At 40.9% G+C, this 60,948-nt stretch overlaps 2 protein-coding genes across 2 annotated transcripts; both read left to right on the forward strand.

Annotated features, from left to right (window-relative positions):
* The first annotated feature begins 5,015 nt into the window (after nt 1-5,015).
* LOC129111097 (uncharacterized) lies at nt 5,016-34,075 on the forward strand. The gene is made up of 8 exons (XM_054623393.1): nt 5,016-5,127; nt 17,565-17,618; nt 21,371-21,419; nt 24,699-24,776; nt 24,865-25,067; nt 30,654-31,163; nt 32,072-32,184; nt 32,354-34,075. The coding sequence occupies exons 1-8, from the start codon at nt 5,016-5,018 to the stop codon at nt 34,073-34,075; spliced, it is 2,841 nt and encodes a 946-aa protein (XP_054479368.1).
* LOC129110555 (uncharacterized) lies at nt 34,029-60,682 on the forward strand. Its single transcript, XM_054622652.1, has 5 exons — nt 34,029-34,785; nt 48,762-48,889; nt 56,103-56,399; nt 57,117-57,166; nt 60,323-60,682. Exons 1-3 carry the CDS (start codon nt 34,102-34,104, stop codon nt 56,209-56,211), a joined length of 921 nt encoding a protein of 306 aa, XP_054478627.1. The 5' UTR covers nt 34,029-34,101; the 3' UTR covers nt 56,212-56,399; nt 57,117-57,166; nt 60,323-60,682.
* Nucleotides 60,683-60,948: the final 266 nt, after the last annotated feature.

The raw sequence follows: 60,948 nt of genomic DNA on the forward strand, positions 1-60,948 counted from the left end.
CACCCCATGAAGGACACTCTGGCAGTGACCAGCTGCTTCACCCACGTTGTGTCTGCATAGATCACGACACCATTGTTGTTGGCAGATATATTTATTTGCTTTGCATGTTAACCTGGGAATATTTTCATGTAGGACAGGAAGTACGTCACTTCACTTTGTCTTCCTCGTCTCCGCTCTTTTACATACCAGTCAATACGTGGCTCAATGAACCTGACAGAACAGGGACCTACATTGTGTCTACATTGCAACGACATCTTCATTCTTGAAAACAGTTTGCAAAGTTCAACATGCATCAGGTTTGTTCTGAAATATTTTAAATTCACCAGTATTTAATTTCAACAATGTTAGAACAGCTTGTTAAATAGTTTGAAGTTGAGGTTTTCTGAATGGTTGAAAGATTAATATGACGCACATATATATATTATTTTAATTTTTTTTACTTTCAAATTTTCATCTCTATCATTTCACATAGCTCACATACACCTATACGGGCACGGGTGTTCAGTCAGGACTTTTTCCCCTGTACAATGGGAACCCACCTTTCCCTTTGTCGGAGAGACAGATAAGAACTATAAAAATGGTCCCTATGATATAGGGAACAAATCTCACTGTCACCAGAATTAAATTCTGGTGAAAGAGTCTGGAGATTTGAAGACCTGACATTATAAAGGACTGTGGGAACAGGGCGGATCCTAACATGATGATGACTTATGAGGACCCCCTGGTATACCAGGACATTACCAATACACATACACAAACATGACAAGACCCTTGGTTATGAGTGCCATCCTGGTTAAACTGGACATTACCAATACACCACACAGAATTCCTGTAAATAAGGCACACTTTCAGAAAATATAAAAACCGTAATGATTCCTTTTCATTCCGCAATCAATGTTCTTCAACACCGGCCATTTGTCTGGCAGAAATTCCTCCTACTAGCCAGCAAGAAAGGATGGAAGATAAATTATTACTGATGCATCCTATACACCAGGGGTTCTTAACCTTTTTGACCTTGGGGCCCAACTTTTCAAGTACAAAGTGGCCCATTCAAATATTAACACTGTATTGGTTTAACTAATTGATCTCACTCTTGGTTTGATTTGTATTCAATAACTAAATCAAATCCACTTACAGTTTAACAAGCAAAAACCCTGTCAAATAAATGACATGATACAATGTGATCATTACAAAGACATTTATTTATATATAATGAACAATAACAACAGTTACAACTACCTTTTTATGTTCACCTCTTAATGAGACACTTGGGCCTGCCTCTCAGACACGATCAGATCCAGTCTGGGTGGAATGGGGGAAAGGCTCACTCTCAGAGTAGCCTCCAGTGTTGCTCTGAGTCTGTTTCGGGCTTTGGTCTTAGTTGTGGCCACAGTGGAGAATCCTGATTCACACAGGTATGTAGTTGTGAATGGGAGAAGGAGTTTCACAGCCCTCAGTGCTAGACATGGGTACTCCTTTGAGACAGCAATCCAGAAGGAGCCCAGTTCCAGTTCGCCCCACTGCAACTTTAAAGTGCTGTCGGTGGAAACTTCCAGAAGCTGGGATTCCAGATGTGAGGGCAAAGCAACATCATTTTCAGTGGGATCCACAGAAAATGGGTCCAAAATCCACGTGTCCGTCTCTGGGATCCTCAGGAAAGTATTCATCAAATTTCTCTGCCAGTTGTGAGAGGTGCTGAGAGACTGAGTCCCTGATCTTCACCTGAGGAGAGTTTTCCAAAATGTCAGACAAAAGTGGAAACATGTCCATCCTCTTTTCCTGGGCCCTCTTAGTCCACAAAGCAAGTTTTCTCCTGAAAGCTTGAACTTTGTCTGTAACAACAAATATGTTGCTATTTCTTCCTTGCAGTGAGATGTTCAGCTGGTTCAGCAGTGAAAAAATGTCACAGAGGTAGGCAAGTTTAGCTGTGAATTCTGTGTTGGCATAGTAATGTGCCAGAGGAGATTTTTTCTCAGTGAGAAAAGAGGAGACCTCATTCCTCAGTTCAAACAAACGCTTGAGGACCAATCCTCTTGAGACCCATCTCACCTCACTGTGATAGAGCAGCTGGACATGATCTGCTTCTATGTCCTCACAAAGCTTGGCAAAACATCTGGAGTTCACAGCTCTACTTTTAATGAAGTTGATGGTTTTCACACTTACATCCATCACCCTCATGCAACTCTGGTGACATATTTTTTGCTGCAAGGCTTTCACGGTGGAGAAAACAGTGGGTCCATTTAGCTTCTGGTGCACGATCAAGTATCTGCTTGACGACGCCGTTATGCCTGCCAGTCATTGACGCTGCACCATCACTGCACACCCCAACACGGTTTTGCCAGTCCAGGCCGTTCTCAGTGAAGTAGTCATCCATGCAGCGGAAACATTCCTGAGCCGTAGCTCGTGTTGGTAGCTCTCCACAAAACAGTATGTCTTCGTGCAAACTACTGTCCCAGCGATAGCGAACAAAAACCAGCAGCAGTGCAGCATTCGTGACATCAGTGGACTCGTCTAGTTGCAAAGAGAAAAATGGGCTACTTTTGATTCTTTCCAGAAGCTGATGCTGTATGTCTGAGGCCATGTCCCAGGTCAGTGCTGTGCCAATCCCCAGACACACAAGTGACGCTAGTTAATGAACGTGATGTTATGCACTATTTTTCTGCACTATTATTATTTACACTGATGTTTTATACTGTAGTTCATAAGTTTACACGTTTATTATATCTATGTTTACACATGTGTTGTTATTTATTGTTGTTATATACTTTACATACTTAGTCCTTACTTCTAATCTCTTATAATTTTTCTGTTTGTATAAATTTCTATTCTTAAATAGGTGAAACTTTATTGACGAAACCCAAATTCTCCCCAGGAATCATTTTAGTTAAATTATTCTGAATATTGAGTGCCACTATCACTGTTAGCATGTTGTGTGCACTGCAGGCATGAAATACATCACATGCAGGATGTAGACTGATTTGTCATGTAGGTTTTTTCCCCATAGCCAAAAAACATGTGACTGCGATATTACAAAGAGAAACTTACCATTTATTTTTAAACTATATGATATGAAAAAGTGTAATAATATTTAGCGTCTTCCTGTGAAAAACAAATTATGCTCACCAAAGGCAAATTCTCCTCCCAGTCCTCTTAACTGTAAATGTGTTCTGGCTTCATTTAAAAATGGAATATATTTGTCTAAGTTGTTCATACTTAACTTACACATTTTTTGCTGTTTTAACAGTTTAAATTTCGCCCGGTTTTCCTCCCACATGATGAAATTTCAAAATCCATCATCTATATTCATTAGAAATAACAAAGAGTCACTGCTGTTTGTGAATGTGTTTTTATATTATATACTTATTCAACATATTTATCAGTTGGGTCTAAGCAGAAAGCAAGCCTGACAAGCAGACCCACACACACCCAAGAAGACAGACAGACAGGCAGAGAGACAGACATACCGATATGCAAAGAACCAGGAAGCCAGAGAGAGAGACAGACAGACAGGTAAACAGACATAGAGAGAGAGAGACAGACAGACAGGTAAACAGACATAGAGAGAGAGACAGACAGAGAGGGAGAGACAGGCAGACAGAGAGAGAGAGACAGGCAGACAGAGAGACAGCTTTAGAAAGAGCAGAGGAGCCAGTGCAGAGGACTGAGCTTGTGGAGTGAACAGCCAGGTGACTGCTCCCCTCCAGTGGGAACCAGCTGAGACTGGAAATCAGGCAGATCAGGATTTCTCTTTCACTACATATAGTTATCAAGCTATTATGGTTCATGGGGTTTTGTACCTTTGAGGTTGGGAGTCACCAGTGAGAGTCAGATTGTCACTCCTAGCAGCACCGCCCCCACACTAACACACCCAGCCCCGGGTCCTCCTTTTTGCCTATACAATGAAAAATAAAAATCCGCTGAAAAGCTACAGCCATGTTCAAGCTGCATTCTAACTTAATGTTAACAATCAATGAATGTACTGTTCACATGAAATCTTTAAAGGTACAACTCCAGTGAAATGCAATCCCATCAACTCTCCCTGTGCGTTAGAGATGTACAGATGGCAGTTATATTGCGAGTCAGGTCATAAAAATGGACATTCTGGTTAATAGCAGCTGCTGAAAGAATCTGCGCATTTACACACAAGGACAGGAGAGTAACTTTTTTCATGTAGTTTCTTATGATCTTCTTAAATCTTTTATAGCATGCTGCCTAAGGTCCACAGTATTTCTGATGAGTACAGCGGCGTTCATCCGAGGATCTGTTCACCTGGTTGGTCTGCAGCTCACCTCTGTATTATTATTAGATGTATTACTTGAAGTGTTTTGTCCCCTCCTAGTGTAATACACACACACACACACACACACACACACACACTGGCTATGTTCTCTATTTCTACTTACTTATTTCTTGTTACATTATTATAATCAAATATGACTGTTTATTTACTCCTTCCTCTTGTTAAGACACACATAACTGTCTTTTGAAACTTTTGAAAGGACACTGATACAGTGTTGCTGAAGGCACACTCACTCTGCAGACATAACCTAATACTCATCTGCTCCAAAGTTAAAAATTTGACCAAAAATGTATTTCAAATCAATTGAGTTGTTTTTATCAGACATGTCAGAAATACCAGTGACAATAAGATGTATGTTTGTGACTCAGTTAAACATTATACAATTTGCATGGTGATATAAATATATCGTGGACGTATCCACGAGTCGAACTCATATTTCCTGGTAGGGCTGAGGAGTCTGACCAAGTAATTTGCATGTCCCTGCTTTGCTCCGGCATGTTAACAGGAGCTGAAAGAGAACTGCTGTCTGCTACACAGGCTCTTCCCTGCTGATCAGCTCATCTGCTGCTGTCAATGTAGAACCAGGAATTATCCAGATCCAGTCCAGTTACACAGGTAAGTGCTCTGTGCATTGGTTACTATGCTTTTCTGTTGTTTGTAGTGCATTTGTTGCTCATCATATGAGCTGTGGTTACCGTCACTCCAGTTTCCCTCCATGGCGTCTGAAGGAGCTTGGGCCAAGAGGACAAATCTGGTCCCATTCAGGGTCCACTGGAGCCACATGGACTCTGCTGAGTTCATCACAGCTCATGACCAGGAGGCTCACGGTAGGTAAGCTATGGAAATGTTCTTGTCAGCCCACAATACATACTGATAGCAAATCCTATTTACTATGAATCACTTAGTACTAATGTTAGTTTAGCTGAAACAGGATCTCATTGCAATCATTTAAAAAAAAAGTGGGCTTCTGTGTCTTTGAAGATCTTTTAGAGACTTTGAACTTTCTTGAGTCCACATCAGTGAGCATCAGGTCGGCTGTTATTGTTGCACAGTGATGCAGTTTAAAATACACACGTACACAGTGTGGTTAAAACTGTGCTCGATCAAGTTTTTGCTGTTAGGTATTTGTATTTTAGTGAAGGTACGCTTCAGAAAATGTCATGTGCTTTGAAAAAAATGTGCTTCAGAAAAACAGGTGACTTTGAGACAGTGGAGTAAAACATCATTGCTGTTTCTAAAAAATAGTCTTTTAAAAATCAAGCATCAAATCAGGATCATGACGAGGGAGAGTTAAGACCTGTCCTGCTTCACAAGTTGAGTTCTTAACAATGACAACAAAGGACATAGCATGATGTTATTCCAGAGTAACATGATTTTTTTTTTTTTTTTACAGTCATCATGAGAGAGTTCTGATTTATTACAACTGGGTTCTTACTTTCGGTTCTTCTCGTCTGTCCGTCATGGTGAATTGGACTCAACAAAGTCATAGATCTGGGGACACAGTGAGATCACTTCATGTTCATATAGAGCTTTCTACTCAATTCACAGACAACTTCATTAGTAGAGTTTACATCAGCATATATCTTTGATTGACCATTTACGTTATTCTTTTAATATCCTCATTGTTAATGTAGACAAAGTTTTGTCTCATATATTTGAACAAAATGATCCAGATCATTTTAATTTGAGGCACCAATATGAGAAATCTGTCATTGACATGTCACATGCAAGTAATGCACCAAGACACTATTAAAGGATTTTTTCTTCCTTTGTAAATTCAGTAGAGGACCCTGACTGAGCAGCTCAGAGGAGATGATGTTGCTGTTCAGTGGTCAGCTCTTAGTTGAGGCTTCCCACTGATGTCACTTTATGTGTTTGCTATCAGAGCTTATTGTCAACCGCCCTATTATAATTTGTTGCATCATGTCAGCCACAGGAAGTTGGAGCCGGGACAGTGTCAGGAAATGGCTCACCACCACTGTCACTCAGTGAGTATCAGTAAGATGATGGCTCCCATTTCCTCTGTTGAATGTTCACTATGATCTACAGAACTCCTCGGGACACAGCTGGTGTCTGAGGCCTCAACGACAGGCATCTTGTCGCCCTTAGTAACACTTTAAAAAAAAAAATGTTATCCTTTAATTTAAGGATTATCCTCACAAATAATCCTTAAATTATTTGTGATTTAATAATTCATTACTTACTTGGCCTTATTGTCATTATTAATTTATAGTCAATAATGTCCATTTTCAAAAAGGCTCCTCCTAACTTAAGATCAGTTTAATCAAACATAGATGAGTTTTCTTCAGCATCATGTGGATAGCGGCTGTACATACTGGTACAGGTTTTGACCCAAACTAATGGACTGACTCCATGTCAGCACACTTCATTTATGGTAATGACTAGATGTGGCACTTATGAACTGTTTTAGTTTGTCAAATATTGACTAAATGGATGAATGTTTAAGGCGTTTCAGTTGTAGTTTGTCTTCCTAGTCGTCTTACAATGAACTGATCGCTTGCACTTGCTGTTATGTGCTATATTTGAAAGATATCATATAAATATTTGGGTGGAACACTCCAGTCATCACACCATATGTTTAAATTGCACAGCATTATTACTATCACAATATATTGCCCACATTACGTGTGCGTGTCTGTGTGTGTGTGTGTGTGTGTGTCTGTCCGACCTTCTAATAAAATGTGACCTGTGTTTGCAGAGAGGATGCAAAGCGTGAGCCTCCATGTAAAGCTACAGGTACGTCCAATGAAACTCCCTCTCTCTCTGCGTCACTGTAGAGAGGTGTCCGTCTTTACTCTGTCAGCTTCATACTGTGGGATTCAGTGGTACAGGATGGTGAGTACAGCGCTTGTTTGGTTAATTTCTGCAGTAGTCTGGTGATCTCTAACGTGAGAGGAGTAAATAGTTCTAGTTCATTTGAGAGAGTGAATGTTGAGGCTGCATGTATTATGTCACAGAAGTCATTAGAGAGTCAGAGAAAGAGCAGGCGAACAGTAGCTGCTGTGATGTGAAATACCCCGATGCATGATAGGCTGGCTCATAGAATATCTCCCTGCTGCTTTAGTGTAAGAAATTAATTGATTGTGTTATGAAATCCAAAGTAAATTGTGTAATGTCTACAGATCAGTTGATACAGTTCATCATTATTGGTTGAATAGTTGCTTACACTTTCACATTTCATTTTTATTATGCTGAATTTAAAATGTTCTTTCGGAATGAAACCAAAGGCCGCACTGTGATGAATTCAAAGGTAATTGTGAGCAGTGTGTATTATCTAACCTACACCCCCCACCCCCACCCCGCCCTGAGGCCAGTCCATTCAAACAGCATGCAAATGGTGGTTGAGAAAACCATGGGAACGGCAAATTGCTCCTCATGTCTCTGCCTGCTCCTCCCCCTCAAGTAAAGAAGGCCTTCTGCCTCATTTATACTTGAGAGAACCACCAGAAAAATGTGACAATGCACCGACAGTCCTGACCTCACTGTCAATGGAAAGGTTGCTATGCTACATTGTCAAAAGATTGCTGTGGATTTTATAGTTAGTTACTGGCAGCTGGATGCCAGGAAGTATTTTTAGTTACAGTATCGTTACTTTATTGCCAGTTACAGTATTGTAACTGTGTACTAAAATTACAATTCTTCTTAGGGGAACATGAACGTTTGAACCACATTTCATCACAATATATCCAATAGTTGTTGAGATACTTCGGTCTAAACCAAAGTGGTGTAGCAACAGGCATTACAAAACTAAATTATAATAAATAAAAAACAGTATGTGCTATTGTTGTGTTGCATGTCAGTAATTTTGCCAGTGAAAGTCCACAAGCTCTCTGATGAGGGATTCAGGCAGTTGCTTTTACTTACCATCTTGAAAAACTTTCGGCTGACCCGTGAATTTGATTGAAATTTGGAGCCGTCAGGGTCGATTCTCAGAATGAATCTGCAAGCACAAGTGAAAATATATGTATGAAACCAATGTTTCCCCAACTGTCAGTCACAGGTTGTCATCACTTAGTGTGCCGAACTCAAACTGGATACTATACCGAGTTTACCTGTAATAAAATGTGCTTCATAAATGATGCTGATAAAATGCTTATGCCTTAAAGAACAGCTTCATATACTTTACATACACAGCTGAATGCTCCTACAGCAAAGGCACATGCTTAGTTGTCAATCAATTATATTCAAATTATTGAAGCTTCATCCATTGCAGCAAATTTTATTTTAGATAACCTGTTGCTGCAGGAATTTACATCTTTCATTAGATGGTGCCATGTAGCTTAACCCATCACCAATCCATCGTACAAGTACGAGGTTAACCATATTTGGTCATTTGTTTATCCATTATATAGGTGTTAATAAAAAAGGGGGGAAAAGACAAATGGCCTCTTTTAGCATACCTTAAAGTAACAACTAGTACAAGCATACTTTGATGTCAAAATGCATACCTGCTACGCAAAATGTCTATTTCACATGGAAGGCTGAGGATGGGCTTTTGATGCTGGAGGAAGGCAGAGTGCATATGCTCCTAATGCCATGCAAATGAGTATAAATTGCTGGAAATGACTCAAAAATGTTCATGAGACATTGGGTTAGCCAAAAGCAGCCTTGATTTGCCCTCGTACACAACATTTGATCACAAAACAGAAAAGGTAGATCATCATTTATGGTTATATTTTTTCTTTAGCTGCTAGTTCAGTGGGTTTTCGTTGTAGAGTAATCAGATTTATACTGCTTGATCTGTGGAGTCTCAGTTTTAAAGATGACAAATCACTCGTGCAGTAGCAATAGTTTTTGCTGTGTGCTCATTTAGTTGCTTGGTGTTGGCATTGTGTATCGTTAAGGTAAAAATATTTATAATGAGCTTTTAGCTCAGTTTCTTCCCGTTATGAAGGTATGCAGGATGAATATGTTGCAACATGATTAACTTGTCCTTATCTCGGGTTTGTTGCGATGTACGCAACAAGAAAGTGCTTTTAGACTTAATAACAAGAAAGTTAGTTAAGGTGAAAAAAATTATCTGATCATGTTATTCACATTAAAAAATCAAGATGTGTTTCAGTTACGACTTTTTCTAACTGTTGCCGCTTTTGGCTATATGAATAGTTTTGTATCTAAAAAATATACTCTATAATATACTCTATAAGTATTTAAGCACTCACTGTGGAGGAATATGTACCTCTTATAAGTTTGAAGTCTCTGAATTGATTTTCAGAGCATACTGAAGCAAACTGAAATCGATCGGAAAATGTCAGCCGAACTATAAATAAAAAAAAAGAAATAAACTTAAAAAACACCAATACAGTCATTTAACTATTATTTTGACAAGATAAAAGTTACACTGTAATATGACGATCAGAGTTTTCTTCCTTTAAATTCATTTTTGATACAAACCTCTGAATGAGCTCTAGCGTAGTGGCCAATAGTGGCTTCCTTGTACTGAACATTATTCACATAGTAGCAGCAAAACAGGGCAGCTAATGCTTAAGAAACATCTGACAGCTCTTGCGGCTGGATGATGACCCTTCCATCCATAGTCAGTATCCATGTTTTTGTGCGGAGAACAGAATCACCTCTAACAGACACAACATCAACCATCACAGCAGCTTGTTAGTTTGATCACTGTCTTTGGGTCAAAATTGCCAATCCATAACAAGACTTATGACTAACAACAATAGGACACAAAGAGAGAGCGGTTCAAGGAGGTGTTGTACTAACTACATTGTAATAAGACGTGTTTCCTAATTTTCAATTAATTAAACATTGATTATATAAGTAAGCAAAACTTGTTATAGTAATCGAGTCACATTGCTAATCCTTTCCTGTAATTTAAGCTTCAACCCTATCGGTTTAGCTGATTTGTCCAAAATCGCCTTAACTCTAAAAAGCTATGTAGGTATTAAGTGTGACAAACGTGTTTGGTGAGTTTTATTTGGTTTTGGTCCAGTTTGAAAGAAGGGTGTTTTTTACGATGAGTTAACAGGACAGTTAAGCCCATCTTAGTCCAGTGTAAGAGAGAAACTTGAATTCAGAAGGTGTACGGTTGTTTTTTTTTTTCGGTCTAGGTGTAAGAAAATTTCCTTTATTGATGTTTTGTGAGTTATCAGCTTTCTTGGTCATAAAGCACACACTTTGAAATGTATTTCTTCATTGGACTACATTGCACTGATTGTACATCCACATAAAAGGTGGCACATGTTCCCTTTACCTCCACTGAGTATAAGCCTATTGAACCTCTCTTCTCTCTGTTCCTGTCTCTGTGATCACCTAACAGATGTTTTATTTGGTCTCTACTTTCATTAAGGTTGTATAGCTGATGAACTACAGGTAAGGAATAAGATTGTCAGCCTTCATGTTGTGATTAAGTTTTTGAAAGCCACCAGGCCAGAGTGAAAAATCTCACAACATAGACATACTTAAATGTGTATTTTGGGGCAATATGCTCTCTCTGAAACATTGTGTACTGCTAAAGTTTATTTCAACTTGTCGGACAAAATAAATGAATGAATGAAGACTTCAGAAGACATATGACATTAAAGCAAACCCTCCAGCTGATAATTAACTCAGCCATAGTATCAATAAACAGTTCTCTCTACACAACCATAAGGCTGTAACGTAGTCCATCTTTATATACAGTCCATGGTAAAAAGGGAAAAAATAATAAACTAGCTGTGTCCCAGGGTGTATTTGTAGACCGATTGCGTCACAGCGGCCGCGAAGAGGCTGTCCCATTTCAAAGACTCCTTCTAATGCGGCCGACAAATGCAGCCTACTTTTCCCAGATTCGGAGGACACAACTGATGGATCCTTCACCGCCCAACGTATCCCAAGATTCATTGCGTGCCAGTGAAGTTGATTTTTTTTTTCGACATGGCGACTAATGGACCAGCAACGGCAGATTTCACATTTAAATGTAATTATTGGGTTTTAACTCACGTGAATATCAACAGATATAAGTGTTAAAACTAAAAACAAGGGACCTGATCAGATCACACTTATGTTAAAATGATCGGTTAACTTACGTGACGCTATTAACTAACCAGCTAACGCTACCGTGAACCGCTGCGCTATTTATAGCAGCTTGTCCATTTTAATCTTTAAACTTAGCTTTACCTCTTTTATGACAACCGCAGCTGGTTGCTAGGATACGGGAGCGGCAAAAGGGTGGGGGCGCGAAAAGCTGGTGACGCAAACAGGAAATCCTTTGTCGACCATATCGTCTCATTTCGAGGACCGCTTGGTCGGGCCTTCGCAGTATTCAAAGGACCCGGCCGACGTAGACCGGGAAGGCTGGGTCCTCCGAAGACTATAGCTGCTGGATTGGGACACAGCCACTGTTGCATTTTAGTTCTGGTCTGGTTACTCCTAGATAGGACGGTTTATACAGATCAACTTTAAGATTACTTCCTGAGCAGCTTGCACGTCTTGAAGTTAATGTTTTTGGTAACCTGTCTGAAATAAGGTCTGTGTTTAACCCTAGAACACTAAATAACAGTAACAGCATCACTAACGTCGGTTATATTTTACCCGATATACCTGATTAAAAATACTTCTCATCAAAATATATTAAAGTACAACAATACATGGCAAATTGAAGTACTCTTCTTTTATTTTCCCCTATACAACGTCTCATAAAATGGAAAAAGGTATCATGGGGGGACCCTATAAAAAGGCTCTAAAATTAGTGAAAAATTAGGGAATCGTTAACGAAACATTCCTAAAAAATAAGATAATGGAGCTGGGAACTTGTTCTTCGGTCCACCCGTTCCTGGGACATGTGAGCCTTGTCCGGTGAAGGCACAGTCTCCCTGCATCACTGACAACTTTTACAAATATTTTACTCTCAATCACTAACGTCGGGTGAAAATCACCCGAACACGTGCCTGTTGAAAAAAACAGGGATGAGGGCAGGGAAACACGCCTACCTTCGATGACGTCAGTGAGCAGACTGAAGCTACCCAAAGACCCACACAACTCAGACAGCAGCAACACAATGAAAATCACGTGACCACAATCGCGTGGGTGAAAATCACCCGACGTTAGTGTTCTAGGGTTAACACAAGCTGAATAGATTTTATCGTTTTGTTCTTTGATATAAAATAGGTCAGTAAATACCCCTGTGGTGAATTTAGAAGCTTTTACGTGTCTTAAGAAACTGTTTAAATTAAACGACTAACCGTCACTAAATGAGATGACTAAATGTCATCACTAGTCCTCATTTAGCTTAGTGGTGGTGAAGGGGAGTGAATGTGTCCTTGGTGTAGGTCTTTATAGTCTACCATAGCTATTTACTTTGCACTTTAAAAATAATAAAAGTGGTTATCTTGCTGAACAAAATTTATCATGAACTTTTTTTCGTCAGAGATTAATTTCTGAAATAATCCAAAAGCCAATGGAAAAATCCCATTGATGCTGATCTTCAGGACAACCCGCTCTACCTCCTGAGCCACAACCACCCCAACTCGGTTCCTCATCAATGTACACTCAATACCCCATAATGACTAATTAATTGAATGAAAACTGAATTTCAGCAAATTTTAACAAAAAATGACTTAAATATCAATTTGACAGAAGTATTCAGACTTCTGCTGTTACACAAATTTTGCTCAGGTGCCTCCTGTTTGTCGGGATCATTTTTAACATGTTTCTATACCTTGATTGGAGTCCACATGTGGTAAAGTCACACTCCTGTAACCGAGTAACAGTCAACCCCTGCAGCGAAGTGCAATTTTCGGAGAACCTATGCCTGCGTCCTTTCGGTGCCCATGTTAACCTATTGGGATCCCACACTTTTGACTCCCCTCCCTCCCTGCTGTACTACCACAGTTTAAATTTCCCCCGATTTCCCTCCAACATGATCAAATTTCTTAACCAATCAACTATGTTAATGTAAAATAGTATAGAGTCACTAGTTTGTGAATGTGTTTTTTATATTATATACTTATTCAACATTTTTGTTAGTTGGGTCTAAACAGAGAGCCATTGCTACAAGCAGACACACACACACACAGACAGACAAATACAAGCAGACAGACAGACAAAGATCAGTTCTGTAGAAAACAGCAGAAGAGCAGAATTGCTTGTTCACCTGTGCGGAAAATTGTGCTTCTGGTGTGAACAGTCTGTCTCATGACATCGCAACGACAGAACGCAGCGCTTCCCAGTACGGTGTGAACCTGACAATGCACATCAGAGCAAACACCAAGCCAAGAACTTCCTGCAGAGATCAGAGACAGGATTGTGTCAAGGCACTGATCTGGGGTATGCCACAAACACATTTCTGTTGCATCGAAGGTTCCAAATTGCACATCGGCCTCTAAAATTCTTGAATGTAAGAGGTTTGGAACCACTAAGACTCTTCCTAGAGCTGGCAAGGGCCAGATGGTACCTCTAGCTGAGCTCCTGACAATCTTTTGTGGAGATGGTGAGACTTCCAGACAGACAACCATCACTGCAACCGTGAAAGCCAGCTTGGAGTTAGCAACAAACACCTCAAGGACTCTCAGAGTGTGAGAAACAGGATTCAATTATCCAATGAAACACAGGCCCCGTTCATCAGCATAATATTTGGAGCTCTGCAGCATCATCAACCTGAGCCTGAGACTGGAAAATGTCCCCACGCCATGGAAGATGTCATGCTGTTCCTGATAAGTTATTTTAGATAAACAGTGTGTAATAATAAGAAAAAATATATAACAGGAGTGCTATCATTTAATTGAGTGGTGACGTAAACTTTGCTGGGTCAATTAGAGAGTTTCATCAACACTGCACAAACTGCGTGCATCCATGTCTCATGCATCCTCCACAGCAAGTCGGACAAAATTACTAACCATCATGCAATGCAGTCAGTAAGACAGCAATCAAAATTGTGATGGTCTGTGTTGGCTCGTCAAAAACAGGTCTAGAACTTTTAACAACAACCTGCATTACAACAGGTGATGGGTGCACACAAAAAGAGGAAGACAAGCTAAGAATAAAAAATAAAGAAATAAAAACACCTTTCTCCTTCTTGCAAACATGAACACCAGCCTGGTCACCACGGAGCAAACATTCACCAGGAAAAGCACACTGCTAATAGCTCATTAGCTGCTGAGCTGCTGTGTAATCAAGCAAAAGGCTGTGGCCACAAACTAATATCAACAACGACACTCCCTTTTGGGTAAAGCGGGAGACACTTTATAATATTAAATATAATTTCAGGTCTTGCAGTGAGGTAGCATGAATGTTCCCCAACATCAAACACAACAATATGAATTTAAAAGCAAGATCATTTATTTACATTCCGGATCACCAACATATGGTTTAAAACAGTCAACATCAATATAAAACACTGTTTAAAATGACTGAAATGAAAGTGATCACAGATATCTCGCGTTACATGCAGCAGCAAACCCAATAAAAGAGATGCACCTCTATTTAAAAACAGAAAAAGGCAAAGGGGACACCAATTTGGGACAGCACGGGCAAGAGGTAAAATCGATTTAAAAGCCAATCAATAAAATCGCCACTCGCGCCGTGCAAACTAGCGTCACGGAAGCAACGTAACGCTTGCGTCAGTTAACCAAAGCAGCTTGCAGTGTGCAGTCAGCGCTGAAGTGAATGTGTTTCTGTACTTTCAGTAAAGATATTATTTTAAAACTTGTGCACGCCTGGAAGTTTTGTCCGAGTGTGCAACACTTGAAAACAAAAAGGGACGAATAAATGTAATTTTAGTTTGACCAAAACTTTTCATGGCAATCCATCAAAAAGTAAGTGTTGGGTCAGCTGACATTGCTATCCGTCGAGCCACAGTCTGAGCATGGCTAAAATTGTAATAACATACCCATTGGTGTTTTTAGGTGCAAATAATTGTTTGGGCAACAAATACTTGGCTCAGAGGTAGAGCATTCCTTTTTTCATCTGGATGGGATGATCTGGCGGCTAAATGAATAAGGCTTATTGGGGACTTCATAAAACTGTGGGGGTTCAGGTTTTTGTGGATCAACGCCTTTGTTACACAGGGTGCAGATTTATTTTTTTACGAGGTTTCTACAGTAAATTCAGCTGAACTGAAAACCAGGAGTGTTCATCTCACAGCCAAGGTTATAGAAGATGACTGATTGTATGTGCTATCCTAGAGTAAATGTCATGAACTGTAAAGGTCGCCAACGTTGGTCAACTTCAAACATTTCAACTTACATCCAAGCCCCATTAGAACATCACTATATTGTCCCTCAACAGCAGCTCCATGGAAAGCTGCAGAGCATGGACACTTCAGTTCAAAAGTTTTGTATTTATTTTTAATTGGAATGAGAGATGAACATTTGTTTATCATTGGAGTATATATTATTTATAATTCATGCAGTTCAATTTGAAAACTGACTTTTAATATTGGTAAAATATTAGATATTAGACAGATTTTCTTTATTTGATTTGACAGTTGTTGTTGTTGTTGTTGTACATATAGACGTTAATACAGCTACTGCTTCAATATATGTTGCACTAAATCATAGCTTAAACATAATTGTGATGTTCCAGACCTTTTCATGAGGAAATTTCTCTAACTGGACCTCACTGAATTTTTGTTAAATACCTGGTCTATCGAGTACCACCACACTAAAGCTTTGCATCTCTAACCTAATCCTACCCATTTTACTTTTTTAGCTTGTTCTGAGGAAGCATTTCACCCTTCCAAAACAGAATGGTAAAAACCATAATAGCTAGAACATTTATTCAGTTTGCAGCTGAAAGCTAATGGTTCTGTCTTTAGCGTCATTACGTTATGTGAAGTGCAAAAAGTGGTGACAACACCCTGTGGCACCATAATCCATAGTAATGCTCTGTAATGGATGTGTGATATTGTTATTTGTCCTTATATATTGTTACATATAAACATTATAGTAAGAGCATATAGGCAACTGTGGCTCAGTGGTATAGCGGGTCGTCCTTCAATCAGAGGATTGGTGGTTCGATCCAAGGCTCCATGTGATGTGTCTGAATGGGTATGAATGATTATTGAGGGTGGCACTTGCGTGGAACTCTTTACGATTAGTGGGTGTGGGCCGATCACCAGCACTGACCTTTGTTGAGTCGATTTTAATCTGATCTGGGGTAAAAATGAACCCCAGGAGGGTCATGTGAAAGTCACACTTATCATCCTTGACAAAAGATTGGAACTACAACAGTCTCAAGAGAACTTGGCTGAAATGTTTGACATGAGATGATTTGTCAGGGGAAAAGATGAGGATGTCATGTAGGTAAAGGAAGACAAAGTGGTGGGGACCATCCTGAGACCATCAGAACACATTCCACAGCCATGGCTGTGCACAGAGGAATGACAGTGACAGGCATATACAGTGCAGCATCCTGGTCTCCTCCCTGCTCCTTCGCTGTTTCTATCTGCGAGATGTCTCACTCTACAATGAGAGTTTGTCAGGATGAATGATGGTGAGGGGTTTGATTGTGCGCACACTTCTGCCAGTCAACGTCTAGTGCACTGCCTTTATTTCTTTACTATGTCTGCACTGTCATGGAACACGTGGTGCACCATTATGTACGACTTGGCAGGGCTTGTAACATCTTTTTGGTTATTTTGGAGTGGGAATGTTTTTGTGCTTTTGGTACCAGACAGACCCAGGGAGGCATGGACTGGATCCTGCTCCACTCTTATAGAGATAGCTCTTCCAGGGCGGAGCCCATACAAAATAGAACCTTGATTAAATACTGTAAGTATTAGTGAAGCCCTCAACGTTTTAGACCACACTGGTTCTTTAAATGCCCCAGGAGAATCAGTTTGTTTTGAGAGTCCGAGGTGAGGCCAACAGCAAAATCTCTTGGCGGGCTGCGCCTATACTCATAGAATCTAGAGTTATGATATTTAACTATCGTTATAGCCCTATCTCACGCTCTCTCTCTCTCTGTGTTTCTGTCTCTCCCACCTTACCTTTGATGTTAAAATATACACGACTTTATCTATAATGAAAGTTGAACTGTTACCATGTTGTGAGGTATATAAGCCAATATAATGATAAAAGTGTACTCCTCAATATGAAGTTTTATATTTCCTTTGTGTTTGTTGTTATGTTTGCTATATTCATATGTCAATATATGTAGCAAAAGAAGTATCCAGTACTGAGGAAAGGTACTATTCTCCTCATCTCTCGTGACTCTAATTCTAATATGCTAATAACACAAGAAAAGTAGTGTTGCTGTCACTAATACTATTGTCTGGTTCTTATGTTGCTGTATCCTGTGTTCCCTACAGAGCCTCTGAGGAGGAACACCAGCAGTGATGATGACTTGGCCCTGGGTGTAGAAGGTAAACAGCCTCCTATTCTGGACTTTTAAGGTGCCATCCGTAGCAGGGAGCCTTTACAGGCACACTCTGCAGTTTAGGAAAGCAAGCCAATGATTTAACGATCAGTGTGTATCATACACTAGAGAAGTTGCCAGAGTCTCTAGTGTAGGCTATTTATTTTGAGGGGGGGTGCAGATTGGTGTTGGAAAAATTAAATATGTTGTTGCCCTGGTACACCAGGGTCCAGACCTCTAAATGTATCTATGTTTAACAGTATTATATCAAGTATATTATGAAATTTGCTAGCTTGAAAGTACTTCAAAGTACTTTATGAGCTAAAGTTGCAATACACCTACAACTTAAGGCAGATTCATGCAGTGAAGCTAAGTTCAACTAGGACTAGAGGGTATCTCGGTAGAGGGATATGGCTAGAGCGAATATGGTTGGAGTGAGATTTTTGGCCGGGAATGAACAGGATGACTGAGCTGCATTACAAAAAGCACAAACACAGCACTGATGGACAACGATGACAACCAGCAATGGTGCTGCTTCAATGACATGAGTCTGTGCTGCCTACATCTAACTGTGAGGTCAAGCACTCCTCCAGTCACGGCAGCCAGTGACTGCACTGAGAGCTGCAGGTTGATCAAATGTTTGTGAATTTACCTGGATATGAAGCTTCCGTTGTGCAACATAATATATCTTTATTTTTTTATTTTATTTATTTATTACTTTATTATTTAAGCTAAAAAAGTCAGCTAGCTGTCACTTTGCTCAGTGCATGGATGCACAATTGGTTGCTTTATGACGTCAGCTAGTAATTAGCAAATGGCAAGTTAGCCAATTTACCAGCCGTGGGAGTTTGGATGATTAGCAAATTCACAAAATTCGTAGGCTGTCTAGTAATACTAGAATTGCAGTGTAATTCTAGTATTACACAGCGGCTGTGGCTCAGTGGAGAGCAGGGTCGTCCTCCAATCAGAGGATCGGCGGTTCGATCCCTGGCTCCGGCAGTCCATGTCGATGTGTCCTTGGGCAAGACACTTAACCCTGAGTTGCTCCCGAAGGCTGTGCCATCGGTGTATGAATGGGTGTGAATGATTAGAGAGACCCTGATGGGCAGGTGGCACCTTGCATGGTAGCTCCTGTCATCAGTGTATGAATGGGTGTGAATGGGTGAATGATTAGTAATGTAAAAGCGCTTTGAGTGGTCGGAAGACTAGAAAAGCGCTATACAAGTACAGTCCATTTACCATTTACCATAATACCTCAGCATTAGCAAACAAGCTGAATTAAGCTAACATTAGCCAGCTAAAACCTAAATATCTAAGTGACTTTGATGAATTAACTTTTTATCAGTACTCAAATGAGACAAGACGTAGTTAGCTAGCACGCACCACGGTAACTTTATTTGCTGTGTGGGATGGAGGCCCAGCTCAGAGACAGACCTCCACTTAGCCCTTGCGGAAACTCAAATTCAGCCAATGCAAACCAAAGTAGCAGGGATCACATTCTAACCTTTGCAGCGGCAGCAACAGAAAGTTTCGGGCGTCAGATCAGATCCCTTTATTCCGCTGATAAATTTGAGTTGCTACTGCAGTAATATATTAATTTAAAATACAGGTCATAAGCATCATTGTTTTCTGGTATAATAGCTGAGGTCTTGAGTTGTGGGTTGGAGAGGATAAGCGGCGGTTTCTATCCGTGTAGTTTAAATGTATGTTATGTCATTTTGTATGTACGTGTTTGTATTTGAGTCTATAGGACACTTTTGAAAATGAGATGCTACATTTCAAGGGACTATTCAACAATAAATTAAAATGCCAAAGGCAATTATATCTTGAAACAATAGCAGGATCACAAACCAAATTGTTTTTCCCAATGTTCAGGCATCCATTTGTCACACCAACGCCTAATTTAACCATACTAAATGGATTTGCTTCCCGGATCAGCCCCCATTTGTCACAAACTGGCTCAGGAAATGTGACATGGAGGGAGTCCACGCAAGGGATCACCTTAAAACAAACAATTTATTAATCCCAAGAACAAAATGAATATGCAACAAAATGAAGTGATCTTTTGTCTTATTTTTTCTTTCGTCTTATTTCATTAAGTACAAGTGTGTCCAGATGAATAATACACGTTAGCCTAAGAAATTAATTCTTCACAAATTAAAACCTCAAAATTGACATGTAGATTTTCCACAAGAAGTACATAAAATAGTTAACATCTTAAACTTGGAGGAACTTTTTTCTTCCCATATACCAGATAGATGTTGAGTAAGAATTTTTTTATTGGAAAACTCCAACTAGGACATACCTTTCACAATTCAATTTGATTTTGATTCTTGAAGTCACCATTTAATTCACAATCGATTCTCGATGCAAAATGATTGCCAATGCATAATTGTTTCTCGATGCATTACATAAAGGCACTGGCAGAGTACATTTAAAGTTAAATCAACAGATTGCATTAAACACAACAGGAATATGTATTTATTCATGTTTCACTTGCACAAATAAACACTTTTTACTAAAAAGATTTTAGTATTTCTCAATTCTCAGTCACTTCAAAAACAATGAGTTTAAGTTTTACAAAAAAGTAAAATAATGCTGCCTGTTACATAAATAAAATTGGTGGGCTTTTTTCTCAGTAAATTACCAGTTACAAAAAAAAAAAAAAAAAAAAAAAGACATTATTTTCACTCAAACATTTTAACCCAAACACGATCTTTCCTAAGAAGGTTGGCACTTCAGGGGCCTGCACAGGCACACTGGTCGCTAGACATTTTGTAGGAGGGCTCACAAAAATTAACAAAAACGTTTTGTAAGATATACCAACCGTTGCATGAGGATGCGTTGACTAGGCAAATTAACAATAAATCTGAGCTTGTTACATCATTCAAATGTTTGATCTTCTCTGTACAGAATGACGTCTGTGCAGAGGCGGTTTCCTCTGCCTTCACTTCAAATCTCAGTCTAAGGTGTGAGACAAGCATAAGATGTGACATCACAACAGGTTTGGAGAGTAGAAGAAGTAGAAACCTCCACTGAAACTGCAAAGAGATTGAAAAGTTCCCAATTTCAACAAAGGTATTTGCACTGCCAGCTTTCCCTCTGTACATTTAAAAATCCAAATCAACCATTTGACATAAATGCTTGCATTATCGTCAAAGTTTGTCAAGAGCCTTGCCCCTTGTGTACTCCAGTGTCACCTGGTGTTTGTAAAAGCAAAATGACATGGCACTTTAAAAGATAAGAGCATTGTGGACCAGAACACCACTGTCACCACCCTAACTATTTTTTTTATTTTTTTTACCTTTAAGGTAACAGATAAATCACAGAAATGACTGCAGGTTAACTGGATGTTGGCTTAGTTTTTTTTTTTTTTTTTTTTAATTATCTGTGCATGTGAGAAAAAACGGTGTATGGCACTGAGGGAGACTACTTTGTTCTTGACAACATGCCAGTGTCAAATGGAGTCCTGGTCTGGGAGGGGTAGGCAGAGGCGACTGCCAAAACCCAAACACCCACTGGAGGAAAAGGAAGAGTGGGGGGGAGAGTGAGAGACACTTTCCTAATATAGCTCAAGGAGCCTTGACACCGGACCTGCACAGGATTTACCGACTTTCAACCAGCAGAAAATTAAGGAGACGTTTCCCTCTGTTCTGTCTTCCTCCTTTCCTAATGTTTCTCTCTCTGCTTGTTTCATGTATGGCCCTGCATGCCCTGTTTGCTTCCTCGTCCAGATAACATGACTTCTCTCTCCTGCAGCGTCTTTATATGGTAGCCAGAGAGTGAGGACGGTCCAGGAGTTTCTGCGGTAAGGACGCTCTTCTTCTTCTTCTTCTTCTTCTTGTTCTCATCTCCTGTCAGATGTACAGAGCCTTCAGCCAGCACTGTAGAGTGAAGCACAGTGCTAACGCTAACTGTTAGATATTCATTGTTTGAGATGCAATTATATGTGGATATTTTGATAATGGTGTTTGAAGGTAAAAATGAGCCAACTTTAGTTGTCTAAAGATTCTTTCAGTTTATATCAAGGTGAAACTGTTTATAATCTTGAATCAAATTTGAAGACATTTCATTCTAAGGTCAGAATTAATCAAGGTTTGTGTAGCAGTTTGCAGCACAAACCTTGTTGCATTTAAAGCGTATTCAGTAAATGGTTAATGGACTGTACTTTTATAGCACTTTTCTAGTCCTACGACCACTCAATGGGCTTTTACATGTCTACATGTCATCATTCACCCATTCACTCCCATTCATACACTGGGGCGACCATGCAAGGTGCAACCTGCCCATCAGGACTCTAACTACACCAAATTTTCATACAACCAAATACTGCTAATAATGCTACCAACAGCCTTCGGGAGCAATTTGAGGTAAAGTGTCTTGCCCAAGGACAAATCAACATGGACTAGAGGAGGACTTGGACTTGGAGGACGGCCGTCTTTACCACTGAGCCACAGTCATGTTACAATGCCCTTGGAACAGGTCAAATTTGAAAAGACGACAGAGGGCTGTAAAACTTGTGACATCTCCTCGATCCAAACTACTGTAAAACCTGTGTGAAAATTGTAAGCATATAAATTAAATATTGGATCAACAAATCTGCAGTATCCCTAATCTCAGTTTGACTTAGTTTAAGTCAAGTTAACCTCCCAACACATATAAGATTGCAAATAGGTATGCCCCTTGAAACTCGATGCTAAACAGGAATTGGTTCACAATTAGTAAAAACCCACAGTACTGATAAGGTCTGGAGTTCGGCTAATGATACTCTAGAAATTCCAGAGTGAGATGTCCTCGTCTCAAATCTCCTCTCTCTTTCTCTTTGTCTTCGTGCTTAACTCTGACACACACACACCGACACCGTGAGATACACATCATGGCAGAGAGAACATAAAGATCCAAAGTGAGGCTACATTTAACTCCAGTAGATGCTGAGAACTCGCATTGTCTCAATGCATAGAAAAAAAACCTTACAAGTAAGGGAGGTTATACTAGTAATTCATTTTTTTAAAACACTTGTCCAACAAGCAGAGCAGCAACCTTCAGAAATGCTCAGTTTTCTACTGTTTTTCTACAGCTGTCCACCCTCGTCCACTGCAGGTAATGTTAGCGATGCTAGTGTTTGATCATAAGAACAGACTAATCAATGAAAGCTATTCGCTCAGCTATTGTTTAGCTTTTTGTATTGCTGCTTAAGGAAGTCAAGGAAGACATGGCAGTGTTCTGGCTAACCACAGTGGAAAGCAAATGTTGGTGTATAGTTGAGTCTGACCAGCATGTTCAGAAGGCTCTCTGTCTGCTCACTGTCTGTCATGTGTTTATAGGCAGGTTGATGGTGCACTGAAGAGACTTCTGTTCATTATGAGCAGAGTGAGCTGGGCTTGGCTGGCTGGGATCCTTAAATGATCATGGTGATCCAAGAAAATTGTGCATCAAGTTTGGTTGCATGTAACCTCCGTCCAGTCCCTGCTAAGAGTTTACTTTTGTAAAGTTATAAAGGATCAAGGACAACAGGTAACGCAGGGTTCTGATCAACAAAGAGAGCTGTTACTCACTTCATATTCTCTATGTAATGTTAATCTCACAGTGTTTGAATTTGACCAATTCAACACACAACAAGGTGCTGATGTATTTGTTCATGTACATGGAGAGAAACACACAGAAGCCAGGAGGCTGCAGTTTTGTTTCCTTTAGCATACCTTTAACATTTAAAAGGGACTAATTAGATTTAAAATTATTTTTATAAAGTCATATACCAATCAGTTGTTTTGTTGATACATATGAGTGGACTATGACCCATTTAGTTGATTTGTATTTGAATAATTATTTATTTATTTCAAAACACGTAACATTTAAGTAAAAACTAAAATAGATTGACAAATAAAATTAACAGTAAATAAAGCAAACTGTCAATTAACAAATTCTTATTAACAACATAAAGTATAAACATTAATAAATATTACGTGTCCAGAAAGGAGTATGAAGAAAAACACACATATACCTCATCTCCATAACTCAAACAATGTATTCAATATTTATAATAATTAACCATGGTAGTCTATAACCATCTATTTAAACTTTGATAATGAGGTCATATTTTTCATGTTTGAAATTAGATAATCCTTTATTAGTACCTCGGCGGGGACATATGCAGTCTTACAGCAGCAAAGAGGACACTGCAACAAGAAGCATTATTTAAACAAAGCATAAATTAACATAAAATATAACTGAACGGTTCAATTCACATTACTGAACATATTAATATCGATATCATATGTGTGGTCTACTGGGAGTATTATTGATTGTAAAGAGTGACCGCAGCATAAGGAAGAACCTGCAGTGAAGGTTCAGTGGGATTCTCCTGGCACTGTTGTTGTCTTTTCCCTAAATCCTCACTCCTTCACGTCTTTCCTTGACCTCAAGATGATTTCCATCGACGTCAAGGAAAAGTGGTTAGGAAAAGACAGTAGTACCCCCTTTTATTTTTTCGGCAGCAGCCCAAAACCAACAATGGATGAGTCCGTTTTCAACTGTTGCACTCAGCTACCTGTCCTACTGACAACATCAATGTTTAAATAGGCAGATTGGTCAAAGTAAAGTCAAGTTACAACTACTGTCTTTGTCATGACGAAGCATGCAAATTGCACGACTTGCCATAGCAGTCTGTTCCGTGAAATTCACAATTTGGCAACATGAAGGTCTTGGCGTATTGTCACATGACCCATGACATCACCATTTGATGTACTTATTAATCCTTTGCAATCTAGTGTCAAATTAGTTTAATTTTATTAATTAGCCACTTTTTAAGAATTTTTTTATGTATTCATTAAGATGGTAGCAATGATCCAACCAAACTTTGTGAATATTGACAGAACTTTATCCCAGCTTCGGCCCCTGCTCAAGCCCAGTTCCTGTTGTGTGCCATTTTTTGTGAGTTTTGGAGCATTCCAAGTCCCTCAAAAATGTGCAGGGAATTTAATAATAGAAAGAAGAAATAGCTTTTTGTGGAGAACCGTGCCAAGGCCCCAACAATTGGAAAATCGTGTGGGACTGGACCCAATTTACCATTTGTTGTGTATACCAACAGGTGGAGCAGGTCAAGTCCAGCTCTCAGCAGGTGGAGCAGCTTCAGCTCAGCAACTTCAGGCCACTCTAGACCACACAGGTTAGACACTGCCTCACACACAGAAATGTTTATTAGTGTACAGGAGACACACATATTCAGTTCAGTTTCATTTGTCCCCTGTTGGCAGTGTGATGGACATACTCAACCTGTGGAATGATGACCCGGAGGAGGTTCTCTTGGACCTGGGCTTTGGCTGTGACGAACCAGACCTCTCTGGACGCATACCGGCTCGATTCATCAATCATCAGTCTCAGGCGAGAGGAATAAACCTCCAAGTGTTTCTAGAAGCTCAGAAGAACCGGCTGGACCTGGAGAACCCAGATGTCAGCAGTAAGTCTAAGTTTTAGTTGGTAGACTGACCAGCAACCAATGCATGTATTACTATGTTTAATTGTATCATGCCATCTTAATACTGGCATCATGCACTCTGTTTATCTGTTTTGTTCTGCCAAATATTGGAACCTGGCTGCTTTGATTTTCTCCTATTCTTCAAAAGAGCATAGGTCATCACTGATCGTTGATAAAGTCTGACTCACAGTTGGTGTTTCAGTTAACCCAAAGGTGTTGGATGGGGTCGAGGTCAGAGCTCTGTGCAGGCTAGTCAAATTCTTCCACACCAAACAGGGTAAACCATTTCTTTATGGATCGGCTTTGAGCATGGAGGCCTTATCACGTTGAAACAGGAAAGAAACAGACTGTTTACACAAAGTTGGATGAACAGTGTTCTCTTAAATATCACTGTATCCTAAAACGTTAAGATTTCCTTCGTGGAACAAATTCATTTCAATTTATTTTGCATAGACCAAAATTACAAATTTGCCTCAGAGGGCTTTACAATCTGTACACATACGACATCCTCTGTCCTTGGACCCTCACTTCGACTAACTAAGAGGCTCAAACCAGGAAAAAACAGACCTGGACCAAACACATTCTTCAGTCTGTGGAGCCAGGTGTAAGCACAAAGGTGAACTGATCCCAGCTGACATATGTGAAGGTGTGGTACACCATGGACAGCTAGCCAGACTATCACAGGGCTGACACATAGAGACTGGCAACCATTTACTCTCACACCTACGGGCAATTTAGAGTCATCAATGAACCTAAGCTTCCCTTCATGCTGTGAGGCCACAGTGCTAACCACTACACCACCGTGCTGCCCTGAAAACAAAATGTCAAATCTGTAAATTGTAGCTAAACATAGGAGGCAGAATACATGACAGTGATTGTTATAGATACTTGTAATTTATATGAGAAGGGAGATGTACTAAACAGATATGGTTTAAGTTTTACAAGATTCATTTATTAACTTTTATTCAGTTTGCAGTTCAGTTTTCTTTTACTGATTTTAATTTCAGTGGTCTGTCTTTCCTTGAGTCTTTGTTGACTCTAATGAATGTATTGATTACAGTAGTGGCGCCAGAAACCAAACTTCATAGATCAAAGGCTGCATAGGGTCTGCTTGATAACCAACCATCTAATCCCCTAGTTATACCTAAGCAGCCATGAGAACAAGGCCAAAAAGATAGGCGTGTATGGCTCTTCTTAGCTCTTTTGTCTTTTTAAATGTTCTCTATACGGCTATTCATATAGCATAAACAACTATTGTCCATGTAAAAATACGAGGGTTTAATGTCTACTTGTGTCACAAATTATACGACTCTACTCTACATTCCCCTTCACCTGGTCTTCCACGCCCACCTCACCTGCAGCCTATTCCCTCATTGGTCCCTGACTATTTATATCCGTTCCCTTGCACTTAAACCCTGCCAGAAAGTCTTGTGTGTTGGTGCGAAGCTCTCCAGCATTATCCTGATTCCTGTATCTGTTCTACCTGTTACAACCCTGCCTGCCCGTTTTCAGATTTGTTTGCCTGTGTGACTGATCTCCAGGTTTTGACCCTACATGAATTACAAAGTAAACTGAACTATCCTTGTATCTCTGTCTCATTGTTTTGCTTTTTGGTTCCAGTTTGCTACTACATGTAACCGTTACAACCTGAGAAGAGAAGGAAGTCTCTTTCCATCGGTTTGTGTGTTATCAGAGCTTCTCCTTGCTTTCCTCCCACAGACGGGCCAGTTGCTCATGCATGCTTGCGTTAGTGTGAGCGTGCCCCACTGGTTAGCTCATGTCTGCTGCTCTGCACTGCTCTCACACGGTATAGACAGCTGATAATGGCGTCCAGACCAACGGCATCATCGCCAAAGAACACTAAATACAGCTAGAACCAGTTTCCAACGAGCATCTGGAAAAATGTAGACACCCCAAAGTCTTCTAATCTTTACAACTTGACATTATGAAGCTTTTTTTTTACCAGTGATCCAGCAATATACTCATGCATATCAGTACTTTTCTACCACAATGGCTGTATAATATGAGTTCAGACCAGGAGGCTGAGATGCAGTCTTCCATTAGAGCAGTTACCCACCCAACTCCATATAGAGACAGTGTCTGCCCCATGGCCACTTCAATTAATGAAATCAAAATCAAACAGAAGAGGAGTTATACAAAATGACCAATGCAACAGTGCAACAAAACAGGACAATTAAATGTGGACTCTATCAGGAATATCAGATCTCTGTCATCTAAGGCTGTACTAGTAAATGATTTAATATCAGATAATCATATTGATTTATTTTGTCTTACTGAAACCTGGCTGTGTCATGAAGAATATGTTAACCTAAATGAATCAACTTCTCCAAGTTATATTAATACTCATATTCCTCGAGGCACAGGCCGAGGAGGTGGAGTAGCAGCCATCTTTGACTCAAGCTTATTAATAAACCCTAAACCTAAATTAAATTATAACTCATTTGAAAGCCTTGTTCTTAGTCTTTCAAACCCGACCTGGAAAGCATTACAGCCAATTCTACTTGTTATAGTGTACCAGGTCCGTATTCTGAATTTCTATCTGAATTTTCAGAGTTCTTATTTAGTCATGTGGATGTCGATAATAATAGCCTTAGTACTGCGTTTATTAGATTCGATTGGCTTCTGTCAGTGTGTACAGAAACCGACTCACTGTTTTTTACTGTTTTTCCATATCCTCGACCTTGTACTGGTATATGGGATTTAAATAGAAAATGTAGTTGTCTTTCCACAGAACCCTCTTTTATCGGACCATTACCTAATAACTTTTGAATTTTTACTACCAGAGTGTACGCCATTAGGCAAAAGTTTCTACACTAGATGTCTATCTGATAGTGCTGTAGCTAAATTTAAAGAAGCGGTTCCATCAGCGTTTAATTCATTACCAGTGCTCAATATAACAGAGGACTCCTACGCTAACTTTAGTCCGTCCCAGATTGACCATCTTGTCGATAGTGCTGCATGCTCACTGCGAATGACACTAGACTCTATTGCTCCTCTAAAAAAGAAGATAATAAAGCAAAGGAGGTTTGCTCCATGGTGTAACCCTCAAACCCACGAATTAAAGCAAACATCGCGCAAACTTGAAAGGATATGGCGTTCCACCAATTTGGAAGAATCACGGTAAGTCTGGCGAGACAGTCTTAAAATATATAAGAAGGCACTCCGTAATGCTAGAGCAGCCTATTATTCAGCATTAATAGAGAAAAATAAGAACAACACCAGGGTTCTCTTCAGCACTGTAGCCAGCCAGGCTGACAGAGAGTCACAGCTCTGTTGAGCCGTGTATTCCTATAAACCTCAGTAGTAGTGACTTCATGAACTTCTTTAATGATAAGATTCTAACTTTTAGAGACAAAATTAATAATGTCCTGCCCTCAACCAGTACCGATCGATCCTCAAATACAGTAACCTTAGAAACAGCTGTAGAACCTGATATATATTTAGATGGCTTTTCTCCCATTGACCTTCAACAATTGACTTTAACTATTTCTAAGTCTAAACCTTCCACCTGTGTCTTAGACCAGATCCCGACTTGGCTGCTTAAGGAAGTTTTACCTTTATTTGGCAATTCATTATTAGAAAGGATCAATCTGTCTTTACTAACGGGCCATGTACCACAGGCCTTCAAACTAGCTGTAATAAACCTCTTCTTAAGAAACCCACTCTTGATCCAGAGGTGTTGGCTAACTATAGACCTATATCTAACCTTCAGTTCCTCTCTAAGATCCTTGCGAAAGCAATAGCAAATCAGCTGTTTGACTTTCTACATAACAATAGTTTATTTTAGGATTTTCAGTCAGGATTTAGCGTGTATCATAGCACAGAGACAGCACAGGTGAAAATTACAAATTACCTTCTTATTGCATCAGACAAAGGACTTGTCTCTGTACTTGTATTTTTAGATCTTAGTGCAGCGTTCGACACCATTGACCATCAAATCTTATTTCAGAGATTGGAGCATCTAATTGGCATTAAAGGGGCCGCACTTAGCTGGTTTAAGTCGTATACAGCTCTACAGCTTAAGTCGTATACAGTTCTACAACTTAAGTCGTATTTATCAGACCGATCTCATCTTGTTGAAACCTCGATGAAAACTAAAGTCAGTCATGGAGTTCCACAAGGGTCTGTTCTTGGATCAATTTTAGACTTATATATGCTTCCTTTAGGGAATATTATCAGAAAACACTCAAACTTTCATTGTTATGCAGATGATACCCAATAATATCTATCGATTAGGCCAGACGAAACCAACCAGTTCGCTAAACTACAAGCAGTCTTAAGGACAAAAAATCCTGGATGACCTGCAACTTCTTGATGTTCCGACAAAACTGAAGTTATTCTACTAGGCCCAGATCACCTTCGAAATCAATTATCTAACAATTAAGGTCCTCTAGATGGCATTACCCTGGCATCCAGCATTAACATAAATAACCTCAGAGTTATCTTTGATCAGGATCTGTCCTTTAACTCCTATATTAACAAATTTCAAGGACAGCCTTTTTTCACTTACGTAACATTTCGAAAATCAGGCAAATCCTGTCTCAAAGCAATGCAAAAAAAATAGTTCATGCATTTGTTACCTCTAGACTAGATTACTGCAATTCCTTATCATCAGGCTGCTCTAATAACTCTCTTAAATATCTCCAGTTGATCCAGAATGCTGCAGCACGTGTTCTAACAAAAACTAAGAAAAGAGAGTATTACTCCGGTATTAGCTTCTCTGCACTGGCTCCCTGTTATATCAAGGATAGAATTTAAAATTGTTCTCCTCACCTGCAAAGCTCTAATTGGCCAGGCACTGTCTCATCTTTAGGAACTTATAGTTCCATATCTCCCAACTAGAGAGCTGCGCTCCCTGAATGCAGGGTTACTTGTGTTTCCTAGAGTATATAAAAGTAGGATGGGAGCCAGAGCCTTCAGTTATCAAGCTCCTCTTTTGTGGAACCAGCTTCCAGTTTCAGTCCGGGGGGCAGACACACTCACCACATTTAAGAGTCGGCTTAAGAACTTCCTTTTTGATTGCGTTTATAGTTAGGGCTGGTTTAGGTTTGCCTTGGTCCAGCCCCTAGATATGCTGCTATAGGCCTAGACTGCTGGGGGAGTACCTGCAATACACTGAGCTCCTCTCTCGGATCCCTCCTCTGTTGCTCTCACATAGGTTTCTTCCTTTTATTTCTCCCATTAAAGAGTTTTTTTGTGAGGATTCCGGAACAGAGGATGATGCATGTTTATAGGGCTATATAAAATGTATTTAATTTAATTAATATCTATTCTAAAAGCATCAGGGGTGTTGGGTGTTATGGGGTAGCAGATGGGGTGGTGCTGTTTGGATTAGGTTGGTTTCGCAGTGCTGATGTTTTTTGATATTCTGTCAATGATATTAGGTGTTGGAAGTAAATCTTTGTATTAGTTAATTGTAGAACTGGTATAAAATCAGTGGATAATGCCTGAGAAATTGGTGCCAGTGAGGTACTTGTTCCAAGACTATGAACAGATCTGCTTATTGTACTTTTTTCCTTGTCTTTGGTCTTCTCCTGTCTCCATCAGATCGTTTTAGACAGCTCGAGGTTATCCAGCAAGTAACAACAGCATTCTCCTCCTTGATGAGGTCGTCGTCGTCCTCACCTCTCAGAGCACCGCTGGGGAAAACCCTGTCTCCTGAGGCTCGGGAGAGGAGGAAGCGCATGGGCATCATGTTCAGAAGAGCATCAAAGAAGTCACTCAGCCAAATCCACAATCGTAAAACCCAGGACCTAACCAAACCTGATGCCAAATCTTCTCCGTGTGTTTCAGCTGAGTCTCTGCAACCTCCAGTCAGCCTTGGAGACAAAAACATCTTCTCAAAGAGACTCGAACCTGGTCTTCTGGAGACTGTGTGTCTGAGTCCTCTGACAGAAGAGAAAAGCGCTGGTCCAGACACTCAGCCCCAGCCTAACGTGGCCCCTTTGAAAGCCCAGGAGGGAGCACTCAGACACCTGCCCCTGACAGCCAACACTTTTCTACTGAGGAAGAAGAGTCCACGGCAGCTCAGGGAATCATTTGAAATTGAAGAGGCAAGTCAGACTGCAACAGTTCTCAAAGTTTGTCAAGGGTAACACAAACACTATAGTTTGTCTGTAGCACATGAGGCCCATGCACATGTGGGGATCATTCTAGTAGTAATATAAAAGGTGAAGTAATATTTAAGTCTAGCTTTGGAATACTAAACCCTCATTGCCTGTACACATCATTTGCTTGCATTAGATAAAATACAATGACCTGGTAAGGTGTGTGTTCTACTATTTTTCCTGCTGTAGTCTTATTACTATTAATGTTGTCTTATTGCATATATTATTCCAGATCCACAGTTTAGATGAAAGTAGTGTCACAGGGAGCTACACAGGAGGAGCAGAACATTTAGGTGGGTCATTAAGCATATCATTATGATATTATAATACAGTTCTCTCTCTCTCTCTCTCTCTCTCTCTCTCTCTCTCTCTCTCTCTCTCTCATCAACCTTAATGATTAAATATTTTTAATGCCAATGTGTGATAAAAGAAGAACTGCCTTGCTCTCTCTCTCTCTCCCTTAATTGTCCTACAGTGTAATGTACATTACAAAGTAAAAAAAAAAGTAAAAGAAATTATTGACATTAGGAGCAACTTAAAGGCTGGCAAAATACATGCTCACATGTAGCTTTTTAAGACCTCCTGTTTTTAAAGCATTTAAAATGGATTTGGTTGTCTTTGTAACCTCCTCAAACATAATAATAGTGTTTTTATCAGATATTTTGAAAGAGTGACATGAAACTGATATCCTCTCATACACCTCTTGGAAAGAGGGAATACAACCTAATTTCCAAAGACACTAGACGGTTGCTCTAAAAAGGTTGTATTTTGCCGGTCAGATTTGGATAGTAAGCTATGATTATAATGCACCGTCTCTCCTTCCATTTGTCTTCCTTTTTTTCTCTTGTGTGTGAGCAGCGCAGGGTTTTATACGGAGCAACAGCTGCCAGTCAGACAGCAGTGGTTTTTTAGAGGAGCCCTTCATCCCCCCTCTTTCTCAGCAGGCCTCACCAGGAGCTGATCTCATCAAGGTCTCCTCGCTTACTAATGCACACTCACAAGCCCCGTACATGCAATGCTATATCCACTGTACCTCTTTAAATCACTCTCACTGGCTAGATGAGAGAATGTGCTAAAGTGGCTAAACTGCGATGTATAATATATACAGTATATGTAACTGCCTGTATTGTTTGGTTGCAGGCTCTGTCAGGCCTGGCAGGAGGGAGCACTGACAGCCAGAGCAGTGAGAGGCCAGCCTCCCCCTCTCCTACGTCCCCCTGTACCCCTCCATCTCCCCTGCCCTCCTCATCTCTGACCTCTTCTGCTGTTAACAAATCTCTCCTACCATCACCCAGTCCTTCTCCAAATCTTTCATTAGTCTTTAACACTTCCCTGTCTCCTGTCTCCTTGTGTGTCCCGAAATCTGACCGGAAAAATTCAGAGACGGAGACTGCTTCACTGTCTGCATTGGTGAGCGAGTCAACTGAGTTACAGAACATAACTTACTCTCAAGATCTCAATCTCCCATTTTCTTTAGTCTCTACCGCTCCCTCCCCTAAATCTTTCCCTTTGGAACCAGAGGAGCTTAAAACTGAGGACACAGATGCCCCATCCCCCCACCTCTCTGCTCTAATCCACGACTGTGAAGGCACAGCATGCTCTATCTGTTCAAGTGTCCCTCCTCCTGCCTCATCTCCTTTTCCCTCTCCAAATTTGGATCATCTGTTTCCTCTGTCGATTGCTAAGTCTTCTACACAGTCTGACTCCTCTTCTGGGAGTCCAGGCCACTCTCAGTCAGAGCGGACTGAAGTGGCTTTGCATGGAAACTCCCTCTCTGGTTCTTGTGGTTTATCATCTCTGTTTGCCTCTTCCCCATCTGCCCCTCCTGATTTTCATTGTCCAGCCTCTCCCCGCATAAAAGAGTCCCTCTCACAGAGTCCGGAAATCAATCATAAAGATTCATTTTTCCGAGATTCAGATGGGAAAGGCATCTCTAATCCATATATCAGTCCACTAAAGGATGAGGAAGAAACACCCTCCTCTCTCTCCTTTCAGTTGGACAAGAACAATGCCTCAGCTCCATCCTCTCTCATTCTGGGCTCCAATGATTTTGAGGAGCGTTGTCCCACACTGTCAAGCCTTCCTCCTAACCCTTCTTTTCCAGTTTGTCGGTCTGCCTTGCCATCACGATCCCATGATTCCGAGGGTCTGGTAGATCCAGCTGTTGGAGGAATTTCTGATCTGTCAGAGCAGTCCATCTGCCAACATGATGATACTACAAACACTGCTCCAACCTCTCCTGTCCAAGATATTATGCATGTTAAGATGAATCACCTCTCCTTGGAATTTGAGGATACCAATCAGAGGAATGGAAAGGGAGCAGTAGAGGGTGAGAGACATACCGACACTGTGCAGACTCAAGAGACTGCTGTTTACATCTCAGATACAGAGAGTTCTGCAGGCCCGTCAGTAGGTTGTAGATTAGTCACCAAGGAAGTATGTAATCAAACAGAAATAGATCCGCATCTCCTGTTCTGTAGTCTGCACGACAAGCTTTCAACTGTAACCCAACCGGAACAGTGTCAAAGGGAAGTTAATGGCTCAGAATATGAATCACTCAGAAGTTCTTTAATTTTACATGATGATGAGCCAGAGGCACACAGTAGAGCTGAAGTGAAACCGAAGGATCTAATCAAGATTGAGAGCTTAGATCGGGTATTCCAAACATCAGTGGATGGCTCGGAAGGTGAAACTGGAGATGTTGATGCATTTTTCAGCAGCTTGATACTGAAGGCCGAGTCTATTGGGCAGAACCCATCCAGGTTTCCAATCCAAGCCCTGTGCTTGAAGAGTCAGTCAGTGTTGAAACCTCAGACGGATTTCCTGGGAATTCTCAGTTGCCCAGATGCCCAGCTGTTCTAGACTCATTTCCATCCACAGGCAGAGCTATGCTTTTGTCTCCGTCATCCTCAACAACAATGGACACTGACCAAATGTCAAGAATGACAACTGCCTCCTCAGATACACCCTCCTCCTTGACCCTAGCTCCATTCCCTTCCCCCTCAGAAACCTCAGATCTCAAGACATCAAGCCGCTCTGTTTCTGTCCAGATGTCTTCATCTCTATTTTCTCATATTGTCTATAGGAAGGATGTTCCCTATATAAGTGACTCAAAACCCACTCTTCTGCCTAGTGTTCTCCCTTTGGACACCTCCACCCCTTTCCGTGCTGTCCAGTCATGGACAGACCTGCAGATTCAACGAAAACCTCTAAACAAGAAGTCATCACATGGGGCTCTTCATACTGCCACAAAGGAAGTAACATTATCCACTAGTGCCACAGAAACAACACATGGACCTACACTGAACTGCTCTTTGTCTCCATCTTTCCCTCTGCTGTCTAATGACTGCCAGTCACAAGGCTGTCTACCTGAGATAACTAAACATCACCGCACTATGTCAGTCTCTGTGGATAAAGGGCTGTGGCCTGATGAGGAGGAAGAGGTGGATGGGAATGGAAGTAAAGAAGAGGGGAAACTTTGGAGGGAGAATCAGACACATCAGACTATGGCATGCTGCTGCTCCTGTGACCATCAGTGTACCTGCCTTACTCAGAGCAGATACAACATCCCTGTGAGTAACACCACACTCTCCTTGGTGTGTCTTTATTTTACATCATGTATTCTGTCACATTGATAGCTTCCCACTGTGTCTTGTAACAGTTGCGATCCGGTTCAGTCATGGGTCCGTCAGGTTTCAGAGTCCGCTGGAAGCATTTGAGAAGTAGTGTCACATTTATTATATAGTTTAAAGTTGTTTAGCCGTCAGTAATGTGCTAAATGATTGACTCTTCGGACCATCTGATAGCCTAAGCAGCATCAAGGAAGGTCTCTGGAAAAACCTTGCGCAATTGTCACTCAAGATGTCTTTTAAAAGCTTTCTATGTTCAGAAATGCATTTATTCACAAATATGAATGCAGGAACTATTGATGTGGTATTTCTTCTTCTAATGCCATTCAAAACCTGGTTGTTGCTGGTAAGGTGTTCTGCCATGGTGATGCTTTTGCAAATTGTCAGCAATGCAAATGTTGTGTAGTTCAGAAAACCTAACATTACCAAGTAAAATCTCAAAAAAACATCATGGTTACACTTGGTTAGAAATAGGGCCTAACCATAGGGTATTTCACAAACTGGCTCATTCTTTTTCTGTTTTACAGCATTCATACATGTTTGCAGCCAAGTTGGATGTGACAACAGATGCTTTGTGGCTGTATTTGAAAATCAAAACATTTTCTTGATACTAACTTTATCTCTGGTCACTTATTTTAAATGTCAATACAGCAAATGGTTCAACACAGCTGCTGTCTGATATAAATGTGATCAGCAGCCGGCAATGACTGCTGGGTAACAGGTTGTATTTATGAGTCCAGATCAAATGTATTTCTTCCTTTTATAACCTACTTAGAGTCTGCAGGATACTCAAATACATTGTTGGACCAGGTCTAGGTTTGTACAGAGAGGTTAAAAATAGAGGAATAGACACACCTAGGAACTGGAGCCACAGAATGGTTTGAATTCCAATATTATATTAAACCTTGTGAAATAGAAAATAAAACATTTTAAATTGACATTTAGTGCAACATTGACAATGCTCTCATCAACGAATTACTCAACACATTTCCGTTGAAATGGTAAAAATGTCTTTGAAATGTTTCAGTGCTCATTCAGTTTGTTCCTTTAAGTTCAAGTTCCTTCCTTGTTTCTTTTTTGCAGTGAGTTCAAATAGTAAAATAACATCAGATCAGTTTCAGTTTGAAGTCAAAAGAATAAGTCATGTAGTAAGATGATTTTGCCTTCTTAATCCTACCACACTGGTGCAATCAGGTGATGAGAAATGAAGAAGCTGTTGTTTTCTCCTCAGCAACAAAGTTAATCTTGGTCCAACTCCTCGATGTAAGGAGATGCTTGGGTTCAGTGGTGGCTTGCCATCTCCCTCGTCAGGGAGAGTTCAATATCCAGTATCAAAGGAATCCAGGGAACCTCAAAAAACCTAGCCTGTACAAAACAAGGCTATTACTATCAGGAAATTCCAATCTATGTTATGGCCATAATGCATGTCACATCAATTCTCAAAATAATACACAGCAATTCTCAAAATAATACACAGCAATTCTCACATGGAACAATTTATCTTTCTTTAACCAATAAGGAATTATTTTAAGCTAATTTAACCATGAATTGTGATTATTGTGTTTCTATGTTAAATCATGAACTAAGTAACAACAAGAAATAATATTTTTACCTACTTCAAATTCATGTTTTTAAGATAATCTCAATGCAGATATTCAGCAGTTCTCTTAACTTGACTTTATATTCTTATTAGCAAGAGCAGTCACATTGTAAACGTGCACAGTATAACAACAAAAGTACCAAAAGCAACCAACAGCAAATCATTTAGCTACAACTCATATTCACAATACCCATCATATTATCAATGCAGTTTGTTTTTTTAATTAAACATGTGACACTCTCAATTTTCACAGCAGTAGTTTCAACTTCACATAACAAGGCCCTCGCCTCTACAGACAACGTGGCTAATAAAGTTAGCATGCCAGCTTAACTCAGCAAAACTCAAGACGCTGCCGAAAGCTGTACAACTCCTGGCTCCTTGGTCTCTGAATCACCTCTCTCACTTCGCATAAGTGCATTCTCACAACGCACTTAGTGTTTCTGACAGTTTTAACAGCTAACACTTGTGTTGGCTGAACTAATTCGTAAAAAACAAATAGCGCTCATTCACTTTTCTCACTTGGTAAAATCCAACTTCTTTCTGGTGGGGCGGGATTTATTTCCCTTTGCCCAATCGGGGGCTGCATTTCCCAAAATAAACAATGAGAAGTTTATCCAGGTAAAACTGCTGTGATTGACACTTTGTTTGACAAACAGAAATAAGATTTCATTGAAATATCTGCTTAGATACATGACAAATAGAAAATAATCCTAAAAATAAAAATATCAGAGACTCCAATTCTCTACCTGGTTACACTTGGTAATGTATAGCAGTGACTAAAGTTACGTACTATTTTTGTTTGATACGTTTACCTACCACCCTACCCTACCTAGTAAAACAAAGGATAATATTCTGGCAGCTTGGCTACCAAAATTATAATAAGTATTGAACACGTCACCATTTTTCTCAGTAAATATATTTCTAAAGGTGCTATTGACATTAACTTTTCACAAGATGTCGGTAACAACCCAAGTAATCCATACATACAAAGAAAACCAAACAAATAAGTTCACAAATAAGTTATGTGTAATAAAATGGAATGACACAGGGAAAAAGTATTGAACACGCTTTACATGAAATTTATTTAATACTTGTACAAAAGCCTTTGTTGGTAATGACAGCTTCAGACAACAGCCTGAAATCTATCAGTATTGCTCAAGTGTGATTTTGGCCCATTCTTCCACAAATTAGTTTCAAATCTTGAAGGTTCAGTCCCAACTGATGAACTCTGATCTTTAATTCTTTCCATAATTTATCTATTGGATTCAAGTCAGGTGATTGGCTGAGCCATTATAGCAGCTTTATTTTCCTCTGAAACCAATTGAGAGTTTCCTTGGCTGTGTGTTCTCATTGTCTTGCTGAAATGTCTACCCTCGTTTCATCGTCATCATCCTGGTAGATGGCAGCAGATTTTTATCAAGAATGTCTCGCACATTTTTCCATTCATCCTTCCTTCAATTATATGAACCTTGCCAGTGCCGTGGGCTGAAAAACAGCCCCAACCATGATGTTCCCACCTCCAAACTTCACTGTTGGCTGGTGTTCTTGGGGTGATGTGCAGTGCCATCAGAATTGACCTCCAAATTTGTTGTATTATGGCATCCAAAGACAATTTTGGTCTCATCTGACCAGACTTATTCTCCCAGTATTTCACAGGCTTGTCTAAATGTTGTGCAGCAAACTTTAAACGAGCTTCAACCTGCTTTTTCTTCAAATGGAGTCTTAACCAGCGTGGTGAGCGTGCATACAGGCCACGGCGTTTGAGTGCATTACTTATTGTTTTCTTTGAAACAATTGTACCTGCTAATTCCAGGTCTTTCTGAAGCTTCCACAAATGGTCCTTGGCTCTTGGACAACTCTTCTGATAATTCTTTTCACTCCTCTTTCAGAAATCTTAAGTGAGCAGCACCTGGTCGTGGCCGGTTTATGGTGAAATTATGTTCTTTCCACTTCCGGATTATGGCCCCAACAGTGCTCACTGGAACATTCAGAAGTTTAGAAATCCTTCTGTAACCAATGCCATCAGTATGTTTTGCAACAATAAGGTTGCGAAGGTCTTTGATGTCTTTGCTTTTACCCATCAAGATGTTTCTTGTGTGACACCTTGGTAATGAGACACCTTTTTATAGGCCATCAGTTGGGACTTACCAGCTGATAATAATTTGCACTGACAAGGGGCAGGATTGCTTTCTAATTACTGATAGATTTCAGCTGGTGTCTTGGCTTTCCATGCCTTTTTGCACCTCCTTTCTTCATGTGTTCAATACTTTTCCCCTGTGTCATTCAAATGTTATTACAATAACTTAATTTCTGAACTTATTTGTTTGGTTTTCTTTGTATGTATGGATTACTTGGGTTGTTACCGACATCTGGTGAACATTTCATGTCAATAGCACCTTTAGAAATATATGTACTGAGAAAAATGGTGACGTGTCCAATACTTATTTTACCCACTGTACATCCTAGAGCAGGGGTCTCAAACTGCGTTCCGAAACCGGCTCAATTGCGTCCCGCTAGACGATATTTTGTGGCCCCCACCTTAATATGAAAGTTTAATTAGTGTTAGTGCGGCCCGCGAGTTTTATATGAATGGCACTTTACAGTGTTGTGTGCGGAGCTGAACGAACCTACCAATCACGGTGGGGTATATGGCTCTCGGGGGCGGGACATCGACCGGGCTTGATGCAAGCAGAGAAACATTCTCAATGAGTGACAGTGACAGCAGCGTTGCCATGGAGAGTGACAGCAGCGTTGCCATGGAGAGTGACAGCAGCGTTACCATGGAGAGTTACAGCAGCGTTGCCATGGAGAGTGACAGCAGCGTTGCCATGGAGAGTGACAGCAGCGTTGCCATGGAGAGTTACAGCAGCGTTGCCATGGAGAGTTACAGCAGCGTTGCCATGGAGAGTTCTCTTCCGTGCCTGGCTGGCTGCCTCGTTTCTATTAAACGCGGACATTCGTCCCAGCGCGCTGCGTTCACAACACCTCCAAAAAAAAGTTTTTTAAGTTGCTGCCCAGCGGGACATTATACGTATATATGTCTCTCTCTGACAAAATAAATCAAAGTGATGCGTACGCGGCGAGATAAAAGAAAAGTAAGAAAATAATGTAGCCTAATGTGGTCTGCAGTCACATACCGACACCTGTCCGTCGGCAACAACAGTCCCCGATAAAGCAGAAGAGCTGCTGAGTTTGTGTCCAATGCACGGCCGCACCACAGCCAAGGATATATTTCAGGAGCTGTGCGAACAGACTGGTGGGCATTACCACGGATGGAGCCCCGTCTATGACCGACTGGTAGCGCTGGTTCAAAGAAAGTTAGAGGAAAATGCAGATCCAGCAGTCGTTCTGCACTGCATCGTACACCAACAGGCACTGTGCAGCATGTCATGTCTGTTGTCCTGAGATGTATCAGTTACATCAGGTCCAGGAGTTTACAGCACCGCCAGTTCAGGGCCTTTTTACAACATATGGTGATGTACTTTACTTTAGTAAAAGTACATCATTTAGTAGTGTCCTGAAGAGATTTTTTGACTTAAGAGCAGAAGTGAAGAAATTCATGGAAGATGACAGAATGGATGTTCCTGAACCTGATGATCCAGGGTGGGTTATGGACCTTGCATTCCTAGTGGACTTAACACAGGAGCTGAACATCCTTAACCTGAAGCTCCAGGCCCTGGTCAGCTTATCACTGCAGCTTATGAAAATGTGAAAGCCTTCTCCGCTAAACTGAAATTGTGGAAAACTCAGCTTTCTGTAAAATATCTCAGCCATTTCACAACATGCAGGTCTCTTGTGGAGGAGGGCACAGCCTTCAGTGGTGGTGAATATGCCTGTGCTAGTGAAAACCTTCTGCAGGAGTTTGATCAGCGTTTTGCTGACTTCAAGGCACGCTGTGACACTTTCCAGCTGTTTGCTGACCCCTTCTCAGCTGATGTGGAGAGTGTCCCAAGTATGTTGCAAATGGAACTTATCGACTTGCAGTGCAACAGTGATCTAAAAGCTAAATTCAGAGAGGCACAGGGAAAAGCAGACATGACTGGACAATTCATGAGAGAATTACTTCCATCCTTCCCTGAGCTGTCAAAAATGTTCAGTCGGGTAATGTGCCTTTTTGGAAGCACGTATCTGTGTGAAAAACTTTTCTTGACTATGAACTTTAATAAATGCAAGTACTTAGTGATGCCCATGTTGAAGCTGTACTCAGAGTTTCTACTGTAACCTTGATCAGGGCAAATGTTGCTCAGCTGTGTGAGCAGAAGCGCTGCCAGGTCTCTGGTAAGAAATAGAATAAAGCACAAATGTATTCAGTTATTAAAAACATGGAAATAAAAGAGTAAATTTTCAAAAATATTGCGCTTTCTTGTAGTGCTTGAACGTTGAAGTGGCCCTCCTATGAGACGACAATACCAGCAGTGGCCCCAAGCAAAATTGAGTTTGAGACCCCTGTCCTAGAGCTACCCTTATAGAAATATGATCTATACTGGAGATCATGTGACGTATAACGTGTCAAGGTTGTATGTATTTTTTTACATACTTTATTTAAAAATGTATATTGACAATTTGGATTTACCTTCCAAACCCTTTTGTTACACAGATAATTAGGTTTATATTTACTAAAATCTACTGTATATGCAAGACCATGTCAAGGTCTCAAATGAAATGTAATTGTACAACACCATTCCTGTTTAAATGGGTATTAAACCAGGACAAACTTACTGAATGTTCTTAACATTTATTTAATTCTGTTGAACAAAAGACTGGAACATAAAACAGTTGCCCCTCTTGCAACATTCTTGCTTGTTAAACTTGAAATTGTGGAATTTCTAACACTTTGTTATACCAGGGAAAGTCCTGACTAGCAACATGCTCCAAAGAAATTGGGGACAGCATTTCACTTCTACTAACTGGGTCCATACAATCTAAATTTTTCAGTCATTGATAAAAAAAAAGCCAAACTAACTAACGGCGGGGCAAGAATACGCAATTTTAACCAAACTGTTGAAACTCTGAGAGCTGCTTAAACAACACTGCTTTTTGTAGTCTTCACGTGTGGCGTCCGCCAATAGTTTACATCAGCCATCTTTGTGTTTACTGTGACACCAACGGCAGGCTGCACAGCCCATGTAGGCTAGTTTGTTTATTTGATTAAATCCAAAGTGCTCCCTGCTCCCTGTAGCCAGGAGACCACCCCGACGGTAGGAAAGCAGTCAGCATTTGGCATGCCTTCTATCATGATATAGGTCATTTTTGACATGATCTTGGTTTTGGTTCAGTTTGTTTCCTGTTTTATTTTGAAGTTCCCTGCATCTTGTTTGTCATGTCTCGTCCTGTCTCCTAAGTTATCTTTCCCTTATTTCAGCATTTATCAGTATTTCCTGTTTTATTTTGTGTTACTCACCTCCTCTCTTTTCGGGTCACTTTACTTCCTGCCTTTGTGTGTTTTCCCGCCACTGTTAATAGGTTTGTTCGAAATGAACTGCGCCTTGCCTCGAAAGAGGGAGCAGGCTGTTATGTACAGATTATGTTTACATGCATGCTCACAAATGCAGAGTAATCTGATCAAGACAATAGTTTGATTTAACCGAGTTAAGTGGGATTCACTAGGCCCGGTGATAATGATGCAGCATGGGTTGTTTTAGGTTAATTGGAATATGCACGGCTGCATATAAATGGGACTATTAGTGGAATATTCATTTTCATTAGCCATGTAAACTGTTTATTAGGAATTATCAGTCAAAAATACTATTATAGGCCATATGTACATTAAGTATCAAAAATACAGTTAAAGTACTAATTATGCAGTATGGCTCTTTTGACCGTTATATAATTATAGGATATTATACTGTTGTAAATAACTGTTTAGAGTTGTAACACAGTACTGAATAAGATCATGTATTTTTTAATGCAAAAAGTAATTAAAGTTAAGAGATAAATGAAGTACATTAAAAATTACAGTATTTCCCTCAGAGATGTAGTGAAGTGGAAGAATAAAGTAGCAGAAAATGGAAATACAAGTATGTCAGAACATAACTTGAGTGAATTTACTTCGACACATTCCCCTCATAGCTGTACCAAAAAAAGGTACAACGAAATCTGGTGCGACCATGTTTCTCAATTGGTAACATCAGTGGAAAAGTAAATGTGGAGCCCTGCAATGTATTGGTACTCTCAGCTAGTGGCAACCTGGTAGTTCTCTATTGAGCAGTATAGTGAATGACAGAGAGTTGCATTGGGGATGAAAACTCCTTTACAACTGTCCCAACAGATCAAGAACACTCCCCAGTGTGTGGGTGCATCTTGCTTTCCTTATTATCGCTGTCTGTGAGTGAGTAGGTGACTGTGTACCTGTTTGTCTTTCCAGGACTTATCTCAAATTCTTCAGCAGCAAACTGCGTAATATTTTGGATGGCCAATTTTGGATGCATGTTCAAGGACCTCTTGTGTTTGAAGTGTCTCTTTACTTGCCTGTTTTATACTGTTTGAGTACTGCAGCTTACTGCAAATGAAGAGAAACATAAATTACCATAATACCATATGATATTCATTCATCTTCCGTAACCGCTTATCCAGTTAAGGATCGCGGGGGTGCTGGAGCCAATCTCAGCTGTCATTGGGTGAAGGCAGGGTACACCCTGGACAGGTAACCAGACTATCACAGGGCTGACATATAGACACAAACATCCAGTCACACTCACATCCACACCTAGGGGCAATTTTTAGCGGCATTAACCTAAGCTGCATGTCTTTGGACTGTGGGAGGAAGCCGGAGAACCCGGAGAGAACCCACACTGACACAGGGAGAACATGCAAACTCCATACAGAAGGCCATCTAGCCCAGGAATTGAACCCAGGCCCCTCTTGCTGTGAGGCGACAGTGCTAACCACTACACCACCGTGCAGCTAGCATATGATGTTTTAAATTATATTTATTTTATTTCTATTGCTGGACCAACATTAGAAAACCTATGAATATAATGCACCAGCATAAAACTGCAGCCTTCAAATTTCAAACTTCTTCCTAACATAGTCTGATTGGTAGGGAGGGTCAATTGAAAAGCTGTTGTATTTGGATTGCATTAGTTTATAGAGGTGTAAAAAATGTTCCTGTCATTCTGTAGCGGTTTTGATCATAGACTGTATATAAGACGTAGTAGTTGTGAATCACCAATTGGTCTGTGGACTGTTATTTTGAAGGTTACAGGGTGTTTTATTTGTCAACAGGGTTGTGGAACAAAATTCAGATCCTAGTCCCATTTTGCTACAAAGGAAAGTATAAAAAGATTATATATTCTATATGGAGAGTGTAGGATGAGTTAAGGAGTTACAGTCAGAGGAAAATAAGCTGTTCTGAAGTCTGGTGGTTCAGCAGCTGAAACGTCTGTATTTCTTTCTAGACGGCAGCAGGGTGAACAGGTTGTGTGGATATGTCTTTTAATATCCCTTTAGCTCTTTGAAAGCTTGAGTTCGGCGTTTGGCCGCCACCATCTTGGATAATGGTTGCTGCCATCATGTTTTTTGGCAAGCAGTGAACGGAAGTGAACATATTTGGTCCATTTTTGGACTACGAAGGAGTGATGTAGAGATGACGTGTATGGCTCTTGTAGTGGTAGTGACTTGCCAATTATAAGGTTGCCCTCTCCTTAAGCATAATACGCTTTATGGTTTATTTGACTGTAAATGGGACCATAATATCATGTTCACAATGGTTACAGAGGTAATAAATGCAGTGAGAAGCAGGGTCATTTTCTCATAGACTTCCATACAATCAGACTTCTTCTTGCAACCAGAGGAGTCGCCTCCTACTGGCCAGTAGAGATAATTAAAGTTTAAGACAATTCTGCATTGGCACCACTTTTAATAACTGGAGTTTGTCAGAGTTTTGACTTTTGACTGAGTTTGAGTTTTGACTTTTGACTGAGTTTGTCAGAGTTTTGACTTTTGACTGGGCTGCTGGGTGAGAGATATTCAGGCAGTATTAGGAGAAATACATTAACTCAACAGCTTCACTTAAGGCAGGGATGACGCTAATCTTAATGGTCTGGTCCACAGATAAAATGTACTGGAACACTAATTATTGTGTATAGGAGACATTAGCTAAGTACGTAAACGCCACCTCAACTTACATTAGCTTTGCTAGCAAGCTAACTCTTCACTCAACGAGAGAGGAGAGAGTTAGCTTAATATCTGAAAAGTCAACGTACATTAGCGGAAACTTTAGTTTACAATATGAAATATGACAGGTCATACCAATTTTGCAACATTACCGTTGCAAAGTTGGAGTAGAGTCAAAGTCATAGTGGTAAATAATTAGCCAGCTAGTGCTTCTAGCTAGCTGGTTCAGTCTATCAATAGCCCTTTTTCCCTCTCCCGCATTTTACCACTGTTTGCCCCTACGCGCTTTCTATGGATGACCCCTACCCCTGAAACGTTGACATTGTACAAAATGATCTGGATGTTCACAGGTTTAGAGTCACATCTAAAGTATCCCACTGTCCCAAAATACACAACGCCTTGTTTGGAATGTCAGTGTCCTCACCACGTTTGCAAGGGTTACTTATTTGATACTTTAATGTGTGTAATATGAGGACGACCAGCAGATTGCGCTATCTCACCAATTGTAGAAGTACAACAGCAGGAGAAGAGTGTGTAACACAAAGTTGGCACCCTCATTAAAACAGTTGTTTTAACTATATTTAAGATGAGATTTGTATTAGAAAGGCACATATTGTTCAAGATTGTTTAATCTTCTTAATAAATGCCAATTATATACTTTAAGTAATTTGTTTAGTAGAAAACTTTTGAATGTGAGGTTTCTAGCCTAACAACCAAACCTGTTGGTTAACATGACTGTGATGTGTACGAGCATGTTTATTTCAGTAGTATTGTTTAGTTTGGACAAGATTTATTGGAGAAGAAAAACAGCAAGAGGAGCGGTGTAACTCAGAGCAGGCACCCTCATCAAAAACATTTTATCTAACTACATTGAAGGTGTCTGCTGCCCTCATTTGGTGTGCCCCCCATCGTATACTGACAACAGGGCAACAGATCTTGGCGAGCTAGCCAGGAGAAAGGTGTCTTCAGAGCAGAATCTCCAGCAGTTAAGAGGAAGATTTTGATCCCAAAACAAACCTAGTACAACAGTTAGAGAACTGCAGTTTCATCATAGAACTTGAAGCGCTTCTGTATAGAGCCAGCTCAATTCGGACCAAACTACACTGGGATTAGATAGTGCAAGTCTGCATGCTCCTCAGTTGTAATAATAGGAGTCAACGAGCCCTTATCAAATAAATGGAGAATAAACTGGATGCTGTTAAACAGGATGGAGATGTGGAAAAAGCATGTCAGATTATCAAAGATTTATGGGGACAGTGGTGGACAGGAGTAGTGAGGGAGCAGAGCAGGAATTTACGAGAGATAATGGGGTTGTATGTATGTAGAGCTGCTGAGGTCCCAAGAACTGTCCCGTGAGCTCATAGAAGAGGAAATAAAAACTCTGTGATAAACTACGTATAACTTACCCTACTGTGGATGAGTTTATCCAGTTCTCTCAACAACCATAGTGCCCGAAGTAACCATTCGATCAGATTTAGGGATCAGTGGGCAAATTTGTTGGGGAGGACAGCGCGACAATTTGTCATTTACCAAGGTTGTGCACCACTTTGAAGAAGGACTTCGGAGAGGTCACAGTAAATCAGTTATCATTGAAGCAGTTATAAAAGCCATCAGGCTAGGGATGAAACTGCATGATATACTTGAAATATAAACTGACCTGACTCTCTCAAAGCTAAAGACTATTCAAAAGAGGCATTATAAGGAGGAAGATACACCAGACCTTGACCGAGACTCATTCGCATATCTCAGGAACCAAAATAATCTGCTCAAAACTTCTTGTTTAGGGTTATAGAACTCAAAGACAGGCTGCTGTTTGCTTCAAGGAAACATGAGACAGAAATTCCTGAGGTCCGTGCCCACAGGACTGTTGAGTGATAATATTAAATTTCAGATTAGGTTTTTTCCTGGATGACCCAGTGGTCAGTGATGAGATGCTCATTGAAAGAGTAAATTAAGGCAGCAAGCCTTGGGCAGAGAGACTCAACAAACTCAAGAAATCCACTGTTGAGTCAGGCCATGTAAATGAGCTACATAATAGTGTTTCAGGTGAGGTCATGAGTAGCCAGCATAGCTCTTCTCCAGCCCTAGCTGCACAGCCTGGGAAGAACAGCCGAGATCAGAAGGAAAGCCTCTGACAACCAGCCACACATCAGAGGCTGACATCCATACAAGTGTGAGGAAACTGAAAACAGAGATGAAAAAGATGATACAATAGGTTGGTAGAAATGTGAAATAGGGGGTAGGGGTTATGTGAAGTGACAAAGTCAGGAGCAGTCATAATCACAGTTCACAGTGGTTATAATGCCAAAGAAAAGAAAATGTCATGCCCTTAATGTTAAATAGCAACATGTTGCCCAATCATTGCAATACGACTCTATTGATGTAGGGGTAAAAACAAACAAAAAAGCAGTAGTGTAGTTAAATGTCGAGACGGGTGGGGGAGAATGGTTTTCTTTCTTTAGTTTGCATGGGTTACTAATTTTATACTTAAATGTGTGTAATATTTGAAAACGGCCAGCAGATGTCACCATAGCACTGATGGGGGGTGGGGGGGGAAGACTGTGTAACGCAGAGTTGGCACCCTCATTATGAACATTTGTTTTAACTATATTCAAGGTGAGATTTGTATTAGTGCTCCAGCTGTGCTACAAGTTCAATATTGTTGATATAGCGCTTGTATGAATATCACAGTTACTATACAAAATGAACAATAAACCTATCAGCAGGGGAACTGTTTGTACTCACAATTGACCTTGATTATGTTACGTGTGAGCTATGACGTGTCCATATTCCAATGAGTCACCATGTTTGCACTTTGATATAAACCGTGTATTGTCATGTTACCATAGTTCTTGAGATGGAGGTCTTTCAAAGCCAGGACCATATTACCATTTCAATGTCTCATTTGCATTTGGATCTTGCGTAGCTCTCTGAGGTTTAGTGCATAGAATCACCAGGTTCAGTTTTGACCCAGGCGAGAATGAGACCTGTCCCTGACCATCTGAGAGGTGTGGACGATTTTTAATGTGGCAACAGATTAGAAACTGAAATCAGTGGCTAATAAATGAACAGCATTATTTTAAAATCAATTCTTTGACTTGTACTAGACTGATGTGGTCCTGCTGCATGGGGCTGAGGTAGAGTGGGTCATCCACTAAGAGGAAGATTGGCGATTTGAGCACCTACACCTCCAGTTGGCATGTTGAGATGCCCCTTGGCAAGATACTGAATCCTACATCGCTCCAAATGGATGAGCCATCGGTGTTTGAATGCGCATTAGGCTGCATTCACACCAAATCAGGCGATTTAGGTACAATCTCTTTCTGTCACAAAATGTACAGAAGATACAGAAGAAACTGAAAAGTAAGAGGGTCTTGGGGCATGCTCTACCCAGAATTTCTTTTTCTTTTTAAAGTCTTTTTAAGTTACTTTTGCTTGTTGCTAGTTCCTTTTAAACTGTATATTTTCCTTTCCTTTTTTTATTGGGATAGGAAAATATCCCAAAAATATGTTATCATCTCTTACACATTTCTCTTTTTAAAATAACATATATATATTCCCTATATATATATTCCCTGCTGTGTCACTGCAGTGTGGTTTGTTTGATCACACAATTTCGGTGTTGTATCATCCAAATCCTGTTTAACATCCTGAAGCACATCTGTTACAGATTATTTGGAATACATCCTAACTGAGTAGTATCTGTACATCAGCACTGTCATCTAGATTGATGGATAGCTCTAGTTACTGCAAAGACTGACATTTGCAAAATGCTTCCATTTTTTGGCACACTATGTCCCAAAAATCCACACTCAGGAAATAATTAAATTAAACTGAAACTGGCTTAAACTGCTGCATCGCTCTGAAACACTCCCCGCTGTGTCCCTTTAATTCCGACACTTCCCTCTGCTCCCAGTTAGTTTTGGTGTTTTGTCTCATAATGCATTCTTGTATAATGTTCCTCCCCTGCGGTGATGAAGGGCCAGTTCTGAGACACCGGAATGTGTCTGCAGCACTTGTCCGCAGTGGTGGGCTGACTATCAGGGGTTAATTCCAGCCGGGTTGATTCAATCTCGCTGCAATCTTTTTTTTTACATTTTGGACCCATATTGCTTAAATGTAACTAAGCCTAAATCATTCTTGAATTTCCATATTTTCCATTAAATGGTGGTGGAAAGGTAACTCTTCGACCTGTTCTCCACAGTACTCTCTGGATGAGCTGGAGGAGATGATGCTGTGTCTGCAGCAGTTTCGCTCTGTTCTCAGCAACATGGAGGAGCAGCTCTCTGAAGACCAGGCAGCGGTTTACAGCGCTCTCTCTGACCAGGACAGGTACTCTGTTTGGACCATGACGTTAAGGTTATTAACATGATGACTGTAGTCTCATGTTATAATTGGCTTTAGTTTACACTCTGTCCATGTCAGGGTCAGACAGACTCATAAATCGAAACCCAAACAACGATCTTTACCTAAGTTGACTAAGTATTTCATGATAATACTAAGTAGTTTTGTTTCCAAAAGATCAATTCTGTCTTCACTTCACTTCTGTCTGATAAGACAGAAGTTTACTTTGAAAAGACCTTATGCATGTAAGGAGCGGAACTTGTCACGTGTTGCTGAACTTTCGTAGGAAAACACATGTTAAATGGGGAGTAACTTTTCATAAGATATCATACAAACATTTGAATGAGGATACTTGCAGGAGTGAAGGAGGAAGTCAGATGAGGGAGGAGGCACTGAAAACACCTGTCACTGTGTTCTCCCCCTATAGGTATGGATCAGCAGCCTAAACTGAGATACACTTTGTTGCCTCAATAGATTTAAGTTATACCTCTCCAAATAATTTATTTTACTGTAAGGAATTTTGAAGCTAGGTAATATATACTCGAGTTTAAAAGTAATTTACACAACCACATGGTCGGTGGTTCGAAGCCTGGCCTCTACAGCTCAAATGCCGCGGTGTCTTACCCCAAGTTGCTCCCTGGGTGCTTCTTGGCAGCGCATTGCTCCTCAGGGATGTGTTAAATGCAGAAGGGAAATTTCATGTATATATGTATGTACATGACCAATAAAGCTAATTTATTATTAAAGGTGGACGAACAGCTAAACTGTTCCTCCGACTCTCAAAGGAGTTTTAGTTTACAAACTGAAACTCTCAAAAGGTAGAGACCGTTTGCTGTTTTGAATATAATGCAGTAACCCTGACCTGTCAGCCACAAATGTTGTCAGTAACTACTTACAGACATCCAAAACTCTGTATCTCTTTTTTTGGTCAAATTCTCTTAATTTCTCACATGCGTTCATGCTAAATATGATTATGATATTAACATACATGTTGACAGGAAGACAGATTATATAGGGAAGGCATTTTAAATGTATTAGAGTGCATGGATTTTAAAAAGTATGTTAATGAACCAACTCATGACCTAGGTCCCACTTTGGAGCAGGTCATTTCATTCAGGCTGAACAGTTGATGTGAAATGCTCTGGAAGGTAGTAGCATCGCTGTACTCTTCCTCATGGACCTTTGAGCCTATCCCAGCCTTTTTTGAAAGGTTTTAATTCTGTATCTGAGGAGGTTCTTACAATTATTAATCACTTAATGCGATGAGGTGTTTTCCCTTCAGCATTCAAGACAGCACTTGAGAGACCTCTTTTAAAAGAAGTTGATCCCTCAATGCCCAGTATCCACAGACCAATCTCCATTTCACCAGCAAGGACCATGCCACAATAATGATAGTTATGTGATCTGTTATAAGAGGAATTATTGAATAATGTAAATGAGTAATGGTAGAGAAGGAGAGGATGAGGGTAGAGGTCCTGTGATCAGGCGAGTCCGGGTATCAGGGCAGAGGGAGACTCAGGATGGGGGTTCCGTCTCGGTTTGAAGTTAGGCCGAGCCAGCTACAGACCCCCAAAAGATTGGGTAGAGCTGAGGTGAGCGTGGGCTTGACGAAGGTCGTTGAGACTATTTCGAATGTAGGATTGGTAGGCCTGGGATGGCTAACGCCCTAGGACTCGAATTGTCTGGTCGGAGATGCCTGGTCTGGCTGCCGTGGAAGTGCTCCAATGTGGAAGGACTGTATTTTGTAGTGGGAAATGTCGTTCTTAGCTGGTCGGTTTTACTTCTCCGGAGTGTGAATATGAGAGAGTCTGGGGTGTGGATGGTGATGTCGGACAGACTAGGATGGAGGGATGGTTTGCAGATGGATGAAGTTGGAGCAAATTCTGAGAACCGGAGGAAGCCAAAGAAAGCCAGCAGGAACATGGTTTCCAAAGTTAGGTCGACTGACGGGGATGAGTAGCCTGGTCAAAGTGAGAGGATGCAGAGGCTGAGTAGGTCGGATGTTAGTGGCAAGCGTCTAGCGGATAGGATAGTTTCGTGTTTTCGTAGGCCTTTGCGCAGCATGGACACGTTAGCATGGGAGATAGAGGGGCAATGGCTGCCGGTGGCTAATTTATGGATGAAGTTGATTCCTGCTAGGTAGGTCTGGATGGTGGAAGAGGGGATTTTTTTTAGAATGGAATGAGCGTGGGTGATGAAGTAACGGATTGACGGGACATCAAGTGAGGGAAAGAACAGATTGTAGGTGTTTAGGTACACCTTGAAACAGTTCCAGCCGTAGGTAAGAGGAGAGTGTGCGCGGGGCTAGGATGTTAAGGATGGCTTCTTGCGCCTCGTTTGAAAGATTTGCCGGGTCTGGAGCTAGTTGAAAGTGGTGGCTGAAAACTGTGGGATTGGAATTGGGTGGATGTCCGAGTCTGGAACCAAAGGTCTGAATTCCTGGAAAGATAAACGAGACAATGAGTCGACTATGAGATTTTGGCACCCTGGGACATGAGCTGCACGGAGGAGAAACTGGTGTTGGGCAGATAGTAATGTGAGTCTGCGCGTAAGTTGCGTGATTGCTTGAGAGCGGGATCTGGCTTTGTTTATAATTTCTCCTACGGTGTTGTCTGAATGAATGATTATGGACTTCCTTGACCATTCGTGCCCCCAAAGAATGGCTGCTAAGATCATTGGATGCTGTTCGTGAAGTGCTGATGAAGGTGAACCTGACTGTGCGTCTAGGTGACTGGACTCTGGGGGCCATTTGGAGGCGAACAATCTCCCGCTGTAGTAGCCGCCAGCCTATAGAAAGGGCTGCATCGGTATAAAGCTGGATATCCTCGGGTTTGGTGTCGCTGTAGAAAAAAAGAGATGGGTTCTGGGGGGATAAGAAATGTTGCTAGAGACGGGTTTCCGTTTTGCAGGGGTAGTGACTCTGGTGGAGAGGAAGGACGAGCTGCTTTCATGAGAAGGTGGGGGAGTATGTGTAGGGCGTAATTAAGGTGTCCGAGAAGGAATAGCAGTTGCTGTTTGTGCCTCTGTCTGCTAGGGAATAGTTTGAGAGGAGCAGTGTGATGTGCTGTATCTTCTTGAGGGGCAGAAATGCCTGAAAAGAGATAGAGTCTGGGGGGAGTCTGGGTGTTTTTGTAGCGTGGTGGCTAGAACCTTTACCCTGCCGGGTGTGCAGAAGTGCTGTGCGAGTCAGTCTGCCGTTGTGGTTGGATTATGGGGGCAGGTGTTTCTTGCGTGAGCGCCGCCGCAGAAGGAGCAGACATGCAGGAGTCTACAGTTGGAGAGAGAGCAGCTGAGGTGATTAAAGTTATTGCACGCCATCCAGCCTCCCTGATATAGGATCGGCCACACTCGTTTGTCGACACCCTTGGGGATGGGCACGTTGACCAAAGGGTGTATGCCGATGGGTTTAGGGATGATGGGAGGAGGCAGCAGGAGATAAGCTGCTGAATGCGGGGGTGCTGGGTGAGGAGGGGGGCTGAGGCTGAGTGAGCTGAGAGGAGCAAAGGTAGTGCATGCTGAGGCTGATCTTCGATCTGGATGGTGAAACAGATGGTATTGCGGTAGAGGGAGAAAGCTAGGGCGAATTCAGTCGGAGTGAGATTTTTGACCGGGAAGGAACTGGATGGCTGAGCTGCATTACGCCTTGGCTTTTCCCTAGTCTGGATGGTATTGGTGAGGGATGGCTGAAGGAGCTGGGCTAGGTCTGTGTAATTACTGGAGAGGATTTGCTGATGTTTAGCTGGGGAAACTGGGGAAGGGCGGTTGACTTATGAAGCTGGCCTAGGGGGTGGCACTGCTGTGGCTAGGGTTTAAGCGTTAGTACAAGTTGGATAAACATTTGGGTATTTGGGAGGGGAGGGAGGGGGTAAAGGATAGACCAGTCGGAAATGGAGGAAGAGGTTGGAAATATTCAGATTGTGTTGCCTGAGGTGGAGGCCCTTGAGGTGCTGGTTGAAGCTCCTGGAGGGCAGTGTTAGCTGATCTGGTAGCAGGAGCCGTGTAATGGTTTACAGCTGAAGGAAGGGTAGGGGAATGGATGATGGGATGAAAGGATGTATGTGCATGGGGGTTAAGTGCAGCCTGCGAACACGAGGATGAAAAGAAGGATGTGATTACCCTGGGGAGATCAGACACAGAGGGAGCAGGCACAGGGGGAAATACGACCTGGCCCCCTCTAGGGGGGGTGCTGATGGTGCTGGCTGCCGCCCTGGAGGGGGAGGTGCTTTGAACTGAACTAACCTGTATGAAAGGCGCTAAACAAATAACGTTTGATTGATTGATTGACTACATAGCAAGCATATTTATTTTAACCCAAAACCTTTTCCAAAACCTTACCAAGTGGTTTTGCAATCTATTGTTTTTATGTAAATAGAAACCAATTGTTTATCCTTTTTTGTGTCCCTCAAGATGAAAATAATTCCTATGAAAAGTTAATCAGGATCCTTTTCTGTTGTTCGACTGTTGTGGTTTTATGGTGAATGGTAAATGGTCTTGTAGTTGTATAGCTCTTTTCTAGTGTCTCGACCACTCAAAGTGCTTTAACACTACATGTCATCATTCACCCATTCATACACTGATGGGAGGGGCTAACATGCAAGGTGCCACCTGCCCATCAGGACAAACAAACCATTCATACAGCAATAATACACCGTAGACACAGCTACAGGAGCAACTGGGGGGTTAAGTGTCTTGCCAGGACACAACAACATGAAGTAGGGGAGCCAAGGATTGAACCGCCGGTCCTCTGACTGAAGGACGACTCTACCACTGAGCCACAGTGGCCCCTATGCCCCTATGGTTGTGGTTTTGTTGCCTAAATCTAAAATTTATTTTGTTGCCTCAGCCTGAGAGTGTACATACTTAGTTTAGTTAAGTGGTTTGGTTGGCTTAACTTAACTTTCGTTTCAAAGTAATGTCCTGAATAGAAAGGCGTTACGAGCGACACTGAAAATACGGAACATTTGTGTCCCTGTACACCAAGCCAATGAATTGCATCTTGTGACTATTTGACACACTGCTGTGAGAATGTGTTGAATGGTGGGTCCTAGTTGGAAGTGTAGGGCCTCCGACCAAACTGCTGCATTTCACAATTTGGAGACAGCATGTTCACAGCAAAGAACAGCAAAAAAGTGTGTCAACACGTTCGACACACTTTTTTGCTGTTCTTTGCTGTGAACATGCTGTGTGTGTACTTTTATAAAATAATTTTAAAATGTGTAATTCATCCTTTATAGCTAGTGTTTATCAAGAGCCAGTCTGCTCCCCCAACCACTTTTACTGAACTGAAAGCTGTTGTCATTAACTTAATCTTTCTCCTGAAATTCAATTAAATTCAATTCAGTTTATTTTGTATCGCCCAAAATCACAAATTACAAATTTGCCTCAGAGGGCTTTACAATCTGTACACATGCGACATCCTCTGTCGCGGAACCCTCACATCGGCACAGTAAAAACTCCCCTAAAAAAACCTTTAACAGGGAGAAAAAAGGAAGAAACCTATGGGAGAGCGACAGAGGAGGGATCCTTCTCCCAGGATGGACAGAATGCAATAGATGTCATGTGTACAGAATGAACAACATAACATAATAGTGATAATAATAATAACATAATGCTATCGGGAATGGTATTAGTAATGTGACTAATAATAATAATCGAAGTAGCAGTGGGTGTCAGCCGGATCACAGCAGGAGGCACGACCACGGTCTAGGTACCACAACGATTCGTGGAGACCTGCGAGGCGAGAAAGCACAAAGACTCCAAGGTAGAAGCAAAGCCAATTAGCGTAATAGTACAGGGAATAATAATAGTAATGTGACTAATGTTACAACCTGGCTCAACGGGCAACATTGAAGGGGCCACACATGGTCTTGGATGAACTTAATACATTTATTAAAGAATACCGTGAACAAACAAACATAACAGAAACTAAGGATCGGGCTGCAGGCCAGGAAGAGACAGGAGTCACTTGATCGGGGCTGCTTTATAGGCTCCTGAGCCCAGCCTGCTCAGGTGAGCTGCATCTCGTTAGGTGATAATCCACCAACCAGCAACCTGCAACACAGAACACACCAGAAGCAGCACCACCACCACCAAAGGCAACCCTGTGACCGTCACACTTCCCCCATAAGACAGGAGTTCACATCACTATGATGACATTCATAAATGGTATAAACTCCTGTACACTGCAACAGAATACACACTTTCAATTTCACTTTGCGAGTTACAAAGGCGCACGGGACAAAGCATCTGCCATGACGTTGTGATTTTGATTTGTGGATGTCTAAGTTGACAGTTGCAAAAACAGGGCCCATTGATAAGGGATTAGGGTTCTGCAAATGTTGATTCAAAAAGGCTACTGAAAGCCAGGGAAATGGTCAGTATGAAAAGTACAACAATTGGCATTCAAATCGAGTGTAAAACACATTGAAATGTTGCAGAGCCAGAACTAATGCCAATGCTTCTTTTTCGATAACTGAGTGTTCAATCTGGTAACGTCTGCCACTTCTTTGAATGTTAAATTTGATTCAAAATCTGTTCCATCATTTTGGAGAATCCATCTACAGTTTCATAAAACATGGTATTGATATTTTTTAGTGTAAAAATGGAAAACATCCAATTGGCATTTGTTATGCCACTTTTTCTTTAACAGACTGTATATTTCATAATTATAATTCTACTATAATAATTGCTGCTGTTATTATAAGTAGTTTTATTATATGAATCATTTATGTCATATACATTGAATGTGTTGTATATCTGTTATGCTGTTCATTCTGTACGCATGACATCTATTGCATTCTGTCCATCCTGGGAGAAGGATCCCTCCTCTGTCGCTCTCCCATAGGTTTCTTCCTTTTTTCTCCCTGTTAAAGGGGTTTTTAGGGGAATTTTTCCTGTGCCGATGTGAGGGAAGGACAGAGGATGTCGCATGTGTACAGATTGTAAAGCCCTCTGAGGCAAATTTGTAATTTGTGATTCTGGGCTATACAAAATAAACTGAATTGAATATAACAGAGAGACGGTGGGAGACAGCAGGCAACAAACATTATAAGCCACTGGATTTGCTTAGATTCTTTTGGGTTTTAAAATTATATTTAACTTGTTTTCATGAACGCATCCGTAAAGTGCTATTTGTTTTTACTAAGGATTAGTTTACTTTCTGTACTCTGTTTTCTGATTAGATTTCTTTGTTTCTGAGTAGAAGATGCACAGACTGTTGGATGAGCAGTCTCTGCTCTGCTCTCAACTCAAAGTCTTTCTCCCTGGACCGGCGCCCACATCATCGAGCCCCGTACCAAACAGGACAGTAGCCACTCAGTGCTGTCTGCTGCCCTGGATCCCTCCAGCTGACGAGCAGCGTGGCCCCGCCTCCCCCTGGAGCACCTGGGATGTGGACTCCCTCAGCCAGTCAGGTCCTGGATCAAAGTGCATCTGTGAGGGCCCAGGCTGCTCTCCCACTAAGGCAGACAAGCTGGACATGATGGGCTTCCTCCAGAGAGTAAGAACATGCTGTAGGGGAACAAGTAGAGAGTGAGGCATCATCTACTGCTGCCTGCTGCATTTAAGACTTAAGTGGTGTTCTGTGTAGTTTATTTAACGTACCAACATTTATGTTTAATTTGATATTATTGTGTAAATTGGTCTCCTCTCACAGACAGGTTTTCTTACAATGCCTCAGCGTGTCAGTTTGCATTGTATGATGCTGTAGGCAGTCAGCCATAAAGCCAAATCAGTAAACAAAGCGGGTGTGTTTACTAAGCTATCTAAATGTCCAACCACTACATTCAAATGTCCCATCTGCCTGGCAAATATGCAAACCTATCACTGCATGTGACAGTGCTGTACAACATAACCACAACAGTTACTTCTCATGCATTGGCAGAAGAGTCAGGCCAAACAATGAAGCTTTACTGTTACTCAGGTCATTTACAAACTGAGAAAATGACACATACAAGCATTGAAGAAGTACCACTTCAGTTAACACAGAATTATTATGTCTGTGTTCAACTGTTCAACGGCAAATTGAATGGCAGGTCAATTATGCAGACCAGCTACAAAATGTTTGTCAGTGCATTATCTGCAGAATAACATGCTAGATGGCAGCTACTGTGTACTGTATATAGATAATTGATTCACTAGATGTAGCATTTTACATGAGATCTGATGTATTTGAGATCATTCTACTTTCTAAATGCTTTTTGTCCTGTTTTCCCAGCTGAAGGAGTCTTTGCATTATCCTGTGAAAACAGACTCATAAGAATAAAGGTGAGTTTTTTTACATTAATCATTTATCATTGTTAAAATCTTGATCTAAGGCAGGGGTCTCAAACTCAATTTGGCTTGGGGCCACTGCTGGTATTGTCGTCTCATAGGAGGGCCACTTCAACGTTCAAGCACTACAAGAAAGCGCAATATTTTTGAAAATTTACTTTTTTATTTCCATGTTTTTAATAACTTATTGAAACATTGCACTGAACCAACACATACAATCCCTGAATACATTTGTGCTTTATTCTATTTCTTGCCAGAGACCTGGCAGCGCTTCTGCTCACACAGCTGAGCAACATTTGCCCTGATCAAGGTTACAGTAGAAACTCTGAGTACAGCTTCAACATGGGCATCACTAAGTACTTGCATTTATTAAAGTTCATAGTCAAGAAAAGTTTTTCACACAGATACGTGCTTCCAAAAAGGCACATTACCCGACTGAACATTTTTGACAGCTCAGGGAAGGATGGAAGTAATTCTCTCATGAATTGTCCAGTCATGTCTGCTTTTCCCTGTGCCTCTCTGAATTTAGCTTTTAGATCACTGTTGCACTGCAAGTCAATAAGTTCCATTTGCAACATACTTGGGACACTCTCCACATCAGCTGAGAAGGGGTCAGCAAACAGCTGGAAAGTGTCACAGCGTGCCTTGAAGTCAGCAAAACGCTGATCAAACTCCTGCAGAAGGTTTTCACTAGGCATATTCACCACCACTGAAGGCACAGGCATATTATTTTTATAAGCTACCACCACTGAAGGCTGTGCCCTCCTCCACAAGAGACCTGCATGTTGTGAAATGGCTGAGATATTTTACAGAAAGCTGAGTTTTCCACAATATGTTGTAAAAAGGCTTTCACATTTTTATAAGCTGCAGTGATAAGCTGACCAGGGCCCTGGAGCTTCAGGTTAAGGATGTTCAGCTCCTGTGTTAAGTCCACTAGGAATGCAAGGTCCATAACCCACCCTGGATCATCAGGTTCAGGAACATCCATTCTGTCATCTTCCATGAATTTCTTCACTTCTGCTCTTAAGTCAAAAAATCTCTTCAGGACACTACTAAATGATGTACTTTTACTAAAGTAAAGTACATCACCATATGTTGTAAAAAGGCCCTGAACTGTGCGGTGCTGTAAACTCCTGGACCTGATGTAACTGATACATCTCACAACTAAAACTCTGCTTAAGCACAAAGACAGAGAGATGCAAACGCAAATACGATTTTGTTTGTCTGTTAGAATTATAAAACTGTGGGTACACATGGCATTGTGTTCTGAATCTCAAGTTTTGCGAAACTTGGTGCAGAATGTAAACTTTAGGTCAACCAGTGTTTCATATTAGCATAAGAAATGGAAACAGCTCACCGGACTAGTCTTGACGTCACTCATTGGTTTGTTGACTACGGTTTTGAAGCCCAGAGTTTGGCATTTTGCCCGTCTCGCGACTCTTGGTGAGTCTTCCAATGTTCCAACAAACAGCAACTCTGGTTTGGTCAAAATAAATTCTTAATTCACAGAGTAAGAAAAAATGTCAGCTCTCCATGCTGTCCCCCCCCCCCCGGCTGTCTCTCTCTTCTGTCCGGTTGCCTACTGAGCAGCTGGCCCGATGCAGCGGCTTGTTGCCATCTGAATGTATTTCTCTTTGTGCCTTAACTATATTTTTAATACAAATTTAAGTTTAAGCAAGTCCACATTTTGTTAATTGAGTTTGCTCATTCTTAAAAAAATGTAGTGCTCTGCTAATGCTAAAACCTGATGAATGCAGGTTGGAAATGTTATGGTCAATGAAACACATTGCCAACCACTTTACTCTCCATTGTAGAAGACAGTGAAATGAGACTCAAAGACAATATATGGCTTAAACAGTGCACTTGCAGGTTAAACCTGTATAAAAGTACTAACTTGCCTTTAATCTTAATGAGTCCTTTCTCAGAACATGAAGCAGTAAAACCAAAACAATATTCAATCCAGAAGCAATGAGTAGCCCTCAGTGGGAATCCAAAGAGGAACAGCCTACAGGGACAATTTGGGGTTAAGTGTCTAGCCCAAGGAGACATGGACATGGACTAGAACAACTGAAATATGACCCTGAACATAATCTCTGTGTCCATATTGGTCCATGTCTCTTCTATACAAACAATATCGTTTGACAGGCATTTCACGACTTTTGACAAGACCCTCTGAAGTCTGACTATTAGTTTTAATTAAACCATAGTATAAGTCTGTCTTTGTGAAACCGGGCTCAAGGGACAGTTTTGTTGGCTGGTCCTAACATTCATTCTGTAATAACTCAAATAAAATATGCTTTTTTAGGTGCTTTCTGCAAACCTGTTTCCATCAAAGATCCTGACAGAAAAGAAGCATCACTCTGGTCATAGCCAGGGGTTGTGTCTTCTAAATCAACAAAGTTCAATAGAGATGTTTATAGCTACAACATAACTAAGCCCTATTATGCTATTGTCCGGGTGCATATTTTTATCTCAAGTTACAGTTACAACATGTTTACATGCGTTAATGCTCATAATCCTCCTTGTTTTTCTCATCCTGGCTGTCCTGCAGAACCTCTTCTCACCCTCTCTCTGAAATGCTCCGTTGTAGCGCTTGCTCCTCCCTCCAGAAAGCAAAGTGTGCCCTGATTGGTCAGCTAACCCGCTCTGTAGTGATTGGTCAACGTTTCACATTTCAAAAAACTCTCCCTCCAGAGCTTCAGCTCCGTCTCTCTCTTTTGTTGTTTGAGGGCCAAACTAGCCGGAAGGAGTTTTACGTGACTTCTGTAACATTATAACCTCATAAAGTTGCAGAAGTGAAGGTGAGAATTCAATCGAGCCGTTTCAGGCAGCTCAGGAGCAGTGTTTCTGAGGGGGAGGGTAACTCCGTTTAGGCGTGGACTTCAGGTTTTACACTCTACGGACCTTTTACATGTAAAAAAAATAAATATATATAACACACCAAAGAAGAAGGAAAAAGTGGAAAAGCATAATAGGGCCACTTTAAGCAATGGAACCTCAACCAAAGCTCACACCATTGGACAACTAAAGATGTCAATTGCTGTGTTGATAAGAATTAATGCAATTTACACACTCAATGAAGCTGCACTTAATTTAATTTTTTTTTAATTTGTGCTCGTTTCTCAACTCTTATAACATCCTGTGTTTCAGATGTGACACTACCTCTGACTCATGAGACCTGAACTTGCCTGAAGATTTCCATTCACTGAAGAATATGACTTATCTTGTCATATACAGTTTTGTGATAGTTGTTTCATGAGTTGCAGACCTCTGGGTGTCTTTTTTGTAAAATAAAAAGTATCGTATTTTTTAATTAAAAAAAGTTATAATGCCCTTGTCAAGCACTTTGTGATGTATGTCTCTGATAACTATGTATTTCAATTGTAATTACTTGATCGTGAGCCCAGTCTTCTGGAAATAATGTGGGTATTGCAAATCTCTACAATAGATACAGCCAATGTGGATTTTGCATTTGTTAGGAGTAAGTCATGTAGTAGACACATAGATGGGGGGGGGGGGGGGGGGCACAGGGCTTTAACAGAGGAGACAGCGGTTCATGTCCCATGTGGAACCAAAAGTTAACGTCAAGTAAGATATGTTTCTGCCAGCATGATACAAAGCTGACATTAAATGTATTTATGAAGCTTGTTTATAGTTCAGAAGCATCTACATACATCATATCTGGTGGTTTACAGAAACATAAAATGTTACATTTTTTCTGGTTCATAATCCTAGGACCTAAAACAAAAGCAATAGACATAGAGTAGGCTGTTTTT

Source organism: Anoplopoma fimbria, chromosome 21, assembly GCF_027596085.1.
Source record: "Anoplopoma fimbria isolate UVic2021 breed Golden Eagle Sablefish chromosome 21, Afim_UVic_2022, whole genome shotgun sequence".
NCBI lineage: Eukaryota > Metazoa > Chordata > Actinopteri > Perciformes > Anoplopomatidae > Anoplopoma > Anoplopoma fimbria.

What these genes read in the sequence shown, in the direction of transcription:
- LOC129111097 (XM_054623393.1), top strand. Translation starts at nt 5,016, where the DNA reads ATGGCGTCTGAAGGAGCTTGGGCCAAGAGGACAAATCTGGTCCCATTC. An exon ending in GGCCACTCTAGACCACACAG is followed by an intron (nt 24,777 to 24,864) that starts GTTAGACACTGC and finishes CCCTGTTGGCAG; the next exon opens with TGTGATGGACATACTCAACC. An exon ending in CAGGAGCTGATCTCATCAAG is followed by an intron (nt 32,185 to 32,353) that starts GTCTCCTCGCTT and finishes GTTTGGTTGCAG; the next exon opens with GCTCTGTCAGGCCTGGCAGG.
- LOC129110555 (XM_054622652.1), top strand. Translation starts at nt 34,102, where the DNA reads ATGCTTTTGTCTCCGTCATCCTCAACAACAATGGACACTGACCAAATG. An exon ending in AGAGCAGATACAACATCCCT is followed by an intron (nt 34,786 to 48,761) that starts GTGAGTAACACC and finishes TGTTCTCCACAG; the next exon opens with TACTCTCTGGATGAGCTGGA. An exon ending in GCTCTCTCTGACCAGGACAG is followed by an intron (nt 48,890 to 56,102) that starts GTACTCTGTTTG and finishes GTTTCTGAGTAG; the next exon opens with AAGATGCACAGACTGTTGGA.